Genomic DNA, 54,594 nt, shown 5'->3' on the forward strand with positions numbered 1-54,594 from the left:
CGGTTATCCAAACAGTGAGCCTTGATGAGAAAATTTGGATGGATATTCAAATACCACAGTAGATATAAGAAGAAGTTCATRACAATTAAATTATTTCTCCTCTTCTGTGATAACTTAAGTAGTGTTTACTATTGTCCTACTACACAGGCAAAACTTTTTTTTTTCTACACAGGCAAATCTGGCCAGTTCTAGTCACAGCTGCTGCGACAGAGCTTGAATAAGTGCTGCAARAATTTCTTAGAAGTTCTGAGGAAGGAAAGGTTTGGCCTGACTCATCTCAAGAACCTTTATATCATGAGGGAAGGAGACRTAATTTCTCCAGTAGAAATGACTGAGCTGGGGTGCTATGGTGCTCTATCACATCACAATTTTTGTAAAATAATTCTGGTAACTACAAGTGGTAGAATGTGCTTTATTCTTTCCAAAGATGGTTGCCCAGCATCTTCTTTATTCCTGAAGGTATGTCCTTTCCAGACAATTTATTTCATGGGATTTATTTCCTGCCAAAATTTATTTACGTTTTCTACCCTCCGGAATTTATTTTATTTGACAAACTTCTCCCTGCATCCAAACTCCACTAGGAGACATGGTTTTGGAAGTTGATTCTAGCAGTCTTGGTTGGTATGGTGTCAGGAGACACTGAAATGCTGAGAACCATRGAACAAAAAAAGCTTTGGAAAGATGCCCTGAGGAATGCATCTGATKCAGGTAGCTCGGTGTGCAAAAGGCAGATTGAGATGCAGATTGAGCTCTGGGAGGAACTGAGACAAGAGGCTGTGAACTTCTGGCACTTTGCACAACAAAGAGCACAAAGTTCCATGGCCAGGGGGAAGGGGAGCCTTGGACTGACAAMATTTTAGATAACAAATAGCAACATGATGGGCGGTGCCAGCACGGGGAATGGACASGAGGAGATAAAGCAGGAGCTGAGGWCTCRTGAGAAACAGTGAGGCTTGAGCTTTGCTTGGACTGTGAGGGTRAAAAAGCTGCTGTGGGGTTCCTTTGTTTGAGATCCTCCCCGGAGACAGGAGCTGGACTGYTTCTGTGTCATAGCACAGTGAATAAATTATTCTATGGAATGCGGCATCGGAGACTGCCCCAGGACCCTGGTCAGACTGAGAGAGGGGTGAGCAGGGACCAGGCTCCAAGTGGGTYATTGGAGCCACCCACTGCGACAGGRTTTCRGTGCCAGYAGTGACRATCTCTGCTGCTGGGAGTGTGACTGCCAGAGTCTCGTGAATGGTCAGACTGAGAAATCTTTAGAGGTGTCTGGAAAGCCCCTGAGACATTTGAGTTCCTGTTTTGGAAAATTCACCTCAGTATATCACAATATACTAATTATGCAACTAAACATACTCTTTTAAATTTGTTAAGCACCTATAAATTCATTAGATGGAGATGTGCCATGTGTCATCATGGTATCTCATATACATCTGGAARGACACTTTTATAACCAGCTCAGGCTCTGCTGCTTGAGTCTTCTTCAGGTACATCCTCAGTGCTACAAAGAAGGGTTGTGTTGCTGTTGCTCATCTTCTCTACGTACCCACTTCTCAGAAAGAAAATAAGTGGGTTATGATTACTTCATCTTCAAAAATTAGAACAGYCTGTAAGCTGAGTATGTTTCAGATGTCTTAATCTATTTTCTGTTGCTCCATTCTGCATGTGCACCCACTAGAAACACTRATGTACAACATCAGATTTCTGAAAATAAATTTCCATTTCAAATTATATTCTGGTTCTTGTTACAGAAAATTAAAAACATTAGCATCTTTGCATTTGGACTTACAAAACTKCAATACAAGAAGTATTCTGGATTTTAACTTCTCAGATTTTTAGGAAGAAAATCTGAACTTGATAATTTCAACCCACCATAACTTTTCCATAAGAAAACTAAGCTTAAAAATGACAGAGAAAGCAGCAGCAGGTAGGTTTCCAGGCAAGGCTGATGTAATRAGTAATGGTTCCATATTCACAGATGGTATTTCCTCTTTGGCTCATTGCCAAATGAAGGTGAMGAGCAATCTCCCATGGTGTGTGAGACTCATGTCTTCAGTTCCCCCTCCTGGTCACTGACTGAAGGAGGCTTTTGGGATATGGGAGTCCTGGAGACACCATCATGTGCTATCCTGTCAATAGTATAGCCACACTTTCCTTTCTCTGTACTTACCATGCTCCCTGTACAATGGGATGGGATGACCTTCCCGGTGTTATTCTGTATATTTATGTGCCTCCAGTGTGTTCTCTCCGTCACCTCACAGATTGAAAATGTTGCCTTTAAACAACGGCTACATGAACGAAGTTTCTTGGGCAGCAGACATCTGGATGCAGTTTTCCTCCTCAACTCTCATGCATGGAACTACCCCTCTGGGACAGGAATAAACATGACAGACAAAAACAATAAATTCAGTTCAGAATTAAGCTTACATAGACCGCATTCCTCATTTCCCCAGCTGAAATAAATAAATGAACAAACATAAATAAATGAATTGCACATGGATACTGTGTGAGTTTTAATTTCAAGAAAATTAATGATAATGCAGTGAAATATTTACAACAAGCCCCTTGATCCAGGGTCCTGACATGGCTTATCTGTCATGAATCTCCAAGAACCCAGGAGAGAATACAAATAAATCAATTGAAATTTGAATATATATATATATATATATATAATTTGTCCTGTGCCTACTTAAATACCTTTTTGCAGAAAAATTTACATTAGCAAGCTCCTTTGAGACTTTTTCTCACTTCTCTTGTGTCAGAGCTTGTTTTCTTAGATTTTTCCTTAGGACACAAACACCTGTTTTGTGGTGCACCTGTTGCTGACTCGGGTGAAATGATCCCTTACTCTGAATATGAGCTTACCACTGCAAAAGACAAGATGGAAAACGTGGCAMCACTTTTCCACCTTGTGTTGAGGGGTATTTCTAATCTTAACAAACATTGTAATATGTCACTACATAATTTAGCCAGATGTTATGTCCCTTGGTTAACCAGTACCAAGGCAATCTGCTATTCTGAAAGATTAAACTTCTGGGTTTCTTTCTGCAATACAGAACCTCTTTTCACCAGAAATTTATTTGGTATCAACTAGGAAATAGTAGATTTGGCTCTGTATGTTTTGTACTGATCTTTCTTAAAGAATATAYATAAACATATTTTATTTATATGAACTACTAATTCTGTAGCCTTGTAAAAGTGCTTTTCTATCACATATCCTTTCCTATATTATGACTGCCCACACAATTCACTGAAAAGGTGGTGACTAACTCACTGTACACTCMCTGTGTTTTGAACAAGACTAATGCACACACAATTTTATTGTCCCTGATGATGCCTTTCATATTTCACCTCTTCCACATAATGGCTTTTATTTGTGGCAATGACATTCTAATGGTTTTCATGTTATTATAAAGACATTCGGAGGTGTTAACTGTGAAAGGAGTTATTCAACAGGAATAGCAGGAACTCACATTTAGGTTTTCTCATCTTGGGGGTATGAGTTTCCAGTTCTTTACTTCTCTGTGTTTGGTCTTTTCCTTTCATTGTGCTCTCTTGAAGAACACATGAGGATTTTGCTGGGGTCTAGACAGGTGGAATCCTTTCCAATTTCACTTTAATGTAAAAAATAGCCTGAAAAGGCTCCTGATCTCAATAGTTTCTTCTCTCTTCAACAGTGACAGACAGGATGAATCTCTTTTGAACCTGGTTCATCACAACCATAAATTTCACATAGAGCTGTTCATGTCTCCAAGCCCAGRGTATGAAGTCCCTGCACTATGCTTCAGCAGGTCTTTCTTCTTTTTTGRGATCCCCTTTTATTTCTTAAACACATCAGGATTTTGGTTTTGATGTTTAATGGCTCATCTATATTCAAAACCATCTCAGAATATCTATTGTATAATAGCTGTTATCTACAAGGTTTTCACTTGGTTCCCTCCATTCTTATTTCTGTTTTCTTGCACTTAAAGGCATTGATATAAAGACATAGAAGCTAAAACCATCCCATGCAAGCAATGTCTATTGCACCACTTAATAAATCCCTCCTCAGAGGGAAGAATATAGGCTTCTGTGGAAAATATGGAGGACTGTCTTAAACTGATCATGATAGTGAGTTTAAATAGGCTTCCAGACGTCATATGGARCAGCAGAAACACATTCTTCTCCTGCTTTTGCAACCTTTTGTATGCTGGGAAACCTTCAGCAGAGTGATTGGAGCATACTGCTAAAGCTTGAATGGCCACAGTCCTACTCATTCCTCCTGCACAAGTATTCATGCAGCCATGCAGCAAAGCCAATTGTGGAGCTAGGCGACAGGAAGAAATGTGTAAAACAGTTATTTTTGATCTGCACAAGTTCCTTATTTAGCTAACCTTGTAGCCAGGCAGACAACTGTGCTGGAGCAAGAGAGTGGGTGAAAGTCGTGGGTAGCTGAGAGTGGGACTGATTCTTCTGACAGAAGGAGTGGCTTACAGCAGCCAAAAATATTAACTGAACAGCAACATTAATTGAATGAAATGATTCAGCCCTCTTTGGAAGAGCTTTCAGCTGAATTACAGACAAGTGTTTGATATAAAATTATTGTGGGCATTGAGCAGGAATATTGAAGAAATAATCGTTGTAAAATGAGTTGATAAAGCACGTATTCCCTATGCAAACAGTTCTTGAGTCAGGGCTGAAGAGATTTCCTGTTAAAAGATTTAGTGATTTTTCACAAGTGTCACTCAAATGGGTTGTTACAGCTCTTCAGAATAGATTGAATTTCCACTGAGAGATTTCTGCTGTTTATGGAAGGAATTTAAAATTTACTGACTCTATTCATCTCCTAATTGTCTTGGTTCTAATTCAATGTTTCACCACTCCACTGAAATATCCCCAGAATACTGTATATCCCAGCACTTATTCTCTTAATCTCTTATTCATTTATTCCAACAATAGCTGGAATCAAGTATCAGCATTAAAATCAACCAAGCTTTTATAAAAAATATTGTCCACTGAATATGGAAACTTAAAAGCCAAACCTTTTTCCTTCTTTGGAGTTCAGCTGTTTAACCTCCTATCCAGTGCTGTTACACTTTTCTTCTCTATTCTTCTTTTAACCAGGCAAACAACAGCCAAGTAAAGGATGGATCTTCACACTTTTTCCTGAATGACTCCACTAATAAATGCCAAATAAGAATGCACACAGAGTTTATAAGAAGATAAAAGAAAAAATTATCTTTCACTAGCTGCAGGGTCACCATAAATATACACAGATTTAACTGCATTTGTACATTAATCACAGTCAAATTCAGCTTAGTTCCTCTTAGGTTTATTAAGTCTGTAAGACTTATAAGAATAAGTAGTAGAGGACCTGGTTACAGGCAAGCTCAAAGCTCATTTTATTACTAGAGGAGGGTATCCAATTAGAATTTTAATCTAGTTTTACTTACGTTCTTTGATTGCTTAGGTTTAGTTGATTCTTTTGTCTGTTCCTGACCTTTTCAGCTTGAAGGTATGTCTTAGTGAATGCCTAGTATGTCTCATGTACATTTTCTAAGATGCAATTTTCTGTAACTTATTGATGATTAATTCCTCAACACATATTTAAGATTCCAAACTGCCTCCCAGTGGTCAGGGGGAAAAATCATTTTAGGAACTGCAAACAAATCCTTGTAATAGTCTATTCGTATTTCCCTAACAAATAGCTATTTCAAAATAAAAATTGAGTACTTCTAGGGTAAATATGGACTGTAGCAAAGGCTGTAAATAGCTCCTGTGTAGAGATTTCAATAATCCTAAAATTCATCTTTTTAAAACTTGGTCTATTTAAATCTAGTACAACATCAATAATTATATGCTTCCATCATTGCCAGATTTTGTATGTATGGTTCATTTACTTAACCTCAGTAAGTACAATTATATAATTTCCATGGCTGCACATTCTTCTTGTGCTTTTTTTTTTTTTTGTAGCCATACATTGCTGTATAATTTCTAACCACTTTTTCCATATCCTAAATTGCTAATTTGCTTTTTTTAATTCTCATTTGCAATTTTTCTATTAATTTGTAAACAACTTCTTTGAAGCAACATTTTTAGGCTGTTAGCTAAGCACTCATAAATGCTGGAGTTCAATTTGAAGACCGAATTTACAAAAATAATCCTTACTTGTGCATCTTCAGACTTGTGTAGGATCTGTTCCAGGAATCCCCTGCCAATGATCTCATATGTGGTTTGTGTCTCTTCCTTGGGATATTTGAAGACATGCAGTGCAGCTGAATGTCTTCAGAGGAAGAACAGAGGAAAAAAGTTTTAGATTTCACTCACAAATTGAACTTTTCAGGTGCATTCACTGATTACCATACATCAGCAAGCAAAACTGAGCCACAGGAATGTGGACGGGGATATGTAGGACCAGACACTCAAGTGGTAAATGCCTGCACTCTGCAGCATTTCTCATTGCCTACTAAACAGAAAAGTAAGTGGAATACAATGTAGAGGAAGACATCGAGTTGAATGGGAATCTTCTTCCAAGCAATTTTATCAGTAAAGTGACCTCTCTGAGACACTGGATTATGTTTTCATCTGTAAAATCACAGGGAGACATATTAAACTAAATACATACTAGGCTGTTTATTCTTTTTTTGCAGTCTTTTATCTTTAAAACGTGAACTGCACTGGATCCTCRGAAAGTAAAAAACCCAAACAAAGTGTGGCTCAAAGCCAGGTTGGAGAATGACAAGGAAAGAAGAGAGAGAGATCTATAAACTTAGGGAAAACTTTTTCCAAACGAGATCATACAACTGTGAGTATAACTTCACATTCCATTTGAATCCTTTTTACATGTGTTTTGAGCACAGTTCTTAGTGCAAAACAATTTTCTTTTTTCTCCAATACTGCATACCAACATGATACACAGCCTCCAGTGTCTAAATACTCCAGGGAACAGTTAGAACAATTCAGTGACTGCTGGTTCTGAGTAACAGTTTTAATTGTTTTCAAATATTGTACTTGGGTTTTTATTCAACTTCTYAGTTATATTTTGTGGACATGGGGGAATGGAACAGTTGCATAAATACCAAACACATTTTTTCCACCACAGCTCTACCGGACCCCTAATTTTTTATTACTATGAAACATCCACATTGGGAACTGAATCAAAAAGGAGTTTGTTTTGTAGGAAGATAACAAACCCCTTTTTCTTCTATTGCTTTATTAGACAAATATAYTTAAACCATTGTAATTGGTCCATGTGAAGGGAGGCTTTCTTTACTAAAGAAAGTAAAGAAAAAAGAAAGACCTGTCCTTTATCACARCAAGGGCAGATGCAGCCTTCTGCAGTCATAACAAGGAGAGGCACTTCAAGATGAAAATTGGGTGTTTTTCCTTCTCGCAAGATAAGTAGATGAAGACATGGCCTTGGGTMTTTTGTCAGACAGAAGCAGAACTTGAGCTGGAGCAGGGGGTTGGCAGTGCCATCACAGCTGCTGTCCCTCATTGCTCCCTGGTGGCTCTCAGGTGCCACCCCACCCACCTGCAGCTTTCTGCAAATCCTTCTTCAGCCTTTGGGGGTTTGGCAGGAAAGATATCCAGTGACAGAAAAACGCTTCCTGCCAGTCAAGTGCTTTCTGAAGGAGCATCCTCTCTTCRGCAGTGAGTTTACACACAGGAGCTTGAACTGAGACAACACCATTCCCATCACCAGGAGGTCGTGCTGATCCATGAAGGAGTTAGTCTCCTTTCTTCAGATGTGACTGACTTATGGGACCTGTGATTAAACAGCAAAGGACAAAATACACTGGCTGTCACCTTGGATGGCAAGGAGASTCGTGCATCACAAACTCATATTCCAGCATCCACAAAGAGAGTCTTTAGGTCAACTGCACTGTCCTGAATTATAAGAACAGTGTATGGGACAAACAATCATGTGCCAACTCTCTTGAATTTTTCCAGCCTCCCTCGGTCAGTCTTTTAACACTGGAAATTATGACCCTCCCCTAAGAGACAGTAGAGGAGACCTGACTGTGAGTCTCACGGCCTGACACGTGCCTGTGCTTCCTGATGGCAGGAGACAGGATTGTTCCCATCCTGTAGCCACAGCCAGCACTTCATGCTGTTGATTCCTCTAGTTCTGAGGATGAGGAAGGGCTCTTTCTTGGCCAGGCTAAACGTACCTGTGGGGTTGAGTGGGGCTGGGCAGAAGAGAATCTGTCTGTATGTTATTGCTCCTTTATAGAATGTGACCTGGAACACTGGGCAACAYTAGCAGGGAAAGAAAAAGACTACAATCTTGTCAACTCCTGAAATCCACTGTCAGCCCTGGTAATTACTCTGAGGTAAACRTTTTCTACCTTGCAGAAGCATCACATGAGAAAAGACTGCTCCCAGCAAATCCAGAATTGAATAATCCCTTTTTTATTTTTCTTTATAGAGTGCATGTTCAAAATTAAAACTCTACCACTTAACTATGTAGACTAATTTTGTGAAGTCCTGTCTCTGTGTATTTCTGTGGTGTTTTCTTTGGGTTTGTTGTAGTACAGGGCACACTCTGTATGCAGTTCAGTTTGCCAGAGCAGTAGCTCTCTAGAACTCRTAAAGCTTGGATGGAGGATGACTGGGTAGCAAGGCGTAAATCATTCTTCCTGTTAATTGCTCTATCTCAACATTTCATCTAAAGCTTTAGGACCACTGTCCCTGCAGGAGGACATTCTCCATGCTGAGGAGGGGCTAGAAGAACAGCAGAGTGTTCCAGCAGCATGTTCAGCAACTGCTTTCTATTATGCAAGAGTTTAAAGGAATGTGAACAGTCGGCCGAAATCCTCCTCATGTGACCAAGATCACAGGAACAACCCGGAGCCAAATGAACAACTGAGCTCTTATGTGCTAGTACAAAGACCCAGCTAGAAAAGCATGGTGGAAGTCTAGTTTCAAAAACGGTGAATAGGATTTTAATCTCAGCAGGTTGCTCAGCTGGCTGCTTTTCAACTATGGAACAATATTTTAATTAAATTTCTACCTCACCATCTTTAGCACATTTTCCCTTTTCACTCAATATTTTTCATGAGAYCCTTGAAAATTCATCTCTTTTACTTCTGTGAGCTTTAAAAAGCAGAGGGGGAAAAAAAGCCTATCTGCCCTATGAAATTTGTGATTGTTGGTTGTATGTGAGTGCTATGATTTTGTATTGTAAGGTTAGGATAAGAATGGGTCTCATATACAACAAAACAGACGGGTATGTCAGCTGAATCATCACAAAAATAAAAATCATAGCCATCGCCTGCAATGCAGAGATTTTGGAAAGGCTAAGGGCATAATTATAGCTTCATAGAGAAGGGTCCAGATATAAACCATGTGGCAGTATTTTAAAGGTGAATAATTTCTGTTTCTTTTGTGGAAAAGCAGTTGTCTCCTGTTTCAGGTTCTCTTAGTTTTTCACCCTCAAATTGATAAGGACAGACATTTCAGTCATCTGTTTCTGTGCATTAAGGTATGTCTTCCTTTTGGATATAAACAGGTTGTTGTATACTATCWGGTGTCAAGGCAAATCACTACTGTTTTAAATCTGGCCTTGAAAATAAATGGTGTGTGATGTATCCCTATTAATTGAAAATGTATTTTAGAAGACAATTTTCAAAGTTTGTAATGGGGAATTTGTTTATTACATGTTTGTTACTTGTCCTAAAKATGGAAGTCTTGTTTATGAATCAAACATTTTGATTTTTCTTTTAAGAAAACAAAATTTTAATGTGTGTATTTTATGCTAGCATTTATTTGCATGTATATATATTATGCAATATAATATATAATTTTATACTTAACCATGGTAGATATGCAAAAATAGAACAAACCTCTTCTGTGTTGGGGACACTACAGATTTAAACTACACCTAATAGTCTGAGGATCATAAGGATCTGAGGAGGTTATATCTGTATGTTCTCTTCTACGAAGTGCGTAATTGCAGCGTAATAACAGCCCCCCTTGGAGAATTAAAAGCTTGTTTCTGATACCCCCACCATCTGGTCAGGAATAATGAGCAAAAATGGTAAGTGGTATACTTAAATGTTAGATAAAGTGCTTACAAATTCTTAAAGCAAAAAGTACCATTTCCAAGGAAAATATTCAAAAGTTCTYAGCACTTTGCAGTTTGTTGCAACCAAAATGACACTTTTCTCTAAGCCATGGAAAAATTGCATTTCTCTTCACTTGCAAGCAGAAAGGAGTTCCTGAACTTGGCAAGCAACAGATATCAGCACGGATAGCAAGGAGGTTTCTTGGGCAGTGATAGAACAGAGTAAACTGGAAACAGGAAGATCAAATCTCCAAAAGTGCCTTTTGCTGCTGGCTGCCTGCCTTTGGAATTCAGATTTTATCTGTCCTCAGACTGTGCTRTGTTCAACAAGGCAGAAACAAAACACAAAAGAGGAGAGGACTACAGTTCAAAGAAATCAAATAATAGATAGTTAAAATAAGTTTGTAAATGGTATCTTGTCAATATCTGGTCAGAAAGAGTAAATTATTTAGTCTGTTTTAGGAAAAGGATCATACCTTACTCTGGGATGGTAAAATGAGTTCAAATCTCTTGTCAGCAACTGATTACAAAATAGTAAAATATAATCCTAACAGCATAGTAACTAACCAGCTATTCAGAGAACTGCTTACCTTTCTTTAAAAATTGCTCTGTAAAAACAGTGTAAGTGGTGAGATTAGACTGTAGAAAATCTTATTACAGGGTCGCTTTTCTCTGGCAAACATGGGTTTTAGATAAAACATCGCTCTTTTTGTGTGTAAAAGTGTATTCATTTTTGGACCGAGCAGGCCAGAAGGCTGCCCTCCCAAGTATGAGTCAGACCACAGCAATCTTAAAACTTACTGTAGGTTCAAAGAGGAAAAGTTTCAGATTACTCTGATTTTCAGATACTTGTTTATGCTACATATAAAGGTTATTTTAAAATTTAACTACCCWTTGTAATGTGTTTTTTTWAATTATTATTATTGTTCCCTCAGATGAAGTATAATGGTTGATGAAAACTGAAGGCTAGCTGATGTGTAGGGCTCCTCTTTAATCTGGCTTGGTGACCAGTCARTTTTGCCTCAGCTCTATACTATCACATTGATCATTTCTTCTTTCTAGTCTTGTGAGTTTGGTCAGCCTGATGATTCAGAAATTAGCAAACACACACACATGCTTCACCTCCTTTCTCACTGTGAATGTTTTTTTGTAAGCTTCCTGCTTCCAGCCACGCAATAGGATTTTAAGCATCTGCTCACGGCTATGAAAAAGTGATTTTTTTTACATCAGAAAAATTAACTAGGAATGGGAGGGGGTTTGTGTTTTGAATCTTATAGCTAAAAGTATTCTCACTACCATGTAAATAAGCAGTATGTCTCAGTAGCTTGATTTAACCTCAATTAGCTACAGAAAGGCAGGTACACCAGCATCTTTTTATTGTGCATTGCAGTGGCTGCTTTCATGGCAGTAAAAGCTTTTAAAAATTAATTTGCAGTATCAAACTATTTTGTTCCCAGCAAGTAAGTGCATTCATAGCTAGGCTRCTTCTGTTTTTTATAGAAAACTTGTTTTTCTAATATGCCTAACCTGCACTGTAGTTGGCTTCTTATCATGCTGGAAGGGCTGTGGTCCACTGGTGCTAGCGACAATAACAGAATAGGGCTATGTGAGACAATGTGATAAAAACAGCTTAATAATTGAAATAAAATAAAATTGAATTATGCCCAGACTGTCTCCCAGAAGAAATCAGCACCTCCAGCCAGCTCCCAGGTCTGGGCCAGCCTCCCATCCAACTCTCACTCCCCCTACTCCACAGGACAGGTGAACAAATACCAAGAGAAACACCATGCACTGAGACAAGGACTGGGAGACCAGTCATCAGTTACCAGCATGGCCAAAACGGAGAAAATTAATTTATTGCCAATTAAGAGTAGAAGGAAATAATAAACAAAACTAAAACCACTTTCCTCCACCTCCCTCTTCTTTTGGAGCTTATCTTCTTTCYTGACTCCTCTACTACTACACACACACAAAAACCATGTAGAGAATGAGGAACAGAGGCTGTGGTCTTGCTCATTACTCTTCATCTCTGCCACTTCTTCCTCATCATCCTCGTATCTGCTACAACAAGAGGTCCCTTCTACAGGGTACAGTCCTTCACAAACTGCTCTGAGGCAGGTCAAAAACTGGTGAAAGGGATATTCCACACCACAGAACATCACGCCCAGTGTATGGGGGCAGCTGCTAATTTCTTCTGGGGAACAGTCTGGGCATAATTAAATTTCTTTTAGTTTCAACTATTAAACTGTCTTCATCCCAACCCATGAGTTTTAGACTTTTCTTGTACTCATTTGTCCCCTCCACGCCACAGAGAGTGGTGCAAGGGAGGGGCAGGTGAGGAAACAGCTGCGTACTATGAGCTGCTGGCAAGGTTAGACTGTGATGGCTGTCCCCCAAGATCTGCAGCATCAATATCTGCTCCTTTCAGGGGAGAACCTGCACCGCCACCATCCTTACTGCCTTTATGGGAGCAACTGCACTGCCACCGTCCTTACTGCCTTTAGGGGAACAACTGCAATGCCACCATCCTTACTGCCTTTAGGGGAACAGCTGCACTGCCACCATGCTTACTGCCTTTATGGGAGCAACTCCACTGCCACCATACTTACTGCCTTTAGGGGAACAACTGCACTGCCACCATCCTCTGCTGCCTTTAGGGGAACAATTGCACTGCCACCATCCTTACTGCCTTTAGGGGAGCAACTGCACTGCCACCATCCTCTACTGCCTTTAGGGGAACAATTGCACTGCCACCATCCTTACTGCCTTTAGGGGAGCAACTGCTCCACCACTATCCTTACTGCCTTTAGGGGAACAACTGCACCGCCACTATCCTTACTGCCTTTAGGGGAACAACCTGCTCCACCACCATCTTCCCCGCGGGCTGCGGCGCCTGAAGCGCCTCCTGCCCTCGTTCTTCACTGACTTTGATGTCTGCAGTCTACGTTTTTCTCACTCCTGTCACAGCTGCTGTATAAGGTTTTTAACTCAGTAAATGAAAGTGTTGTCACGGAGGTGCCACCAGTGCTGCCGACTGGTCAGCTTAGGGCAGCTGTGGGTCTGTTTTGGAGACAGCCTGTGCTTGTTCTGCCCATCACCGGGGCAGCTCCTGCTCTTTAGGATCATTCCTGCAGTCACCCTGCTGCCAGTACCTTGCCACACAAACCCGATACAGACCAACTATTCCGGCTTTAGCCACAGAGACCACCAGGTGCCACCAAAGTCACTCGAGGAAAGTTCACGAAAGTTATCAGAATCGCTAAGGAGTTTAACTTCCTACATAAGAAGTACTAGCATGTTTCTTAATGATAATGATGCATGGCCTTGAAAMAGCAATCACCAGAGAGATGTTCACAACTTCTTAAGGCAAAAATAATAAAAATCAACATTAATGCATGACAAGGGAGTTGGCCTGATACTTRAAATCAGTATTTTTTACCCAAATGATTACATACAGTATACCAGCTTTGTGAMACTCCCCCAGATTTATCTTTCCTTTTTATTTTCTTTCTTGCACTGGGCTGTACAGGAGATCAATACATCAGGCCTCTTTCAGTCTTCAAAACAAAACTGTGCTAAACTGACACTGACTAACAATACACATTGTCAATGGCTAGCTTTTATTTGCTCTCCATCAATACCATTGTTTTTTCAAAACCAATTCTTCATAATCTTGCCTGAAATTAGCTGTAAAGGAGGAGTTGATGCCATGCTGATAGTGCTGATGGCTAAACTTCTCCACTGTGTTAGTAACYAAGGTCCAGCTGCTCTGGCTTGGAAGCCTTTGATGAAGAGGAGAGAAGCTGAAATCAAAAGRGGGTATGTTCCATCCTTATTTCAATGCCTTTGGTCGTGTTGTGCTTCTTGATCCTTCCAACACAATAAYAAAAATACGGGGAATCTCATCTTCACCTGGGATTGTTTATCTGATTTCAGGGGCAGGGTCTCACCAGCCAGCTTTCCTCTTTATTCTACAGATTTTTCCTGTTTTCCCTGTGTTYTGTGATCACGATCCTCATCGCCCAGGTTTTCTACCTGAACTACTGTACAGGTGTATTCCTGCACCTTGGCTGTGCCGCACTATCACAAGTCTCCTTGTAGCTTAGTATTATTTATACATTGATGCTTCATGGCATTTACAAGATGCTTACAGGTCAGTACTAGTCAAGGCATCAACAGTGTTAGTAAAAGTCTACGTGTTGCTATAATTTACCATATTTTGATGTGTTTATGWCCAAGTTCAAGGCATGCAAATACTAATTACATTCTTTTTAATGTAATTCTACTTTATAGGAAGCAACAGCCTTCTGCTTTTGATACAATTTATTTCATATTAAAGATTCAGCTTCTTTGCACTCAAAATTCAACAAAGACAAAACAACTGCTGATTTCCACATGAATTTAACTCCCAAAGATAATGAAGCCTTGAACATAGGAGTTTACCAGAGAAATGCTGCCAAGAACTTGCACTCTAACTGTTAATTASGGATATTCAACCACAACGGCATCATTTTGTTATGTTGAAGCCCTTGCTCATGCCTCAAGGCCATCCTAAGCTGCAGCATCTGATTTACATGCAGTTATTATCATGCAGTGTAAAGGAATGTAAACGGCAGACCCAAGCGGCGTAAGGCAGGATCCTGTTTCTGTCTACACCGCCACAGTCTCCAGCAACTATTTTTCAATTCCCTTTATTTTTAAATATGATTTGTATTCACTTGAGTTCCACAATGCTTGTTATTTTAACAGCACCTTGACTACTCTCTGTGATCACCAGGACATTTAAACACAAAGTATTTTACTGRAAGTGGTTTCATACCATCTATTAGTAATGTGATATTCATTCAGCTTTCAGATTTCCTTGAAATTTCCACTAACTATTGGGATGTATGGGAGACCGATTAGCTTCAGAGTTTCCACCATTACAATTGATCTGACTGCCAAACATGAAAGTCTTATTCACTTACATATTTATTTRTTTGTGTATTCCCATAGCCAGCATCTTGCCTTGAAACTGGAAGTTCTTGGCAATTGCTTTGTTGTACATTTCATAGTAGGCAGAGCATGTAATTTTGTGCATCTGTTTATCAACTGCATCTGATATTCCAAAAGAGCTGCATTTTTTACTGAGAGCAAACAGCCTCTCTTACTAAAGCATTATCGTAGAATCACTGACCACAGTGAGTTGGAAGGGGCCCACAAGGATCATCAAGTCCAGCTCCTGGCCGAAGAGTCACACTGTCCCCAAAACTGCAAGAAAAACARAAACTCTTCAACAATATCTTTTCAGTGTTAAAGAATTTAGGCATTACTTTATTCTAGACAGGATGTTATTCTGCCCAGGATGTGCAATAAAAATTATTTAATCCACACAKGCCCGGGTTTTGCAGAGTCATTCCATCTCACGGGGTCCTTTATCTGATTTTTCACATAATTATACATACAATACACAGACAAATTCTCATTCATTGGTTCCAAATTACACCATTGTTAGTATTCCATCTCAGTTATTTATCCCTTCCCCCTCGATGCTAATGCTTTAGCTCTCTTATCAATCTTCTCCCAGATCAGGTGACAGCTCCAGGGGGTAATGTTCACTAATGTTCCCTTATCTCCTGTGTATCTTCTGGCTACTCCCAACCTGTTGATRTTAAGATCGTCACACCTTGCCCAGGCTTGAGCCTTTTGAAGAGAAACTTCAATTTCCCTCCCCCTGGGCAGAGGTGAACAAACCCCTGACTAAAGTTACATAAAAAATGCTCCATGTTGTATCATTTCCAAAAACACCATGGGTCTGACAAGCTTTGTCCAAGTACTTTTTGAACTGTGACAGGCTGGTGCTGTGACCATTTCTCCGAGGAGGCCGTGATGGTTGACATCTAACACCATAAGCCTCGAGATGACTGGGAAAGTCCGTGGTCCATCGGTGAACAAACGGCAGGCAGGTCAGGTTCACAGATTTTCAATAAATGTGGTTGCACCAGGCTGGTGGTCGGTCACTGTGGGGCTCTGCAGGGCTCAAGTTTAGGGTCTGTGCTTTTCRGTGTTTTTATAAATAGTTTGGATGCACAAGCCAAACGTACCTGAGTAAATTTGAGAGTGATACTAAATTAGGAGGAGCCACGGACTTCCTCCAGGGCAGAGAGGCTGTGCAGAGAGATCTGGAGARCAATCTTACAGATTGTTCAAATTTAAACCCTGGAACACTAACACTTCTTTCTAAACTCAATGTCGGTTTTGAAAAACAAGGACGTGACTTGACTCTTGCCAATTTAAGCCCCCCCTTAAATTTGGTTTCAAGTTTATCACTGTTGCAACCAGCRATGTTTCAGAAAGGACATCAGTCTGATGAACCACACCTCCACATTTAAACATRTTTCTGTTTCTATCTACCCACCAAGAGCTTCACTACATAAAGATTGAGAAAACTACTCCAGATGAAAACAGCCACAAAAAAATGCAAGTGGCAAATCTTTTGAACTGAGAGCATTAATTTTATCAAGTAATCTGTTTCTCAGCCAAAGATCTGTTGTTTCTCAAATAACTCTTCAATGCTGAGAAACATAGTGAATAACTGAAATTTCATTGCAATTTGAAATTTTTCATTTCAAATTGAATAATTGTCATTTCACAACACTCAAATACTATGCATCCATCCATCTCTCTTGTGAATTTTGTCCCTACATCAAGTCAGAGGGTTACAGAAAGAGCTGGATGAGTTTTTTTTCAGAAGATATTTCTCAAATAAATGAAATTATTTCCAGCTGAAATATTTTTTTCTCATAGGAAAAAAAGAGATCACCTGAGGTGATTCCATGACTATTTCCATRATTATCCATGGAAAATACACTTATCAATGAGTCCGTATGCTCTTTTACATGCTCATCTGTCAGCCTTGTTATCCCAAACAGATTTTGGATCTGCTGGCTTATTCAAGTTAGTTTATTATTTAAATTTTAAAAACTACATTTTTAAAGATTTTGTGAAAACAATGATTGAAAACAGCAGAGGCAGCAGAAAAAATTTTGCTAGTACTCCTTGACCCAGATAAGTCTCCAGAGTCCTTCATGATAAAGAAAAATAATCTCAATGACTCAACTTTCCTCCTGTTCTGACAAGGAAATTCAGTCAGCGCTCCTGATTATCTGCATGTGCAAATAAAAGCTACACATGCATTCATCAGATGCAATTCTTCTAAGCAGTGAAAAAAYAGCTGCATTTTTTATATTGTTGGGTTGTTTTGGTTTGTTTTTGTGTTGTTTTGGTTTTTTTTATTTTTTTATTTAAGCTGATTTTCATTTCTGGAAGAAAAAAAGATCAAGTTTTTCCCTTTTTTTTAAATAAATAGAAAAATGTTGAAGCATAGGATGTAAAAGACTATGGGTTTGTTTCTAATGTTTTTATAAAAATGTTTTTGAAGTAGATAGTTTTTATTTCTACTTTCATAACTGTACTTGGAGATCTTATTTCTGTATTCCTCATGAATACTGAGACTTATAATGAGCTTATGATTCTGCCAGTTAACAAGGGGCCTTAATACAGTCAACATAAAGATTAATTTAGTTCTCACAGGATTAATTAAGCTGATTTGAAGGAGCAGAAAATTTTGTTTTGTTTAACTTAGATTGCTAAAATGAGGCTGATAATTTAAATAAGGATTCTCCTCACTCTTTAATTAGTTTATTTTTTTATGAAAGGAAAAAYAACAAAAAAATTACAGATGAGGGAAAAATGTGGTTCAGAACCACAGTCTCTTTGACAAATAGTGAAGAGTTAACATTATGAATATATATGAAATCAGTACAGTGAAGTACCACCAGTTATGTGTCATGAATTTATGCAGTAGTTTTTTATCACTCTAAGTTCCATTCCTCCTGATTCAGCAGCCTACTGATTTATTTTTTTTTTTTTTTTTTTTGGGTCAAACATTTTGGTTGAAATAAAAGCACAAAGAGAGAACAACAAATGGAGAACAAAATGGGGAACAAAACAAAAGCAAACTATAGCATGGAAAGAGAGATATGGCAAAGGTTTCTACAGGTGAGACCACAGGAATCAAATTTGGATAAAGTGCCTATTCACTACAAGGAACTTATCACTTTGGCTGTTAAGTCTGCCAAATAATGGCAGACTAACATTGGTAGAATACTTCAATATATGCCTTTGGCTACAAATACTGCTTGAAGCAACTACACTTTTCATAACCTGAACACCCCCAAAATGCTCTCAAAGCACAGTTCTAGGAACCGATTTTTATAAAGTTGTTTATTGTTGGAGTAATTGTTCGGCCTGTGTCTAGTCAAATAGGCTCAGCAGTTTTGATCTCAAGTTAACCCTCCAACCATACCACTGCTCCTCACTATCCCACTGTTCTTTGATAAATGCTCCTCCTTACCTTGTCCTGCTTGTTGTACTTTGGTTGCTCAGACTCCTGTGGACTGTGTAGATCCGCAAACCACTCAACATGTCAGGATGTGGGAAAAAAATTAGAGAAATAAATGGGGAGCAGGAAGGGGAAGTTTCTGAGCAGACTGAAAGTTGATTTACCCTTTTTTTTAAAATTTGAGCAAGAAGACTGCAGTATGGAAAAAACCCACCAGATAATATCTGCATTTGCATCTTTGCATTTGTGTAAAATTATGGTTTAAGTTGAAACTACAAGAGATCTCAAACAGAGTTAGTTTCCCATCCCAAAAAATTCAAATCTGTTTCAGAGCTAGAAATATGTAGACACCAAGTTTCATTTGTCACAGAATCAGATGAAATACATCCTTGATGAAAAAGATCTTCAGGAATTATCAGATCAGCCAGTAAGTTTAATAAGGTTTGGTAGAGGAATTCCTCATATTCAGGGAAAGATATTTTTGTTAGTATTTGCAAATAAATAGTTATGTATCAAAGACACCTTACTGTGTCTTCAGCCTTTGACATAATTTCCCCAAGATTTGTGAAAACTGGAATATTTGACACCTCTGTTAGAACGGATCATAGAGAGGTTAGGATTACTGTACAATTTCAGTCTCTGAACAAGTGCCATTTTCTACTTTTTGTATTCATACTGACCTGCTTTGAAATGGATCACATTGTATGTATTGTCTCTCAAAACTTCAATGTACGTGTTTACTCATCTTGAAAATTTGGGCATGTGTCAGTTTCCAAATTCTGCCACCTAGTATACTGCAATGTTCTTGGAAAAAACTTTTGATAGAGATAGTTACTACAGGTTTGTCCTTGCTTTAGGCCCACAGTCCCAGAGTGTGGGCAATGATGGGTCTGATAAATCTCCCATTGATTATGGTGGTGCAGGATGTGGTGCTACCTGAAGATTCCTTTAATTCTGTGAATTTAGTATCAATTTTTTTTTGTCACACATAATTTTGAAACTCTATTTAATCCTTGAACTCTATGACAAACTGCCATAATACTCACGTATTACTTATGCATCAGTAGCTGTCAGCTGTATTTAGCTCTTTTTGCTTCTGTTCACACTGATCCTTACAGTCACTTTTCATCCATGAATTAGAAAATAAAGGGCAGGAATGTATGTGCATTTCCACAGGAGCATGCACTGCTATCACTTTTCCTTGTTTCACAGGAATAACAGGAGACCTTTCCCTGGCTTGGAGTGTGACTAATCAGGGAAGAATTCTCAGGAATTAAGTGGGATTAAGATGGCCTGTCATCTCTCCCCATCCCCCTGCAGAAAATGATCATGAAACAAAACATCCTGTCCCAAAGTCTTTAACCTTCCTTTTCTTGGACATTCCCATCTTAAAAAAAAAAATCCTCCAGATCACCCTACTTGATCACACTCTTTCTCAAGAGATTTAGTTGGTTTGGGACAGAGAGTTAGTACAAAGTGGAGCTATGTAATTTGAAAACCCCAAACTGATATTTATGGGTTCATGGTAATAACTTCACTGTAATCTTTTTCCATCAAAAGCCCAGTTTTCCATACTCTGTTGGATTAAAACTTCATGTTTAGAGCCATGATTTCTGTATTTCATCTAATCTAAAGGCATTTGTTCTGGAACCATTTCCAAATTGCAGTGGTCAGTGTCTTGTCCATGAAAACCTCTTCCCAGGGTCACAGTGACTGAAAGCCCTGTCAGCTGTGGTCAAGATGCAAGGCTCAGTAATGCCCATGAATCAACCAATCTCAAAACAAACCAACCAAMCAAACAAACCACTGGGGTGTACAGGAATTATGCACAATCTCTGGAATCTCAGCTTCCCTGGTGGTCTCCCCTTAGCTCACAGTTCTCTTTCTGAGGCTCACAGATGTGTGCCAGAGAGGCAGAGTGCAGGATTCAGCTCCTTGATTTACGTCTCTTTAGCAAACATTTTTTCTGCCGACTCCCCTGTGGCTGTGTTTTCTTTCCTGGTTTGTTTTTTGGGTGAGTTTTTTTTGGTTTTTTTTTTTCTTTTTTATGGTTGAATTTTTTAATGTAACAAAGAGCAACAGTACATTCACTTAAAAGATCAGAATTAATTAATCAGCAATTAGGCTGACTCACTGAATAAAGCAGCCACAGACTTCACTGAGCAAGTCCTGCATCTAATTTTGAAATGGGCTGTTATGCCTTCAGATGTGTGTTGTCTCATATTTGTTACAGTATTTAATTATATGTCCTGTTAAAACAGCGATTCCTGCATGAACCTTCCTGATACTGACAGCCACTGAAACTCATTACAACGTCACCTCCAAGACAAAAGTGGCACAGCTACAGCCGAGAGAGTCAGTAGCACCACCATGAATTCACTCTTCCTCCTCTCAGAGGTTTCTTTTGTTCTTAGGACTGCAGGATTCCTGCAAAGGCATCTGTTGCTGAATGTTGCTGTCATGCTCTTGCAAAAGTGATGATGTATTTCCTTGTATTTGAGTGACTCATTTTGAAGAGTCATTAAATTTGCACCCTGAAGATGTGCAGGAAGTGGGGAAATAACTGTTGTGTGGAAGTGGTTCTGCCTCTGCCTAATGAGACCACTTTTCAATTAGATGTACCCCTCCAGTCTGCTGGGTGCCTGCAGCCATTATCTCAACTTGTAACTTTACCTTCCAAGACTGCAGTTTTTCCTACTGTTGGTGTAATGAGACACAGCCTTCACTGCTGCTGTGGGTAAAGAGGTCTGTTGATTACTGACGCGACATGCTCACTTTTCCTTGCAGCATTCTCCTCCAAGTGTTCCTGTACACAGCAACTCAGAACAGTAAATACTGGAACAACTTGGTCTGTACCTCTCAATTTTATTCAGTTTCCTCCAGCACCCTATTCCAGTATTTGAGGTATATCAATGTGATAATCTCATACCTCATAAAAATCATATAGTTTTTTGATAGTGCAAAGTGGTCTCTGGGCTACTTTCCAAACGCTGCTGTTCCTTAACTTGCAAAAATCACGACACTTTATAAATGAAAGAGATGAAAAAGTATGTAAATTAGAAATTAAAAATTAACAAATCTATGTATTTATTCAAGGCACAAATAGACTTTCTGAGTTAAGGATGAGGCTTCTTTATTATATAATTTTTACTTCTCTTTAGGTTTTCCCATGTAACTAAAACATGGAACATATAAAGTAGTTTTCCAGCTAACAAATTACTACTACTACTACTATGACCCTCTTATAAATGTACCCAGAAGATAAAAGAAGCATTTAAACAGACTTCTCATGAGTTTGGACAATTCTTTACACACTAATAACTAATTACCCCTATGTAATGCAACCATTTCTAGAATATTAAACTTTTTTTTTTTAATATTAATTAATTTTATATGAGATCATGAACGTGCTGTGTATGTATGCTATTCATCGATGTATGCTCCATTTGGGAAACTCAAGGCTTCTTTTTTTTTTCAAATTTTTTTTTTTTTTTTTTTTTCTCAAGTACCTTTTTCTTTTGTTTCCAGGTTGTGCTGGTGCTCAGGGGACTAAAGGTCCATTCTAACAATGAAGAATCATTAATCCTGTTGACACCCTCGTGGAAAAGTGAGCTGGTTGTTCTCCAGCTGGGAAAATTGGTTTAAAAGATCACACAGCAACCAAGTCACTAGGCAAGCAGTGATGCAGATCAAGTCACCCCAGGCACGCAGCCAGGAGGTGCTGAAGGTGCCAGGCAGAATGAGAGTAGTCTGCTGACCTCAGGTGTGACTCCACAGCACATTCAGGGGGAGCATGACTCAGAGCAGAGGAGTCTACATCTTAGCATGTGTCTCACGAGTAATCTGTGACTGCTCCCAGTATTGTAAGTAAACTGCAATTGGCTTTGTAAAGCTCTGGAAAGACTACTTCAGTCTGTATTCCCACCATACTGCTCAGGGAGTTGGCCAAACTGGAGCTGACACCTGCCTTTCCTCTTTTATGGCCCTCACCTATGGATACCATGACTTCTGTCTCTTAAGCCTTCCTCACTGAGAAAACAGTGGAGGTGGTGTCCTTTTCTCCCTAATACTTCCTAGCTCATCAGGAACTTCTGGGACTGAAGGAAACTGGAGTTGCTCCAGAAAGACAAATTCTTTGCTTTTCCTATGCCAAAGACTAAACAATTTTTAAGGACCACTGAATCATTATGAATACAAACAAATCAATCTTTCTCTGAAGTCTTTATGTCGAAGGATAATGTTGCACTGTCAAAACAATAGCAAATTTTAAAAATAACCTCTTGGAGAAGAAACAGTGCATCTAGGAAGAAAATATGTGTGTTCTGCTCATGCTGTCATCATCCTGCAGCTGGTAAAGTAGTAGTCATCTTTTGATTCATGTGCAGGGAYGAAGGCACTCTATTCACATTGAAAAAAATGCCTTATAATGGGCAGATTATTTAAATAAATAACTTCCCAGGACTTGATAGAACCATACTTGAGCACAAATATCATCCACTTAGAAAATAATTACTCAGTATGATACTTCTATTCACATATGCACAGGTATTCCTTACCAGTGGCGCTCTTGAGYAAATTGGTATCTGGGTTGTCAGAATTCCTGCTACATTTCCTTTCACTGTTAATCCTTGTTTAATCTCCAGTCTGTGACACTTGAAGCAAACTGCAACCACAGAAAGCCCCCARTCTGAGTTTGCACTGGTTTTCCCCACTACATACAGGCATAAAATAGGTAAAAAAGATACAAATCTAAAGCTTCATTAAAAATTTTAAATCACATTGATAAACAGCAATAGCTGTCATTATACATTAAATCCATACCTATGTGAATATATACTTGAGCTAAATGTGCGTATGAATTTTCTTYCCCTTCTTTGGTTATATTTAATCTTATTTCTCTTTTTGTTCTGTCACAGAAAGCAAATAGTGAAATTCTCAACCTATTAAAATTTTTGGCAAAACTCCCAATCTGACACGGAGCCASGATTTTACTCAGGTTTAAATCTGGTTGACTAATTTTCATTTTAATAGTATCACATTGTATCATTTTTCCTGTGTTGTTTTCGTGCCATATACCTTTATAAAAGCTTGCATTTGAGTTAGCTAGCATACAACTTGYAAGGACATGTTTATAGGAAAATAATCTGAATATTATTTTGCTGGATTTAAAATAGAAGACATGTGAGCTGCAGTYCTTTGTGCTCCTCTGATTTATATTCAAAAGCATTTGAAACCTCTTTTGATTTCTCACAACAATGTGTGTCTATTACTTTCAGCATATTTCATGCAAAATGTCCTCAGCATTATCCACCTAAATCCTGTGCCTTACTTGCATTTATAAGGATGCTTCTTCTTGTTAGGTCTTTTCAATTTCTCCACAATCCCAAGACATGCTTTGATCACTTTGGAGTTAGTGACAAGGTACACTCAAACTCTTCTCATGCAAAATAATGASCAAGGCTGTAAATAGAGATAAAGAACAGTTATCACAAAAGCATTGATAGAGTTATTCTGCTCAACAGGATATATATACCTCATAAAAGGCAGTACAGAACTAGGACCTGTGAAACAAATAGGAATATTATCAGGTTCTATTTTTAAAAGAGAAAGATGTTACTGGATCAAGGAGCAGGTAATTCAGATTAGTGCATGCATATATGAATCTGCATCTCCTTGTGTCTCTGATGGATTTCCAGATTCAATGACTTTATACTAAGACTAGAATAGTGAATGGAGCATTTGAATAGASCATTGAATGGAGCACTGATAGTTTGATCCTTATTTCACAACAAATACAGCTTCAAGTGGGAAATGTTGCTCCTCCTTGAATGTGCAACAGAAGTTGTATACTGGGGTTCTTTTATTCTGTTTTCTGATGTTTGTGCAAAAACTTACTAGTATTTTTATTACTATGCCAGACCCTCCTTTTTAAAAAATAGTTACCTGTCTCTCTAGCATATATATATATGCTAAAAAAAAAAATAAATAAAACTAGATTTATTTAGTTTTCCTGGGATTTGGGACCTCTGTTGTATCCATTCCWAACAAGGTCAATTATTTCACTTGTGTAAAATAAAACCTTCTGGAAAAACTTCACCATGAAGTTCATCAATACTTTTGTCATTAAGCCAAATCATGGTAGGCAGTTAATGACTTAGACAAATAAAACTCCCACTGAAAATTTCAGTGAAGGGGAGGTTCACAAAAGTTCTCTCCAGTGACTAAGAGTGAGAATATTCTTGACAACCACGTAGAGTGGAGATGAGCCTGATGTCCCTGGAGCTATYCCTTACTACTTCATTCATGCCATTTCAGTCCAAAGTACACTGCAGTAACATTTAGTTGGCAATTTAAATCACTTGCATAATTTTTCTGTTGCGTTACAACATTAAAGTTTTTTCCCATTTTTCCAAACAGTCTTCACTAAACTGGGAAAAGCCCTCACGCTGTACCTAACTTTTTCTTGGCATTTTTCTTTTGCAACCATCTTCAGTGTTTATGTGATTCCACTTCTTAATCAAATTTTTTCTGTGTTGACCTACATCCAAGTTTTTATTACTCCCCAAATAATACTACATCTGCTGCAATCTAAGTAAATTACATCTGATTTTTCCCTTGTTTCTTCCACAGTGGCACTTGGCCTTTTTGGCCCTGTGTGAGACCGTTCAAGCAGGAATTTATATTTGTATATCTACTTAAGCATTAAGAAACAGTGTCTACCACCTGAAACTGCACTCACCTATGCTTGTGCTTGTTTTCATGCCTTATCTTTCAAGTGGTAGAAAAGGAATGAAGCAAAACTTTGTTTCCAACATGTTTGATTGTGACAGAAAAGCACAGGGTGGCACAAAGAATGTGCAATATGAATAGCTGAATTTAGCAAATTAATCTTCAGATGTGCATTGCCATTTTCGTGGAAAGGTGAATACATAAATAATAATACAGGAGATGAAGCCTGCCATACTCCTGGGGGAAAAGAATGACAAGTTTTAGCCCTGACTAAAAGAATGTGATGTCTGGTTGGGATGGAGCTATTTGTCTCAGAGCAGCCTTCACAATGCTAAGCTTTGTATTTGTGGTTAGAAAACACACCAGTGTTTTGGCTACTGCTGAGCAGTGCTTGAACAGTATCAAGGTTTTCTCTCCAACAGCCTTCAACCACCAGCAAAGGGCAGTAGGCTGCAGGTGAGCAAGAATTGGCAAGGGACAGCAGCTCCCAACTGATGGAAGAGAGACCCTGAATCATGCAAAATCCTGCTCAGCAATAAAAGGGGGGAAAAGAAGCAGCAGGAGCTTATATTGGTCACTATGTTGCTGATCTTTCCAAACAACCCTACAAAAGCTGAGGCCTGGCTCCTAAGACAGTGGAAAGACATCTGCCTGACAAGGGGAAGCAGGGAATARTTCCTCTTTTTTTTGCTGTGTTTCCATGTGCAGCTTTTGCTTTTTTGGTTAAACTGCCTTTATCTCAGACAATGAACTTTTCCATCTTATTTCCTCCTGCTGTCTTTTGAGGAGGAGTGAGAGAGCAGCTGAGAGGGCCTCTGGCAGTCATACAAGGCAAAGTACATGTATTACTTCTTGATCTCATTTATCCTTTTTTTGAAGTGCTYGGAAAAGGCATGGCGTTTGTACATGTTATTTGACAACTCTTAATACTACTGTTGTACTAAAAAAATATTGTACCATGCTGAATACAGCACAGAGCCATTAGGATAAAGGAGCAAGACATTTGATACACTGCTTAACACATCACCTTAACTGGTATTTATTTTCTGGGTCATAAAAGTAATTACACACCAGAGGCAGTCCTTGACAGGTTTCAAGGTAGGATGGTGGTAATTCAATATAATTGAATTTATTTGCAAGTTTTTGAATCTTTCACTTATAGCACTAATTAATTTAAACAGAAAAAAATAGAAACATGAATTCTGCAGTAAATTAAAGCCCAACTATATTGATTGATTTCTGTAGTGGTTATAAAATCCCAGGTGTGGCAAATGGTAAGAATTATACAATGTTACTTTGACACAGTGAAGGACTGATGTGGCTGGTTGAGGAAAACATGAGCTGGGCCATTTGCCTATCTTGAATCCGGCTCAAACAAGACTAAACAACAGAAGATGTCTGGAGTGGAGAGGCTGGATGTGCAGTTTCAGTGAGGCACAGAAAAATACCACACACTTGTACCAGCCAATCGTTATACTCTCTTCACCAGGACAGAAGAACTCTGGTTCATTAAGAAGATAACGATGAACACAAAAACCATGTGATGAAGGTCAGTCAGCCTTTACTGCAATCTCAGTATGTGAAGGAGGACCAAGTGTTTATTCTACCTCTCTTGCCRGCTATAAATCCTGACCAAAAGTAACTGAGACCCTCATTAACCCCATTGTCTGAATAACTTAAGCATCCTTTGGGATGCAAATGAAGGAGAACCTGCATTTGTAATGCAGGTACAACCACATCCACAAAACCCTACCCATAATGTGATTGTTCCATCCCTTTGGTCTTCAAGTTGTTGTTTTGAATTTAACCAGACTTAGAGTTCTAAATTGGTTTTAATCAGAAATCAAACCCAGCCACACTCAGGCCCTCTCATCTCTGAAGGGCAAGGGGAACTCGAGGGGTCTTATTTTCTGCTAAATTCTCATACCCTTAACGTGTCACCAGGTAATTTTGTGTGGAAGCTCTTAATTTACTTGGCTTTGAAGCACTTGCAAGTTGACCTAAGTATAATTACAATATTGTAGTAGTATTTAGATTATATTAGACCATGCTGGATTGATGTGCTTGGTAAATCAAACAGCCAAATAAACAAACATTTCAAAATTGTATACTTTTCCTTTATATTATGTTTTTTCCAAGTGCAATGTTACATAGCATCAGAATCAGGTATTATTGTATTCAGAAATATGTAATTTCTTAGAATCTCATCTGAAGCAGATATATTTTAGATATACTTTTTTATTTTATTACATGTGATATTAAAAAGCAGATGTTTTTGCATTTAAGTAGAGATGACTGCATCTTGGAGCAAATATATGCAAATTGTGCAAGTCAGTCTTCATAACTAGGTTAAATGTCTAAGAGCTAATTAAYAATTCTTTACCAATAAGTAAAGCTAATCCAACCCAAGAAAATTATGTCTCATTTTTCACCATCTTCATTCATCTCTTAGCCTTCTTACCTAGAGTGAACTGATCATAATTAGATCAAGTTACTTTTATGTTTTTTTTGCAGCACTACGTGCTGTTACAAATACTTGCTCTGAGATACAAGCATTTGTTCTTTCCTTTAAATTCAGCACACTGTAATAAAAGACACATTGGTGAATGCACATGTATTCAAATTATTGACCAAAAAGATCTTTTTTCCTTCTTCACTTCATGCTGGTTTGGAGTTAAATTAACCAGACACACCATTGCTGTCAGAAGAGGCAGTCCAACCATTTATTTTTCTTCTTATCTCCTCCCCACCCTTCCTAGTAAGCTGATCCAAATAAAAAATCCCATTTTGTTTTTCTACAGATATGTTTTCATTAAAAAGGCAGCTCCCACTCACCACACAACTTCACTGTCACTAGATCCAACACAGGGTAATCAGTAGGAGTGCACATCAAAAGGGMAAAAAAAAGGCAAGACCAGTTTAAAATAGCATAGCTTCAGCTTAATTTGAACCAGTCCTGAAGCATCTTCTGAGAATGAGAGATGTGAAYAGGGTATTTCCCACTCATTTTTTASTTCTTTCAAGCTCACATTAATTTTTGACTGCCTAGCAAAGTGACTGCCTGTAGGCTTGTCAGATCCATTGAGTTTATCGATTGTACATGGACATCCCGAGTGTAGACGTTCTGTGATTTCACTGGTCATAAACTTTTCTTGTTGTGCAAGCACTTTCCAGGCCYTTAGGCTCCTCCTGAGAAAACTAACTATGAGCTGAATCCAAGCACCTCTCTCTCACCTCTTCTCACTGCCTTTTTACTGAATGATTTACTGAATCTATAACTGTTCTTTACCATGTTATCATTAAACCACTGCTGAATACAAAAGTGGAATCAAGTAGCAGTATTGAAATCTTGTTTTTCAAATAAACCAAACTTCTCAGATCTCYCCATATCATAGACAGGCTGTTCCTTGTTTGCATCTTGATGATTGTTTCAGGCAGTTAACTCTCCATAATTAAATAACAGTGCAAGACTCCACAATTATCTCTACAGTTACTTTACTTTTTTWAAAAAGGCACAAAAAATCCCCGTGAACAGACACAATTGTTTCCTATTAATGCAATTATAAGAGTAGTTCTCTAGTCTAGGGATAAGAAGATTACTTTTCTGCACCATATTCATTTGTTGGCCACATTACTCAGTTATTTCAATTTTGCAGATTGAAAATTTTTAATTAGAAGACATATTGATATRAAACTTACATTAGTTTGAAAAGGAGGTAGAGGTTCAGGATGTCAGCCATGGGAATAGTACATCTTCTTGCTACTGGGGTGAAAATCCAATGAACCTGGCCAGACACTTCTGCATCAATTTGTTCTGGGCTACARTAAGATGATGAGGATGTTTTTGCTGTGAGTACTCTTACACAATACAGRTAATAATGCTGCCTCACATCTACTTTTTAGAAAACATGTGCRAGATGAAGCTTTGATCTGCTACTAATGGAAGAGATTGGATACTACTGTTAACTCATAAAGTATCCTGTTTACTACATGGTATAGATTACAAATKATATGTAAATGAAGGTAAGTTTAGGAGATAGAGGTGTATTTGAAGATTTTGTTTTTAAAGCTGTTACCAAAGATATGATCTCTCATTTATAATTTAGAATAATAGAATCATTTAGGTCGGAAAAGCTCTTTAAGCTGGTTGAGTTCAATCATTAACATAACACTAAGAAGTCCACCACAAAGCCATGTACTTAACTGCCACATCTACATGTCTTTTAAATACCTCCAYAGAGGGTGACTCAACCATTTTGCTGGGCAGCCTGTTCCAGTGCTTGCTAACTCTTTCAAGGAAGAAATTTTTCCTAATATCCAATCTAAATATCCCCCAGCACAACTTAAGSCCATTTCCTCTTGTTCTGTTACTTGYTACTTGGGAGAGAAGAGACCAAACCCACCAATTAGAACCCCCTTTCRGAGAGCAAAAAGATCACCCTTGAGCCTTCTTTCCTCCAGCATAAACACCCCCAGSTCCCTCASCTGCCCCTCAGTGGGCTTGTGCTCCAGACCCATCATCAGCTCCAKTGCCCTTCTCTGGACATGCTCCAGCCACTCAATGTCTTTCTGGGATTGAGGGGCCCAGAACTGAGCACAGGATTTGAGGTGTGACCTCACCAAGTTTCTTGGAGCAAGTGGATAGCTTCGATTCACACAAAATTACAGTCTGCAAATGCTATACCATGAATAGTCCTGGGGACATTGGAATATGGAGATAAAATTACTCAAAAATACTCAGTTGTCAGAACGGAGCTATTTTGGCCAGCTGAGTTGAAATGGCTGGCAGAGTAGAAGTACAACAGAAAGATGTATCCCTGTGCTTCAAAACTCATACATACCATGCTGAGGCAAGTTCTCAATTTCTTGGGCAAAAAKAGGTTTGCAAGGCAGGAATGCATTCCTCCACTGTTACTTGTGAAACCATAGTCTCTGAAGAAATGTAAATATTCAGCTAGTGAGATCAAATTGAAGTAAAAGAGCATCTCTGGTGAAGTATTAGCTGTCTCCCAAATTAGGAAAGTCATGCTGAATACTCCTCTCATACTAGGAAGTTCTTATTTTCCTGTCTCATCTTTGACATCTCGCAGCTCTATTTTAACAGCCATGTGTAAAACATTAATATGTAYCTTCTTTTGAAATGCATAGTAGCTTATATTCTTGGTGCCACTTTTAAATATGGTATCGCTTAAACATATTCACCATATGTGTCAATCCATTTGTGACTCACTGGAAGACTGAAGATTTCTGTAGGTACTCTTGTAATTAAGTGTAGAGACCTCCCTCATTTTCTTTACTGTTCATCCCATAACATGAGTTTCCCACCTTTATCCTTCTTCTAACACCATCTCCTTATTTTTGTAATATAAAGTGAATTCAAAACCATTTTTCTGGCAGTATCACAATGTCAAGGTATGGAAGAATATAATGRCAGCCACATCTCCAAAGTGGTTATTTTTTTTTCTCCAAAGATGTCTGGAGCATAAACTCTATACACTCCCAGATATGGAAGAGTAGGAATACTTTCTGGGCAAGCCACTTGAAAAGACTGGAAAGGCACTGTGCATTGCCATCGTAAATATGTTTCCAGAGTTTAAACACTCAACAGAGGCACTCTGAAGGCAATTCTACAGTTCTCATACATTAGCCATGCAGACTTCGGGAGACAGGAAAATGTAGCTGGCTTCCTCCTGCTTGACTGYACATATTTTGCACGGCAAAATAATCCAGGGTATACAGAAGGATACTCTCAGGTCCCATTCAGCTGGGATATAGTCTGGACCCAGTTAAATGTTATTAATGTTTTCCCATCAGGATGTACTTAGTGCTCTTCAAATCTATTCAAGCAAGTCTCACAATAGCCTTCTCCAGTATTAGTCAGACCTGCAGATTTGATACTTGAAAGCTCTTTATCCATTGACCAACCCTGTGTATGCCCGTCTGTATGTGAAAAGGGTTTATTTTCAAGTTGATACTCCAGAGACATTACAATTCAGTCTTCCTACCAGGATACATTCTTCTTTTCCATAAGATAATAGGTATATCATATCATACTAAGCATAAGAAAGTAGACTTTCAATCAGACAAAAGGTCTCCACTCCGTCCTAAAAATAAAGCTTCATCCCTTTTTTCCATGTCTTGTTCACTACTGAATCACATTAATTAAACTATTAAAAATATTGAACACTAAAAAAATACAGAACTAAGTTTCAAATTACTAATTGTTTTCTGTCCTTTCTGATTTAGAGATGTGTAGCCAATCCACATTTCTTTCACTGAATCTTAAGCAATATAGAAGTACCTTAAAAAAATTTAAGCCTTTCTGCACAGATGGCAACAGGTATGTAATGAAAATCTGAAATTATTTAGGCCTGGGTGAGAATTGACTGACTTTGTGCATTTACTAAAACCTGTTTATTGCAGGATTATGATGATTTTGAAGTCAAAGATTTGGATAGAATATAACTTCTTATATTCTGCAAGTGTTAATAATAGGTTCTGGATGAGATTCACAAATAATTACAAACTCTAATTTAGATATTGTATCTTCAATAAACAGCAACTTCAAAATTATACGCTACCAGTAACAAAATACTTACTTAATGTATGCAAATTAGCCACATTAGATATCTTAAAAAATGCCTGTATAATTAATTACATTGCTTCTTATTTTTCTCACACTCCTTGATCAGTTGAGATGAACCCAAACAGCTCAAAACAGAAGAATGAAACTGGTTCCCACACTTAAAGAGTTGGTACAGAAGGAAAAATATATTTTCAACTAATGTGGTTGCCTGTAGTTGAATGSCTACCCTTGCTTATTCCTAGACCCTGCTGGTGTGAACACTTTCCTGGAAGGATGTGGAAGAAAGGAACAGCTGTCTATGGAGCAAAAGTTACATCTTGTTTGTATTTATTGGAGAGACCAGTTTAACRCTCTGAAATAATTCTGAACAATATTTTTGGTACACATTAGCTAGTGGCAGTRTAGATAATAGTTTTCCCATCTTACTACACCTTTCATTTTTGATATTATTAGTACTGTTTTGACTTTACTAGAATATGGTAGGATGAATTTCCCTGAAATTTATTTATAGGAAAATAATGCTTCTGTCTCATGAGTTTATATAAGTTTTCAAAAGTTGTTTAAGAATAGCTTTAACAGAGAAGAATGCTCAGCCCTGAAGGAGAAGACATTAAATAACTAGGATTTTCTTAACAGGATAGTAAAGAAATGCTTAATATGTTCATAGAGAAAATTACACGGGAGGGGACCTCTGAAGTGCTCAAAGCGGTGCTAACTTCAGACTTAGACAGGGCTGCTCAGGGACTTGTCCAGTTTTGAGAATGCCTGAAGATGGAAATTCCACAGTTTCTGGGAAGCTCATTTTCTTCACCAGAAACAAGCTGYTGTTTATATTGAACCAGAATCTTCACTGCTGTAATTTAAGACTGCTGTCTCCAGTCCCTTTGCTGTGTACCTCTGAGTASTGTTTGGGTGGTTAAAACTACAGCGCACCCAACCACCTTGAAGAAACTGCTTACAAGCACAAGTTTAGATATCACAAAATTAAAGCAAAGAACATACACATGGCAAGAAAGAGCACATTTGTAAAGKAAAACAACAGTTTCCCTGTAAATCAGGTTGAATTTACCTCACCTGCCAGAAGTGACTCTCYATTATATAACTGTTCTCCATTTTTCCATTTCCATTTGTGAACAGCCAAAGCAAATTTTCAATAAGGTAGTTACACTGCAACAGGCATACACTAGCATAAATAATCTGACAACTCATCATATGCCTTATCTGGGTAAATAGGTATCTTGTAGATAGATCAAGAGATCTGCCTCTGTCTTTGGTGAAATAAGAGACTTTAACCTCAACATCCCTTTTGTCCTCATTCAGCACCCCMATTTCACACAACACCACTGCGGCTGGTTAGACAAGTTTAATTAATTATCATGTGAGAACATGCATCTGTGTTTCAACTACACTTTCACTACAATTCAGACTTAGTGGAGGAGTCTTAAGAGAGCTGTGTTCCAGTCAAGTGRAGTAACAGACATTCTCATAAGAGGTCCCGATTTATTTATTTGCAGTCTTATTTCCTCTTATCCTTATCCCTTTTTGAACATTCCCTTTGCTACACAGATCTCTATATTTGAAATAATATTGCAACCCTGGCAGCAAAGCTCAGGATGRGACCTTATAGGAAGAAAAGTTCTATTTATTTTACAATAAAATGGATGTCACGCACACTGTCATATCCACACACTCATGAGCACCAAGAAGGACYTGTCCAAGAGCTGTGTCATCTGTCAAGCATCAAATGCCATTTAGTGTGCCGCTAGGTGTCTTTACAGGATTCCGAAAATGATGCAAAGGGCAAGGTACATAGACTATCAAGCCTCCTTTGCCATAAAATCTACTATATTCCTCATTACCCATTTGTCCACTGGTTACAGTTACATTTAGCATCTGTGTGTCTATTTTTAAATTCCTTTATCTATTTTGCCAGTTACTCGTTAAGCTCTGTTTAGCAACTTCAAGGGGAAATGAAAATTTCTATTCTCTGTATTGTCTGTGTTGTCTGTCAGCAAGCATGAAGACAGAGGCAGCAATAGCTTCAGCCCCACTACTGCCACACATGTAGCTGCAATCTAAATCCCCAGCTGGCATTCYCTCCTCCCATCAACAGGATTCATGTTGATGCTGATATTGGGCAATCCGTGTTACTTGCCTCCTCTGATTCATAAGTTGTCTACACAAGAAAGGAAGAYTTATTTTCTACCTATATGATTAAAAATGTTATCTTCAGATTCTCTGGAATCACAGAAAAAAACCAAAAACTTCAAGGATAAACTTCATCCATCCTCCTATAGTACATAAAAACCCTGTCTTGAATTCCAAGATATTCRGGTACTATTCTGTTGCAAAGATTGAAAATTTCTGCAAGCAGTTACAACTTCATTGAATGGCAAGATTTTCTGGGGGTTAACTGTAAACCTCTCCTAACATCAGGAACTTATAATTTTTTTTTTTTCTTAGTGAAACCAAATCCACTTAAGATTGAAACCAGGAAAAATCTACCTCAGTATTTTTCAAGCAATTTTCTTTCTGCATTTTCTTTGCTCTCYGCAGTATCCTTGTTGATAGGCTGTCTGGTTTATTTCAGATTCAGATTTAACTCATTACAAACTCAAGCTAGAACAGTTTGAAGCAACTTTCCTGTATTTTTCAATATTGACTTAAATTCCATGCAATATTATTAAYTTTTCCCAATGATTACATKATTTCATACTGTATATTTTTTATCACTGTAGAAGAGAATTAAAGTAAAACAAAACAAAACCAACCCACCAAACAAAAAAAAAATAAAGCCAAATAAACCACAAAAAGGGAAAAAAGCAAAAAAAAACCCTAACTCTGATCTAACAGGAATATGTTTTGCACAATGAAACACTTGAATGATAATCCTTCATGTTTGTTTAAAACATGACATATTGCTTTGTAACCCATCTTTATTATAGATTCTTCAGGGTGCAGAAAATAGTATAAAGAGTAAACTAATCAACTCTGGTAACAAGATATGTGTTCCCAGATTACAAATTCATATGTTGGATGTGAAACAGCACAGTAAAATGCTGTCAGTCATTGCTCAGCATATTGTAAAAATGCATGTTTATGGAAGGCTGAAGAATATGCATTTTAGAGCTATCCGCTTACCTGTGAGATGTTCATGCGAATTTTGATTTTAAACATACACAGTACATGGAAATATTCAAGATGTTTAAAAGATACCGGAAGGCACAGGAAAAAAAAATTGGAAGAAACTGTCCTGCAATTATAATAAATACTAAATACTATCACTTGGAGATTGTGGTGATCATTACCTATCTGTTTTCTGGAATTGAACCTAGATGCCACATTTTCATAGTTTCCTTCTGAGTTGAGAAGGAAGGAAAAGATTTAACATGAAGATGCTGAGAATCTGTGAGTTAATGAGCTCTTAAATCTTCATGAGACYTACAAAGTGACCTTTATTCTCCATATTAACTATATACTAGCAAATACATATTGTCTGACTGTTACGTGTAGGCTGCAAACTATGGAAGAGTGTTCAGGCTGACTGCTCCAATAACATTATCAAATATAAACAGACTGAAAACAACTATTTTGAGACAGTAGATTACAGAATTTCATTACATGAACAGTCAGCATGTRTTACGGTTCTGTTAAGTCTGAAACAACAAGCACAGGAAAGCCTCAACGATCTTTACCTAGGCATTTGTGCCCACAAGAATGTTCAGTCACAGTACCAAGAAGTWTCTAAACGTGGATTTTTTTACTCCATCTACCAATGCAAGAGGAAGTTGTGGGAGAAATCAGACCAGATTAAGATCTTTTGAGCAATGAAGAATTGCACATATCAAGCTAAGAACATCTGCACTAAATTTAATTGAATTCTACAAATCAGCATAAAAAACTAGAGAAAAAACAATGCTCTGCACCAATAATCTGGCAAACATTAGCAAGTGACAGAGGAAAGTAACTGCTAGTAAGGAATATTTGAACTGAAATTTTAGATGATGCATATAGAGAGAAACATATTAGAAAAAATTTCTTCACTAAAAGGGTTGTCAAGTACAGGAACAGGCTGTCCAGGGAAGCGGCAAAGTCCTTATTACTAGATGTATTTGGAAGACATGTAGGTGTGACACAGAGAGACATGGCTAATGGTGGATTTGTCTGTGCTAGCTAATGGTTAGATTTGATGATCTTAAAGGCCTTTCCCAACCAAAGTAATTCTATGATGCCATGTCAAAATCCAGTGCTTTTTTAAAAGTCAGGGACTTTTAGTCCCCTTGCATGAATGTTTGCTCCCAAGTTTAATTTAGAAGGTATTATTTAATTTCCCCTCAAGAAAAATATTAAAGCACTAAGGACAGGTATTTTGTGAAAATACTACTACYTCTAAATAGGTGTCTCCATCTCTCATCAGCTGGCTACACACTGATGAGCACTGTTTGTTCAGTGTTTGTTTGCATGAAGACATACGATAGATGCAGTAGAGAGGATCACATTCTGCCAAATACATATATAGAATTATTATATTTTGATGGTTCTGCTGTGGGAGGTACCTATWGAAATTACTGTGAAGTTATGTATCCATTCTTCTGGTGCAATTTGGTTCCATTTGCTGTATGATCTCCAGGAAGCCTGAATCCCAATGAGTATCACAGGGCTGTGGGGAAATGAAATTCCTGCTTTAAACATATCATAAATTCTTACGGAATTTTCAAAGCAGAGTGGTAAAAAATAATTGTATGAGTTGTCATTTTATTCTGTACTAATTCTATATAGGTTTTGCTTAAATTTTTCTCCCAATTGTTGGAAATTATATCAGTTTAAAAAATTTTTACATAACTTCAGTCAGAGATCATGTTTGCCTTTACCCTGAAGGMAAGTTTCTTTCCAAGGCATTGCTCCATCCAATAAGGCCTGATGAAGTTAACATCTCAACAGACCCAGGAGTGGCACTGAAGGACCATCAAAAGCCATCAAGAACTTATCAACGAGCCATCAATGGAACATCACTCCTGGTSTGGTCAGAACACCTGGTTTAAGAAAAGAAAGATAAGAAGGAGCACCTAATTAGCATCAGAGGAGAAGAAATCCAGATCCAATAGGAACAGAAATACTGAGAACTGCACAACGTTAGACCAATGAACATCAAGCCAATAGAGTTTGATGAGTTCTGACTGTTTAAAGTTTGGGAGAAATCTTGTAAAATCCATGTATCCTAGAATGATTTTCTCAGAACACCCGGGCTATGTGTAGATTTCTGGGGCACATCCGGGCCAGAACAACATCCTGGCCAGTAAMAAAAGTAATGCCTGATTCTCTRTCACTCCAAATATAGTATTAGAGGGTTTTCTTTTTCCCGCAGTTTCGGTGACACCATGCTGAGCTTCTCAAACTACTTTTTCCTTGTGTTACTCTTTTTTTTTAAATTTCTTTCCAGGTTCTATTACAAGTGCAGCTGAGGATAAAGTAATTGAGGCTTTTATGCAAGCATCTGTTTTAGATGATTGCTGTTTTTATGAAGGTGGATGTGTTATGTGTCTTGAGTTTAAGTGCACCTAGTAATCCACAGGTTGCTATTTCTTTTCATGTTCATCATCCTACTCAAAGCTTACTGGATAAATATCAGTATAAAAACAGACTAATTTGTATACCTAGATCATCATAACTGAGACCACTAACATTCATTTTACCAAGTTTTGTACAGACTCCATCTTCCATATCAATACACAACACAGTAAAGCCTATTTTTCTTTTTCTATTATCCATACATAAGAATTAGCAAACACATCTGAACTGGAAGTGACATAACTGTAATTAAAGCAAAAAAAGAAAAAGGTATGAAGATATCACACATAAAAAAAGTGAATGAACAAAGGAAAATAATAAATACAATGTACAAATTATACAAAAACTAAGAAAAATTGAAACAGAATGAGATATTATGCTCATAATGCAACTTGAAAATACCTTGTAAGATTTCCTAATTAATCCAACACTACTGGGAGGAAAATCACATAAGATTATGTACACTGTTTTTTTCTCTCTTGTATAAAAATACATTTGCCTTTCTTAAAAATAGATCAGTATTCATAATTTTTCCTCTCCTCTCAGTACAAAACCTTTGAAAAAATAGACTCTTCCTATCTTCTTTGAAAGCTATTAATAAGTCAGGATGACATGCCTTTTTCGCCAAGATTTGTCACAGTGGTTTTCTTCTTCTTCTTCCTGCTATGTACTTTTTAATATTATTCTTTGGTTCCCCTGTAAAGCTTTAAAGAACATTACACAAAAATCACATGTATCTTAAGTGCTTTTCTACCGCCTTTAAAACAAAAATTATCAGGATGGAAATGGTTGTTATATATTTGCAAAATACATTGCTCATCAAGCTTCTCCTATTTCAAAGTGTATATAATGGAAATAATAAAGAAAAAGTGTTTTAGAGTAAGTATCTTCCTTTTCTGTCATAGAGATTTATTTCCTCTACCTATATGGAAACTATAGAGGAGAAAAAATGCTATATTTTGTCCAGCAAAAGGCTGACGAAACCTCTTTCCTATACAGGTGTGTGAAAGTGAAGGGGGAAGATACAAGAGTGGGAGGAGAAGGGTTTAAATTTCTGCAATGGTAGGATGATTCATTTGGTTTTCTCTCTTGCTGAGACCAAAGTAAGTCTTTGAAGCAGGGCCTCATCTTACATGACAGAAATATTTATCTGTATGAAAAGAATGTCAGCTTCATATCTGCAATTCCTCTCTCCAAGCACATTTATTAGACTCTTTCCTCTTCAGTAGTTTATCATTCCTTGACACATAGTAATAGATCATTCAYTTATAAAAGGGATGTAACTACACCAGCAAAAATGAAGATTTTTGTTAATAGTAAGAAAAATGTAATCATTCATGGAGACCAAGTTATAAAAAAAAAAAATTGCTACAAAAACTTGTCTATCAAACCTCTAAAACTTCAGGTAATTTTTCGATTTTGCTTCAAACTGAAGTTCTGATTTAGTTTATTTTAAACATTTCTTTTTATTTACTTTTTATATGTGTTTCAAGTCTAAGCAGAGTCACTGTAAGCTGGAAATTAAACACATTGATCAAAAGTCAGTCAGCACAGGATAGAAACCTCTGATAGATGTTCAGCTTCAGTTCTGTAGTAGTTGGAGAATCTGTTTAAGCTGGGCTTTATTCACCATGTTCTGATGCATATATAATTGAATTCTCTAAAAAGCAAGTTTTAATATAGATCACCAATATTTGAAGATTATTGCTGGTTTACTTAAATTGTTAGAAGACAGGTATTTGGTTCCTGTAGACATGATACTACACAAATGTTGCAACTACATCATTCAGTAAACACACTAGGTTGCTTCTGTTTCGCTTAATTTTAAATAACTGCTCTATCAGCTTTATAAAAATTTGCTTGGAACAGACAAATTTACCAGGAGTCAATTAAAGTTACCCTTAATAAAGTAGTTAAGTCCCTTTAGTCTCTTAAACAAAATTAACACAACAGGCTGACTGAACCCAGCATTTAAAGATGTGGATTGAAAAACGGGCTCAGAAGCAAGATGTCATTTCTCCTTCAAATTCACATCAATGGAAGGYTTTCCCACTTGGAATCCAAGGGTTCTTGATTTCACTATCAAGTCAATAGTCAATTTGTTTCCTCAGGACTTGAGGCTGAATCTTCTTAGGCAAGGAGGATGTCAGAAAAGAAAATGTTTCTGGAACTAGAGGGAACCTGCTTCCTACCCAAAGCATCCCAACAGGATTCAAAGCTTGTGGGAGATTTCAACCATTCTGTTCCCAGAGAACCTAGGCAGCACTTAGAACACTCCAAAATTTTAAGACGTTTTGCGCAACATTTCATAAAAAACCAGGATACTAATAATTGGATTAAGCTRCTTTTTGAGTTCATGCTGTGCTGGCCTCAAATCAAACTTTTCATGATTCTTGAGGTACAGGAAGCCACAAGAAGAGTATGTCCCCAGGCACTGGAGTTTCTTTGTCTAATGTTGTAACAAAAAAGTCACTTTATATCATGTTATACTTGCCAAGTTCCAATGAAGGGTTTTCCAGCCTCATGGAATCAAAGAGCTAGGAGCAGGAACAATAGTTCATCGAACAACAGTTCATCGAGGACTGTGTGAAGAACTGGCCACCTGTGCTTTTTCTAGCAGGAATTTTTGAAAAGTACCCCCATTCTCTTTTTTGTTTCCCTGGTCCACAGACAATAAGGAAACGATTTTAAAGGAATTTTTCCGAAGAACTTACTCCTACTGCAATTCAAGAAATACTGCTGTGTAACTTCCACAAGGAAGTCTGTTCAGTGCAAAATGTACTATTTGGTTTTGCTTTTGTCAGCATCTGAGGGCCTGTATTGCCCACAAACACTTTGCCCATACATATGGAAGGCTAATTAGTTGTCAGGTAGCTGCACAATCTTGGGCTTTTCTGGATAAATAGGGCCACCTACACTTCCTCAGAAAACCTGAATGGACATGAGAGCTCCATGTGCCAAAGAATCCACAGATTCACAGTCTGCCTGAAGCAGAAGGTCCCACCCAAAGCTGCAGGGGTTACACAGCTCAATTTGCACTGCCCTGCCTACAGTCAGGCAGGAGCTCTTAGCAATTCAGAAGGAAGAACAAATGGCCTTGATGGGCAGTCAGTTTCAAGTACTTCTCAATCAAGCGATCTCCCGTGCCTCGGGGATCATCACACCTTGGATCCCTGCGGCAAGGAATGGCATTGATAGCACTGATGATCCTGCTTCTATGAGGGCTTTCCACGGTAATGACTCTCCCATTGTTCCTAAGAGAAGAAAACAACTACAACAAACCTGACACAGCCCAGGATTAACAGTAGGTACAGTTCCCTTTTTAAATTGCTCCTCCCCCCACCAACAGCACAACAAAACTACAATGTCAGCAATGTGYGCAGGACTGAATGCAGTTTTTGGCTCGCAGGGACCACAAGTATCTCTCCAGAAATGACTCTTTGTTGATTTCACATATGGTCTGATGACTTCAGGACCAAGACCCTGTTAGATTCAAACACTATTTCATTCAAAAAGCAGCCACATCCCAGTTTTGTTCTGTGGCCAATAAACTGAGAAACAAGACCTGTAGTACAATGTGAAGACTAGTGGGTGGCCATGGTAACTGGAGTTATCAGCAATACACATTTTGATCTGGCTTCCAGACACTTAGAATACTGTCAGACACCAGGACACTTAGAAGCATTTCAAATGAACAAGTGTATCTGGAATCAGTTCTTATACATTGTGGGCTGAAAGAAAGCTTCAAACAAAGTTTAATAGAGAGACCTTCCCATTTTGACAGAAGGTTCAGAAAAGATCCTCTTGCTTTCTGAACTCCTTCTCAGAGAGCAGTGTAGATTCAATCCCAGTCCCAGACTTAAACAGCAATTTATGTCTAAAGGACTGCATGGGTGTGATTGAATCCTTAWATGACTTTGTCACGGAAGACTGAGGATGGCAAACCAAATACATATATATGAAGAAARTAAATCAGTTATTTTAATTGATGATAGTAATTAGCCTAAAAGACTTCAATCAGAACTGTAACTACTAGTAGAGTGCACTACTTGTTAAATCAATAATTTTTAAGCTAGCCCAATAATCATTAAAGAGAGATTGATGTTACTTATCTATAYATACCAATGATCTCAGGCAAAGTAACCCTGAGGGGCATCACTACTCAAGGGAGGAATCTCCACATGCACTCCTAGAAGGAACATGTTACAAGTCCCTGCTGTAAGAATTGGGACTGGTCTTTCATAAGAATTGGGACTGGTCTAGCATAAAGTTATTGACCATCAAACATGTTTCTAGGCCAGCTGTGTCAGCTCAGAAGCCTTTAGCTGAACTTAAAATCCAATACAATATTATAATTTGCTGGCTCCTTTATCAGGATCTTTGTCTGCAGCCTCCTCAGCAATGTCAGTTACTGTCAGAACATTGTTTTTCATATTCTCAGAATGTTTATTTGGGGTGAAGGACTCAGGCCGGTTTCAGTATTCTTCAACACTACAAGCAGCGTAAACCCCTCCTCTATCTATCATGGATAACTTTTACAAATAGGGTAAAGTTTGAGCTGCTCTACCCYGACTTAGGCAGAACATCCTGCTACTGACAGCTCAAAAGAACAAATACATCTCAGTACCATTGAATCTTTCAGAAAAATAACACTGCAGCCACTACTGCAAAGCTGATACTTAATATCTTTCTATGATGGAGTATGCCCCATATCATACATTGTGATCTCAGCATTCTCTCTGAGCAGTCATGCCTAATTTGATGRGTGGACTGTTCAGCAGATGAGGAATTGGTTGCATGCTTGCATCCAGAGAATGTTCAAAACAGCTCAGTGTCCAGATGGAGACTGGTGACAAGTAGTGTCCCTCTGGGATCTGTAGGGGTATCAGTACTGTTCAACGTCTTAATCAATACCACAGACAGCAAGATCAAGGGGACCCTTAGCAAACCTACAGACGACACCTACGAGAGTGGTGCAGCTGATGTAACTAAGGGGTAAGATAACATCCACAGGGACCTGGACAAGCTCGACAAGCAGGCCCATGTGAATCTCAAGAGGTTTAATAAGATCAAGTGGTATCAATCCAGGCTGTGGGATGGACAGATCAGAGCAGCCCTGGGAGGACTTTGGGGTGCTGTGGGTGAGAGGCTGGACATGACCCGGCCATGGGCACTGCCAGCCCAGAGAGCCAAACGTGTCCTGGGCTGCATCCAAAGCAGCGTGGGCAGCAGGGGAGGGAGGGGATTGTGCCCCTCTGCTCTGCTCTGCTCTGCTCTGCTGAGACCCCACCTGGAACACTGCACCCAGCTCTGGGGGGCCCAGAACAGGAAGGACAGGGACTGGCTGGAGTGAGCCCAGAGGAGGGATACAGAAATGATCAAATGGATGAAGCACCTCTGCTATGAAGAAAGGCTTGAAAGAGTTGGCATGGTTCAGTCTGACGAAGAGTAGGCTYTGGGGAGACCTTACTGTGGCCTTTCAGTACTTAAGCAAAGGCTGTAAGAAACATGGGGATTAGCAGTATCTGTGTAGCTGAACAAGCCACAATGATAACAAACTAAATGAGTGGGGATTTAGAGAYGGTAGGAAGCAATTTTCCACAATGAGGGTGGCAAAACACTGGTAATAGGTTGCCCAGAGAGGTGATAGATGCCTGATCCCTGATCCCTGGAAACACTCAAGATCAAATTGGATGGGGCTCTGTGCAACCCGATCTAGCTGAAGATGTCCCTGCTCGTTGCAGGAGCATTAGACTACGGACCTTTGAATGTCCTTTCCAACCCACACCATTGTATGATCCTATGCCTGTTYTAATTTCAGGAAAATTAAGCCAATGATAGTTTATCTCAACAACTGCATTGTAATATCCTGAAAAGCTGGTTAATGATTTTACAACCCTGCTTGAATGGTATAGCATTATTAAYCTGTACCCTCATCTTCACCAATGTTTGTCCCCTACTTCATGGTTTCTCACTCTTTTTCTCTCTCAGAAACCTCTTTCCTTAATGAATAATCTCTCACAYTCTGGAGGACGCTTTCGTCAGAGGAATTACTGGGTATACAGTACCTCTTGGATGAAATTAGGAGACGTGAAAATAACAAYGAAGGGCTAACTAAAAATACGTTTTTTCTCTTTTGCCAGTAAGAATTTTAAGCAAAGTATGTAAGTCTTCACGTACCTGTATTTTATTTTCTGTCACAGATYCAGAATTCATGAATGATGTGAACTCTCAGTGTAACCTGGGAATTTGAACCCTGTGCATTTGCTGCTGTTGACCAAAGAAGTCCCAAATGTCCATCCTTTGAATCTAATTTTTCCTTCCCCAAGCTGACGTTAAAGCAGATCAGCTATTCACCTTCCTTGATTATTAAACGAATTTATTTGTCTGAGGATAACAATCTTACTGATGTTTCCCATTTTGCTGTCCACATGACGGTACAAATGGATCTTGGGGGCCTGTGCTTGAATGATATATCAAAGTGATGGACTAGGATTTGATGACACTATCATATTTTCATGATACATTTACAAATTACTTTATTTTTTCCCCCTGTGATTAATACCTTAGACACAGTTTCACCTGAAAATTGCTGGTATGGCTTACCAAATTTCTTCCTTGTGTCCCACTCCATCTAGACCATGGATGGTCACACCATGGATTAGAAAATATACTACCCATTAAAATTAAGAAATTTACTACTTTTCTYCTGGATTTAGTGCTAATGGTTGAAAATATGACACTCTTCTTCCATGGTCTGTCAATTGCTGAACAAATTCTGACTACTTGGAGGTTTTCCATTTACTCCTCTCTCASGTACTGTCTCTCAGCCTGCCAGGAGCATGTAGATCAGCCCTTCAAGAGGGTAAGCATTTGTAACTAGTGCTTTGGTTCAGCACGGATTTTTGAAGGCTTGCCCCACCTTTTTTCCCTATTGCATAGATGAAAAGAACGTGTTTTTCACGGAACCCTTTAAGTTTTGAAGGAGCTAGTCCTTTTTTTTCCCAGTGACGTTGCCTCTCTTGAAATGAGATTTCATAGAAAACGCAGTCGTCTGCTTGTATTAATTACAATTATTTTATCTACTCAGGTGAAACGCTAGTCGGCCTTCTGGATCTGCACTGCTCTCTTGATCTTGTTCAGCACCAAATGTAACAGTTCAAGAAGCGTTTGGACAATGTTCCTAGGCACACGGTGTGATTCCTGGGCATGTCCCGCGCAGAGCCGGGAGCTGGACACGATGAWCCTTGCGAGTSCCTTCCAGCACAGGACATTCTGTGACGGTTCTCCGATTGTCTGTACAAACAGAGGGCTGACCTGGGGCACAGCGGGTACGCTCCGTGCTCAGGAGCACCGCCGAGGCCGCGCTGCCGGCCCATGGCGGGGCGGGTGCGGCTCCCCCTCAGCCGCCGCAGTCGGGGCGGCGCAGTGCGCCTGCGCGCCGGCAGGGGGGGCCCGCGCGGGGGAGGAGGGCGGGGCCCGGCCCTGTGTTTTGAACGGCGCGATGCAGGCGGCTCACTATTTGGCAGGAAGGTGAGGAGGCCTCTATCCTGGCAGCGGAGCTCGCGTAGGGAGAGGGGGATCCAAATGTGGCAGAGGCGAGCAGGAGGCAGCGGCGGCGGAGGGGGACAAGCGAGACGAGGGGAGCGGCCGTGCCCGCCGCCGCCGCTGCTGCCGCCGCAGAGAAGCTGAGCGGCCCGGCCGGGAAGGGGCTGAGCGGCGGCGCTGGCACCCCCGGGCGCCCGCCCCGCCGGCAGGTGAGCGAGTGGGGCGAGGGAGGGGACGGGGGGAGCGCAGCCCGTCGCGCCGCCCTTGGCCTGGCCCGGGCCAGTACCGGGCAGAGCCGGAGGGAGTCGCTGTGGGGGGACCGGCGCTCCCAGCCCGGCCGCGCCTCGCCTCCCCCGGGGCTCCCATCGTGGATCCCCCGCCCGGAAGCCACGGGCGGCATCGCGGCCGCGGGGGCTCCGGTCTGGCGTTGCCGTCTCTGCCCTCCCTTCCCCCGCAAGCGCCCCGGCTGCTTGGCAACCCCCCCCCGTCCTTCCGGGCTCCGAGGCTTTGCCGCCCTCCCCCGGCACGGCCCCGCGCCGCATCCACCCGGAGGGGAGCGGTGCCCTCCCCCTTTCCCCGCTGCGGAGCTATTGTGTGCGGGCTGGGGCCCGCCGAGGGGCTGCTGGCGGATAAGCCTTTCCCGGGGGAGGTGGAGGCGGGAGAGCGGGACGAGGGGGGCGTGAGGGCGGCGGGGGAGCCGGGGCCGCGGGAGACAGCGCCGGCGCGGTGTGTGTGCGCGCGCCCCGCTCGCTCTGCGCTGCTGCGATCCTTTGTCTGCTGTGCCGCTTTCCCCTCCTCCCTCGCTCCTTTCCTCCCTCCTCCCTTCCCTCTCCCTGCGTTCCCCTCTCTCTCCCAGGCTCCAAGCGCTGCTGCAGCTGCAGGTTTGTAAATACTGGACCACCACACACACACACACACACACACACACACACACACACACACACAACATGGCTGACGCTCGCCCTGCTCTTCTACCAGGGTCTCCGCCTTTTCCCTCAGTCTCCGCTGCTTAGCCGCTCCTCCGAGTAGGCTTTTGTTTCTTTCCCCCTCCCCCTTCATCGCCCATCCAAAAAAAAAAAMCCCAAAAAAGCCCAATTCACCCTCCTTATTTGCACGCATGGCGGGATTTCAAGGGTAAGGATCCTCATTTTGGAAGCTTTCTCCTTTCGTTTTGCTGTTTACAACAAAATGAAACCTAAAATCAGAGGTGATTTGGGAACCTGGCAAGGCCTGGGGCAAGGGAGGTAGGGAGGGAAGGAGGGGGGAACTGGGTGAGCCCCGCTGAGCGAGGCTTGATTGGAATGTGCGTATCTTTTTCTCGTTTTGGGTGGGGGGAGGCTGATGCACCAAAGTGCTGGCAGAGATTAAATACTGTGTTATACTTGGTAGGATGATCTGGGGCCTTTCTTTAATTTCAATACATAATTCGGTATAAGGGATCAACCCTGTACAGTCACATTAAAAAGATCTGAACTAGTTATGTCAGAATAGGCATTGTGTAGGTAAAACCCATAGCATAATCGTTTTGGATTTTTTGCATTTCCTGTATTTCCTTGTTTCTATCTTAAACAGCTTGCAAACCATGGAATACAAAACTGAAATTTACACTTGCCAGGTCTTTGTGTTRCTAGATTTCTGTCACAGACTAATTTGCCCTTGTGATGACAATAGCACAAACTAAACCATTTCCTTTTCCTAAAAGGAGTGCTTTCAGATTTTGTATTTTGATTTTTTTTATTGTTATTTGTTTGGGGKTTTTTTTGTAAAAACGGCATGGTARCGTGAAGTTAAGTGAGCTCCCAAATGAAAACAAGACAGCATGCTTTTGACCTCTTTGCTAGTGCAAGGCAAATGCTTAGTTCAATACCCTCCACCTCAGTTATTCAGAGCACCCCCTTCTGGCTTTGATAAATATGGCTTATTTTTTGCTTCTTATGACGTAAAACCTAAACACTTGAAGGTAGTTCGAGCATATCTAAAGTGATCTGCCATGGCATGGTTTTGTTTCTAGCTTGTAACTTTAGGGTGAATGCTGAAGGTTTAATCTTTGAGGGATCATACTTAAGAATGGTCTTTATTTATACACATGGATAACCATAGTTTCTGAGCACTGCTATTAAGTAACAAATCTAGGTATGTTACCTTTGTCTGCTTTGCTTTATAAGCTTCTAGTGGAGAAGCATTGGAATGGCATAATCATGCAGCTTTTACTGGCTTAGAAATAAATRCTACACTTCAATATGGGAATKAAATATGCGCCTATTAATACTTCTTTCTGTTACCTTTTCCATCCCCGTTAACAAACATTGATTAGCAAGCATTGATTATGGAGGAAATAATACATGGAGTTTACAACAGCATAGAACTTAAGTCATTCAAGTTACAAGATCATTTTGGAATGTGTATCTACGTCATGGCCTCTGAGCCAACTGTGTTACTTTTAAATGGAAAAGTCCGAGCAAAAGCCTGAAGCCTGATAAATCAGTAGATTCCTGCAGCAGTCAGTTACTTTATTTTTACATTTTTCAGTCTGAAGGCAATATTGTCTAAACTGGAATATTTACCAGTTGTAGTTAATTTGACGTCCATTGTGATAACTACTGCGTTTTGAAATATGCTTACTGACCAAAGATATGAAATGCACTGAAGTATGCAGCTCCTCCCTCAGAATAGGCCTTTTGATACTTAATTCAATTCGTAGGCTGAAGAACAAAACAAAATAAAAAAAACCATCCACAACACATCTGTTTAAATAATGGATCACTTGAAATTAGTCATATTTAACTCTGGTATATTGCAGTTTTGTTGCTAGAGCTGTATTTTATTCTGTAAAATTTGTCTCTATTTCATCATCTTTGTGAAGTTTCTAATCTAGAGCATCTTTATTTTGTCATTGTATTCTTTCCTATGACACTCAAAAGATTTTTCTTTCTGTCTTCATTTTGTTGATTTAGTCAAAAATCAATATTGTGKGTCTTCATATCCCAAAAGGAGCAGATGCAGTTGAACTTACCATGTCTCTGCATCTTCACTAAGTGAAGACACTCCAGTATTTTTGCTGTTGTGAGTTATGCTAGGCTGTGTTCAGCCAAATTAAAAGCCTGATACTAGTAAAATCTTCTTTTCAAAAACTGTTTGGCAAATAAGATTGAGGAAGAAGAAGACTGCAAGAGATGCAGTCTCAGAAATCAGCTTGCTGGAAGAACTTAGAAATTAACTATTTTTTTTAACCAGGCATGCTTTTCATCTTTAGTGAAATAAATCATGACTAAGTATAGTTCTAAATATTTGTGTAATTACCAAGTAGAATACAGTCCTAAAGGTAATGAACACTAAGTACATCTTATTCTTCAGTACTTTGTTTTCTCAGACTGAGTATTCTTTCATCCTTTTCTTACCCAGTATCCTACCTTGCTATCTGTTTCSGGGCCATGTACTCTTTGACATGTTCAGATCTGTAAACTTCTACCTGATGCAAGAGGTGCTGTAAACTATGTGTTAATTTAATGCATTATTTGTTTAATGTTTGACAAATGAAAGATTTTTAGAAGGATTCTATTTACTGAAGCAAAACGCTATATTTTAACCTTTTATTTTTCCTTGCTTAAGAATGAAGACTTTTGCGATAAACTTCTCATCATTCCATTTTGGTTTTTCTTGTCTCCTTTCCTGTCTTTCACCAGATAATGGAAAGATCAAACTTGACTTCTTGATGGTATGGCATGGGAATATGTTTTCATAGGTGGCTAATACCGATTCAGCAGAGTGGTTTAGAAAACCATCTCCGGAAGCTGTTCATTGAAGCTGAACCAAAACAGAGAATGCTCTTACAGAAAGTTGTTTCCTGTTGTATGGTTAGATAGCTTGTTTCTCATGACAGGTGTGAGAGCATTTTTTGATTTGTTTTTCTCGTCTCTCACTAGTCTTCAAAGGTCAGTGATTTTATGGTGGAAGGGTGAATGCTGGTCTTTCTTGACACTGGTTTCTTAATGAGTACTTCTTGAATATCAAGATATGACCTACTTGCTGTCCAGATGCTGTCTAGATGTCATCATGCCATCTGCCTTAAAAGAATGGGAATATGACTTTGCTTTATGAATGTGTAGACTGCTTCTATCTACATCTTTGGACATGAATATATATTGAGCTACTAAAAACAGTTCAGTTCAGTGGTTTTTATTTAGCTAACAGCTGATTGTGGAAACGACAGGGGCTTCAGCACTCATCCTATTTCAAATAATGGTGAAATAATTTAATTTGAACTAATTATATTCACCGTGTAGTGGTTGAAGTTAACTTTCTGTTATAGAGTAAAATGTGAATTTGCTAATGGCATACAGAATTCAGGAGGTGAATAGATTTGGCTATCAGATTGTGGAGGATTGTTCTACAAACTCAGGTTATATTTTTTTTATTTATTTCATGTAACGTATGTTATGAAACTGCTGTAAATCTAGGTTATATGACTAGCTTGGAAACTTTACTGTTGTAATGGTTCCACAAAATGAAATATGTAGAAATAGTTGTGGTTACCAGTGGTGTCTACTAGTTGTAACTGTTACCTGATCATATTTTAATTGTTGCAGTTATTGCATCGTGATTGAGATGTTCTTGAAATATTTTGAGGAATTTTTTTGAGAAGTGCTTTTAGAATAAGTGTTACTGACTGTATACTACAACCTCTTGCTAGTAGATTTTGATAGTCTTTTTGTTAAGACTGTAAAGCTTATAAATCTCTGGGACCTGGTTAGCTCTTTCATTGGGTTGGTTTTTGGGAATTTTTTGGCTGGTTGGGTTTTTTTGATGGGATTTTTTAATGTTATTGTGGAATATTCCAATTTGGAAGGTGCTTACTTCAAAAGCAGTTCTGTAGATTTTAGTGATTTAGTAAATAGTTGGCTTACACTAAATGGATGTGGAACTTTAGAGTTTCCATTCCACATGGTATTTTGAACAAAATGTAATTGTATGAATTAGTTACTACTTTGTAGTACGGTAAGCTGTTCTAAGGTCTGTAAAACGTGACCAACATAGACTTACAAAAAACGTTAACAGCAACAAAACAAACAAGTGAAATCCAACCTCACTACTTTTTTTCTCCGTGAACTTCTTTAATTCAATTTAAATGTAAAAGACAACTTTGTTAGATTATGATTTCTTTTACCCTAGGTGGATAAGGACTGAAAGTTTCATTAGATGTCAAATTTTTGATCTATTTAATTTATTAAAGTCAAGTAATTATTTGTTTCAGAACTGTTTCAAATTTTCCTAATTTAGTATTTATGTTTCTTACATGGGAATCTTTCTTAGTATGCGAAACCAAGGCAGCTCAAGTCCAGTATCTTATCTTTTGATTTCAGTTGAGATTTTTAAATAGGGAAATTTTCAGCTTTTGAGAATTAATGTTCTGTGAGGACAAGAAAAATAATGTGTCAAGTAGATCCCCAGTGAAAATTATGTAAGGTTTAATTGATAAACTTGTAGATACTTTGACAAACACAGTATTTGCTGAAGTCCAGAGCTGTGCTTAGGGGTCTTTTAGTAGACAAATGTTAAGTACCTATCATGGACTGGGAAGTATTATGTGTGTTCTGCTGAATGTCTGTAACTTTGCATTTAATTGTACACTGAAAAATATTTCTAGATTAAGTTTCTTCCATTTTTTAGGAATGATAAAAATTAGTAAAAGTGATGCTTCAGACATGGAGGTTGTGTAACTCATAAAATTATACTCAGAAATAGTTGACTGTCTGATTCTGGATAATTCCTTGCCTGTCATATTTAATAATTATTTATATTTTGGGTAATGACCTAAACACCACAGTGAAACTAGAATGGGGGCAAACATGTTGGAGATCAATTTACTACTTCTTTCTCAAAACGTTCCAATTGCAGAGAGCTTTGTTGAATGAATGTAATTACATTTTTCTTCAGAAATCTTCTTCAGAAGTTCTTTGTCTTAGTGGGGAATAATGGCATACAAACTCATTAATGATTTTTTACTGTCAATCGAACTGCAAATGAAATACTGTGATGCTGAGATTTTGTGAGTTATGAKAGGCCAAATTTTATACTCTAGACAAGTACGCCTTCACAAGCAGCTTAACAGTAGATTCTGACTTTGATGTGACTTMATAGAAATGTGTTCCTGAGTGCTTTTAGGGTTAAGGGATTTGCAGTTTGATATACTTGGAAGCCACGGATTGTAGCATATTCTAATGGTTTTATGTTGATAGGGAGAGTGGCTGGCCTTCTGGGTCATTTCTCCCTAGTGCTGAAGGGAGGAGTGAGTAAGCATAGGAAATCTCTTTCACTCCCTAGCCTTCAGGAGCACATCTCAGGGTGAATTACGTATGTCTTCTGCACCTCCATTTGGTCAATAAAACATATGTTTTGTTAGGTGCCTGACAGAAGATGAGAGGGCAAGCAAACTTTCTKTCTTCTCAGGCTGGGGCGAATGTTGCGTTCCAGCTGTAGGGAACTGCGGGAGTTCATTTATTAATGGGTGGTCAACAACGAAATTAAGTCAACCGAGACAAACTTTGTATCTGAGAACCGTTCATTGGTAACGAAGAACGAGGAAAAGTAATTGCCGACTGAAGGAGGCTGGAAAAGACAGCAAAAGGAGAAAGGAAAATGGAAAAGGGACCGGGGGGGAGAGAGAGGAGACAGGGAGAAAGCGGCTGTTACCGCCAGCAGGAGCGGGTGTGCTGTCGGTGTCCACGCGGCGGGGGTGTGTTGGTGCCGGCTGAGGAGCCTGCGCAGCCCTCGGAGAGGCGCGGGTTCATAGGCGCAGCTCCCGCGGCGTCGGGCGGCCGAACACGCGGTGAGTGGACAGTTGGGCAGGAGGTCCAGAGCCCTAGACGGACTCGCGGTGGGGATGGTGGCGGCGGGCGAGGTCGGAGGCAGGCAGGTGGCTCAAACAGGGTTGATCGCAGAGGCAGGACGATCCACGGCCTGGATCAGGCGGAGGAGTAGAGTGAAGCAGACGCTGGACACGAAGCTCGGAGGGCAGCCGGCATCTTGCCAAAGGCCCAGCAGGAGGAAAGATAGATCCGCGGAGGAGCGAGAGCTAGAGGGGGCAGAAGCCAGGCGCACTGCAGCTAGGGCAAAAAGGTAAAAAGCCGGCTAGGGCCCGRGCAGGCGAGCCCCATGGGCAAGCCCTATAAAGCAGACAAAAGCCCCTCCCCAGCAAGGAACCCCCCAGCAGCGAACAACAAAACCCAGCAACCAACCCCAGCTCGTGTTGGTTACTTTTTATGGCTCCTCCCAAAGTCCGCCCTCTGATGGGAAACATTGGTGCAGTCCAACCTTCGTCTTCAGTCCATTGGTAGAGCCCTTCCACCATCCTTATTGGAGAAGCTTCTCTGGGGGGTGCAGTGTATCCCGTTGACTGTGTGCCATGTGAGTCGTTGCCAGGCGAAGTCACCCCAGAGACAAGACTTTGCCCCTCTCCTGGCTGTCTCCTGCAAGCCTCTCGTGGGCACCCCTTCCCCCACATGCCTCTGACAATTAGTGGGGAGACAAATCAAAACTTAATTGGCCCCTTAGAGGGAGTTCACTCCTGCTTTCAGTTATACCTGTGTTTACTTGTATGGAAAGAGATGAGACAGGTTAGTGTTGCTTCGTGTCGTGTAGGGATATGTAGCTGTATTAACAGTGGATGAAAATGACATTTTCAAATTCCTCCAAACCTTGGTGGCTAACCAGGGGTGAAATGGACATTGTGTTACAGATAGTTTTAGGCTGAAGTCTTGAAAATTTACATGGTTTTGTTTGAAGCAGGTTTTTTATTTTCCTCTTAGGTATAGTTTCACTGAAGAAGGAAATACGATGATGTGAAGAAGCATCCTAAGTTTTCAGTTGCACTTAAGCCTTTAATCATATTTCTAGGAGACATTACATTTGAATGGGGGTGGTGCAATGCAAAGCTGGTATTACCATAAAAGACAGAGGTATGGTTGTTCTTGTGTGTACTTTGATTATCTGTAGGACAGACTTCTAGAAAGCCTCACCTGCTTTTATAGGGAAGGATATTCTGCTTCCTGAGCTCCTGTTTGCTGGAGGATACCTCACTTTTCCCTCCTTTAATTTGTATTTTTCCCCTTCTCARGGTTGAGACTACTCAGTTGAGTAGTCAAGCACCTTGTTTCAAGCACCACAAGACAGTTTAGCCCTCTGCAAATAAGCATGTGGATTTTCACAGGGGCAGAGGCATGTGTGGTTTTGATGCCATATTTATGCCAAATCTCAGGAAATACACTTAAATGTTTGTTGGTGAATCTGGTTCAGGTTGGGTATAAAACTTGGTGGAGAGAAAATGAGATTATAAAGCAAAAAAAAAGACGGCATCTACCTGTTTTTGTTGCTGGAAGTTCAACCACCAAGTTCTATCTTAATTAATTTACTTTCACATTTCATTTCGATTTGTGCTGCATGCACAGTGGAGAGGTTTCAGAGCAGCATTTTTGAATACAGCTTGCCATCTAAGAAAGGGAAGCAGGTTTACTGTGGGTCAGAAGGGGAATGGTAGGGAACAAGTAATTCCAAGGTGATTGATTGCCATTCTGGAAGCCTTGACTTCCTTCTTGACATGATTTTGTTACCTTTTTGCAGCTAGAGAATAARGACAATGTAGTTTTAAAAATCAGCTATGCTCTAACGCATACAGATACTGCATTAAAGTGCCTTCTTTCACAGTCCAGTAAATAACTTTCCAGAGTAACTTGAAATAGTTTGTCATCCCATTCTCCTAAATACTGCGGGGTCTATTRGTATGCAGGGTCGTGAGTATGCAGATGCCATACTAAAATCAGAGGTAGTATTTTGTCCAGTCATCTCCTGTGCTTTTTCAAAACTACAAGTGGTGTCAGGATTGGTATGTCCTTATGTCTCTGTAGCTTTTMGGAAGAGTAATTGGTTTCACAGTTGATCTTTTCTCTCAGTTGTCTTGTTCCTCACCAGCACACACACGCACACACACACATTTATGCAGGTTGTGTTGTGTTTTTTCACCGAAATTGTGAAAGACCTGTATGCAAGCAAAGAATATACCATGTCGTGTCACAATACTGATGATTCTCATCTTAAAGAAGAGTATACGATTCGCTGCTTAATAAATTATCATTGTATTTGCTGATAAATCCAGTGCTGACTGCAGTATTTAAATGAATGATATTTCAAATATTGGATAGAATTGTTCTTCAGCTAATTTTTCTACTATTCTTTGAAAGTAACATTTTCTGTTCTTTCACTGACCCTCCAAATTTATTAGAAGCCAGTGTTGTTACCTGCAGCTAGASCTCATGTAACAAAATATTGAATTTTGTTTTCAGGAACTTGCTGTTATGCAGATTGCAACTTCAGCATCCATTGCAGCTGTTCACCATTTAAAGGTGCTAATGTCTTTAGGCCAAGATTTTTAGACCATGAGTGAATATTTTGCAGATGATCTAGAAAAATAAAGATCTCRTTTTTAGTTACTAGCTATGGAAAGACACCTGTCATTCTTAAAAGCGAGTGTTTTCACTTAAGTGGTTTATGTTTCCATTTTAAACAGTTACATGAATACATTTAAAAACTGATTTAATGTACAATAGAATGGCTGAATAGAAGAAGAAAATAGGAAAGGCAGATTCAGTTTATGACTAGCTGCTCAGATTTTTTATACTGCAGATTAAAGATGAGATAATTTTCCCTGAATCCTTTTTTCAATTTTGGTGGGTTTTTTTG

The 54,594-nt window shown here is 39.3% G+C and overlaps 1 protein-coding gene and 2 long non-coding RNA genes across 7 annotated transcripts in view; 1 reads left to right on the forward strand and 2 right to left on the reverse strand.

Moving 5' to 3' along the window:
* Positions 1–6,146: 6,146 nt before the first annotated feature.
* Positions 6,147–19,826, reverse strand: LOC130584617 (uncharacterized). Its single transcript, XR_008966520.1, has 4 exons — positions 18,444–19,826; positions 15,225–15,298; positions 7,514–7,747; positions 6,147–6,262 (listed from the first exon to the last, which is right to left on the reverse strand). It is a non-coding gene; the product is annotated as an uncharacterized LOC130584617 (long non-coding RNA).
* A 3,950-nt stretch (positions 19,827–23,776) lies between these two features.
* LOC130584482 (uncharacterized) lies at positions 23,777–36,432 on the reverse strand. Its single transcript, XR_008966511.1, has 3 exons — positions 36,303–36,432; positions 28,860–28,979; positions 23,777–23,891 (listed from the first exon to the last, which is right to left on the reverse strand). It is a non-coding gene; the product is annotated as an uncharacterized LOC130584482 (long non-coding RNA).
* An 8,346-nt stretch (positions 36,433–44,778) lies between these two features.
* The window catches only part of SPIN1 (spindlin 1), a 58,004-nt gene continuing 48,188 nt past the window's right edge, over positions 44,779–54,594 (forward strand). The window contains exon 1 of one of the 5 annotated variants that reach the window (XM_057384734.1): positions 44,779–44,847. The gene's annotated coding sequence lies outside the window, so the exon portion shown is untranslated. The other 4 variants (XM_057384726.1, XM_057384717.1, XM_057384742.1 and 1 more) reach the window with 4 other exon arrangements.

The sequence above is a fragment of the Malurus melanocephalus genome, unplaced genomic scaffold (genome assembly GCF_030028575.1).
Source record: "Malurus melanocephalus ecotype Western Australia unplaced genomic scaffold, MMel_1.1 scaffold_15, whole genome shotgun sequence".
NCBI classification, from domain to species: domain Eukaryota; kingdom Metazoa; phylum Chordata; class Aves; order Passeriformes; family Maluridae; genus Malurus; species Malurus melanocephalus.